The 70839-nt window shown below is 39.9% G+C and overlaps 7 protein-coding genes across 7 annotated transcripts in view; 6 read left to right on the top strand and 1 right to left on the bottom strand.

Moving 5' to 3' along the window:
- The first annotated feature begins 16931 nt into the window (after window positions 1-16931).
- On the top strand, window positions 16932-19981 carry LOC104419544 (transcription factor bHLH47). Its single transcript, XM_010031240.3, has 5 exons — window positions 16932-17092; window positions 17482-17581; window positions 18509-18627; window positions 18786-18913; window positions 19268-19981. Exons 2-5 carry the CDS (start codon window positions 17508-17510, stop codon window positions 19673-19675), a joined length of 729 nt encoding a protein of 242 aa, XP_010029542.2. The 5' UTR covers window positions 16932-17092; window positions 17482-17507; the 3' UTR covers window positions 19676-19981.
- Window positions 19982-20765: 784 nt separating this feature from the next.
- On the top strand, window positions 20766-23151 carry LOC104419507 (HVA22-like protein a). The gene is made up of 5 exons (XM_010031187.3): window positions 20766-21016; window positions 21320-21346; window positions 21464-21586; window positions 22407-22650; window positions 22825-23151. The coding sequence occupies exons 1-5, from the start codon at window positions 20955-20957 to the stop codon at window positions 22903-22905; spliced, it is 537 nt and encodes a 178-aa protein (XP_010029489.2). The 5' UTR covers window positions 20766-20954; the 3' UTR covers window positions 22906-23151.
- Window positions 23152-23533: 382 nt separating this feature from the next.
- LOC104419518 (microtubule-associated protein RP/EB family member 1A) lies at window positions 23534-27655 on the bottom strand. Its single transcript, XM_010031227.3, has 9 exons — window positions 27451-27655; window positions 27065-27242; window positions 25851-25919; window positions 25676-25762; window positions 24892-24998; window positions 24629-24771; window positions 24460-24536; window positions 23986-24099; window positions 23534-23853 (listed from the first exon to the last, which is right to left on the bottom strand). Exons 2-9 carry the CDS (start codon window positions 27170-27172, stop codon window positions 23755-23757), a joined length of 804 nt encoding a protein of 267 aa, XP_010029529.2. The 5' UTR covers window positions 27173-27242; window positions 27451-27655; the 3' UTR covers window positions 23534-23754.
- Window positions 27656-28498: 843 nt separating this feature from the next.
- LOC104419498 (40S ribosomal protein S9-2) lies at window positions 28499-30909 on the top strand. The gene is made up of 3 exons (XM_010031175.3): window positions 28499-28655; window positions 29462-29843; window positions 30476-30909. Exons 1-3 carry the CDS (start codon window positions 28628-28630, stop codon window positions 30657-30659), a joined length of 594 nt encoding a protein of 197 aa, XP_010029477.2. The 5' UTR covers window positions 28499-28627; the 3' UTR covers window positions 30660-30909.
- A 137-nt stretch (window positions 30910-31046) lies between these two features.
- LOC104419485 (pectinesterase 3) lies at window positions 31047-32086 on the top strand. Its single transcript, XM_010031169.3, has one exon. It carries the CDS (start codon window positions 31250-31252, stop codon window positions 32075-32077), a length of 828 nt encoding a protein of 275 aa, XP_010029471.2. The 5' UTR covers window positions 31047-31249; the 3' UTR covers window positions 32078-32086.
- Window positions 32087-35249: 3163 nt separating this feature from the next.
- On the top strand, window positions 35250-41431 carry LOC104419465 (disease resistance protein SUMM2). Its single transcript, XM_010031158.3, has 6 exons — window positions 35250-35388; window positions 35710-36442; window positions 36542-36991; window positions 37338-37577; window positions 37687-40817; window positions 41145-41431. The coding sequence occupies exons 2-5, from the start codon at window positions 35725-35727 to the stop codon at window positions 40197-40199; spliced, it is 3921 nt and encodes a 1306-aa protein (XP_010029460.2). The 5' UTR covers window positions 35250-35388; window positions 35710-35724; the 3' UTR covers window positions 40200-40817; window positions 41145-41431.
- A 28989-nt stretch (window positions 41432-70420) lies between these two features.
- Window positions 70421-70839, top strand: part of LOC104419451 (disease resistance protein RGA2) — a 7996-nt gene continuing 7577 nt past the window's right edge. The window contains exon 1 of the mRNA XM_039306228.1: window positions 70421-70538. The gene's annotated coding sequence lies outside the window, so the exon portion shown is untranslated. The remainder of the gene's footprint in view (window positions 70539-70839) is intronic.

The following is a 70839-nucleotide window of genomic DNA, read 5'->3' as shown; positions in this document are numbered from 1 at the left end:
ATATGAAAGCTACCATTTTGATGAATCATGTCGTTTCAAGTCATTCCCGACTGCAAAAGGATAGCCTTGGAGGAGCACGAACAAACTCGACCCAAAAAGGTCTCTAGAGTGGATTTGCTCCTAAATTCCCACAATTTCAATTGCCCATCATGAACTTATTGAAACGCTTTTCCTCACTGTTGAAATATTTAAATATAAACATGCCATAATTTAATAAGTAAAGCTTTTTAGATTGTTAGTAGCAGTTCCCATGGAATTTTGAAAGGAACTAGAGTAAGAGATCCGAATTCAGATATTTTCATGTCCATTATTATATACTTGTACGCTTAGTCTCGGCCAAAGTCCGGTCCAAGGAGAAATGAGAGTGTTTAAACTTTTAAATATCAAACCACACATTCATTTAACAATTTAAACATTTTGAGCAATCAGTAACATTCCTACAAAATCATCCATACCTAAAAGACGCGCAGGTGTCTTGCTCGACGGAAGTTGTCTATCAAACCGACAACCGAATAGGACAATCGACTTATCGGCATGTGGTGCACGATGCCTTTGCGAATCGAGCAAGTATGAAATCGATTTGCATGGGTGCTGCATTTTCCATCCTTGGCGACGATGATTTCTCGATTACGACGAGGCTGTTCTCGAGACGGTGGCTCTGGGCATCATGTGTGCTGGAGGATCTTCCACGCACGCATGAAATTCGCGACCGCGCCTGTCCATTTCTTTGACTTTCTCGGTCGAGTTTAATGCGGATTTCTGCTACGGACATGGCCGTCGCACGAGAGTAGGTGATTTTTTGAGCCGATCAGGTTCTTTTCATCGCTAGGGAAGTCGCAATTGAGCAGTGCCAAGGAGTCAAGGACCATGGAAACGAGCGATTGGCATGAATGTCGAGAGTAATTCGAAACGTGCAAGTCCTGATTTCACGATTTTCCTCCTTGATGTAAGCTGTCGGACGATGTCGTCTTGTGTAATTTTCCGCGCATGAGACGAAATGCATCTTTCAGTTTGTTCGTAGACATGAGATTCACGTACCCTGCTCATGCTGAGGAATTCGGAAAGAGTTGAACTCTTCCGTGGCCTAACTGCTAGGCGGTTGCATCGAGTAAGAATTGAACTCGATGTTAGGCGTTGAAGAAGAAAGTGAATTTAACACATGAGATTTTATCATGCTTTACTCTCAAATTAGAACTACATCTATCAGAAAATTCCAATATATAATTAGCATATTGTAACTTTCCGTTCCATCTTTCAATTACAAAAAATAAAGAGATTATATATACTCTTTTCACGAGTTTAGGCCCAAACTATCAATAAAATACGAATTCAAAGTATAAAAGCTTTTCATGTCGCATGACTTCAACAATCCCATCGCGCATGTGGACACAAGAGATTTTAATTTTCTACCACACCATGTGTTAATGGAATGTCTCAAAGCTGATCGGAATAGACGGTTTGGAAACCCTAGATGAAGAATTCAGTCGGGGTGCGTGTCACATGAGTTGGACCGGGTCGGTGGCGGCGCAATAACCCGTGTAACAGATGCACGAAATACTTCTTATGGGCTGTGCGTCGTGTCATGTCGTGGCCGCGGGAACTACTAGGGAGTGGTACATGAACATCACGTGGTGAACGGTAAATCCGAACACAGTGCGACCTAGACCCACCCATGGCCCATGGGTCTTTTTGCCAAGACCCAAGACAGCAATTTTTCTCCTTTTTAAAGGGAAAAAAAATTATCATGAGGGTCTAAATCAAATTAAAAATTTAGCAAAAAAAAAATACAAATTTTTGAATCAATGGAAATCCGATGACCCTCGATAAGGTCCTAGCCGTCGATGTATAGATATTGGGCCCCGTCGGATCACTTTCGTGTCTCCTCCTTTAATTGTCATGATGGGGGTAGATTGTTCATCTTACTTTGGGAGATCTTTGTGTCCTTGATTCGTCTCGATTAGGGAGGGCTAACCGCTCGTTCGGTCTCGGCACCTCGTGTGTCGACACATGTGCAAGAAAGGATAGGAATTTTCTCTTTTTCCACCTCCGGGGTAATCATGCGATGTACGAACTTGCTAGATTTAACGTATCGTTATCGAGAATTTCTTTTTGACTCGGTACTGTTGCAATTTGCAATGACCCTCGTCGCTTTGAATATCAGTAACTTTATAGGACTGGAGGTGTCAAAATGAGTTGAAAATCCACGTAGAACCCATATACAATGAGATTGATCATATATGGGTTAGCTAAGTTTTAATAAATGGGTTTGGGTTGTATGCAAGTTTAGTGATACATGAGTTGTAAATGGGTTTGTTTTTTAATCCATTTAATTTATAAAGATTATTAGTGAAGTCAACCCATTAATGAGATTCATCTTCTTTAGTAGTTTTTATAAATTTTATTTTTGTTAATTTCTGATTTTTTTATAATTTTTTATTTTCTTTTTCTCTTTCTTTTTTTTTTCTTTTTTTCTTTCTTTTTACCTATGAAGATTGGCAGTTAGCCACCAACCGAGGATCGCAAAGCCCTCACCTGTCGAGCGAGCGAGCTCACTAGATATGGTGAGGCCGAGTTGCCTCGCCCATGCCCAAGCGAGACTCGAGCTCACTAGATTTGGTGAGGTCGAGCTTGCTAGCCTTAACGCTAATGGTCAATGAGCTCAAGCGATCGGGAAGGCCCTAGCCTCGTTAGCAACCTTGCTTAGCCTTACCAGATTAGGCGAGCTCAAGTGGCAATAGCAAGGTTGGGGCCTCTTAATCTGGCAAGACTCAAGCTCATCGACGGTGGGGTGAGCTTGACCTCGCCGAAGGCTAGCGAAGCTTGGCTTGCTAGAATTAAGCAAGCTCAAGTCTCGTCGACTTATGGCAAGGCTTCAACTCACCTATTGTCGGCCACATTCGCGACCACAAAGGAAAAATGAAAAAGAATTTGAAAATTTTTTTTAAAAATATAAATTTTCATAAAATAAAAATAAAATTAAAAATATATTTTTAAAAAAAAGAATGGAAAATCAAATCAATTTGATTTTCCATACAAAATGGAAAATATTTTCTATTTCATTTTCATGTTTCAACCAAATACCCAAAAATATTATCATTTTAAAAAAATATCACATTTTTCTTGACATAAATGGGCCTTGATTTTTTAAAAAATATAAATTTATCCATTAAATTTGTAATTTATGGAAGTGTTTTAATAATATATTTTTTTTAAAAAAATCATAAGAAACAGTTTTTCTAGATTTAATTAAATATAAAATATTTTAGCAATATTTGTCGAGTATAAATTAGGTCGGGTATAGGTTGATAAATTTATATTATGAATAAACGGGTTAATAAGTCAATTTGCGTTGGACTATTTATGACCCGATTCAAACCTAATCCAACCCACCCATTTGATAGGTTTAGATGAATATGATATTACTAATAATATGCAAGGTACTTTAGAGTTTGATATTTGCGTTTATTTTAGCTATGCTATCAGCAGAAGTAACTTAAGATTTAACCTCTACTGTCAAAATCATTGTTTTACAGGAAGATGGAGTGAGGCTGAAGATCCGATCGTTCCTTCGCTCTCTTCTTCTTCTTCATCTTCTTCTTCCGAACAACCAGATCAGGCAACCGCGTAAGCGCATTTTGTGGGAGAACACCGCAAGTAGCGGTCCAAGGGCATCATCATCGTCGCCATCATCGTCGTTGTCACCGTCAAAGAAAATGGTGATGCCTAGGATTGCGGCTCGGTGGAACCATTCGAGAGCCAAAACCGCACTCATCTGGTTTGTCTGCTTTGTCCCGTTTCACTTTCTTTTTCACATGGGTTCGCACAATTCTTCGCAGAGTCCCGCCCCGGATTCGTCTCCGGGTCATTCATCGGGTGCGGTCTCTCGGCTTGCATATTTTTCTGTTCTTGCTGTATGCACGTCCTTACAAGATGTCAACTCAGGTGCAATTTTTCCCCTAGGAAGTAATAAATCTCATCATTCTTATGTTCTTTTACCCAGCTACCTTGCTCTCGGCAGAGGTCACCTTAGATGATAGGAGGGAGATTCCTTCCTCTCGTTTTCCTTCATCCTACAGCTCGCGATTCTACATGGAAGTGATGCTCGAACTGTATCTTTCTGCGTCGCTAATGGCAAGGATGCTGCATCGCCATTAATTGGACCATGTTATGATAAAAAGTTAAGCTTTTTGTTCAGTACTCAGTCGCTTCCCTGGCAGTTGCACTTACCAATGGCAAGTTGACAGGCATCTTTGTTCCTGATCTGGTTTCGGAACTCACAGTTGGTATCATTTTGGCACGTTCCAGCCTCCGAAGACGAGGTAATTTACGCGTCACGGGATCTAATTCTTGACATAGATTCTGCTTGGACTCGGTGCTGGTTTTTGCTTAAACAGATCGAAGCTGAAGCTGCTGCCGCAAGGGCAGGTGCAGATATTGAACACCTTTTGAATCATGGAAAGAATGGTTTTCGATGTGCTTCTCAAAATCTATGAAAACCATCCACGGGTTACTGAATGACCGTACTGATGGTTTGATGCTGCTGCTTGGCATATGTCCAGGTCATCTTGACGGACTGATCCTGTCTCCATTCGTGCAAATGGAGACAATTCTCTCCCTGTTCAACCTTTGAAGGTATTAGTGCAGCTCTTCCATTTGGGTGAAAATGGGGTGCACTCCATTGCTCGAGGAAAAGTATTAAAAAAGTCATAAACTTATTACATTAATATTAATTCAGTCATAAACTTTTTATTTAAACCAATTTAGTTCTAAACTTTTCAATTGAACCAATTTAATCATAAAACTTTTAATATTGATACAAGTTCCTCAATTCCATTAACTAATTTTGGTACCAAACACGATGTGACAATTTTTATTATTTTTATTTTATTTTTTTTTCGAAATTTTTTATTTTTTTATTAATTTTTTTCCTTTTCTTTTATCTCTCCTTCCTCCTTGGACCGTCCTTGCGACAAAGCCCTCATCGGCGTTGACAAGGGTCATGACCCTCGCCTGGCCTCGCCTAGGGCCCCGGTGAGGCGGCTTCGCCTAGATTTAGGAAAGGCCAGCCTCGCCCTAGCCTTGTCGCGGGCGAATGCGGTCTCGCCCGCGGCGACGAGACAAACGCGGCCCTCGCTAGGCCTTGCCGTGAGCAAAGGTAGCCATCATTAACCACCTTCACCCGCGGCAAGGCTAGGGTGAGGCTAGCCTCGCCTAGATCCGGGCAAGTTGCCTCGCCCGCGACCTTGGGCAAGGTCAAGCGAGGGCTACAACCCTCACCGGCCGCTAGCAAGGGCTTCACGCCCTCACCCAGTAGCCGGCCAGCCTCACCAGATGCTCGCCGGTCACTGTCGGAACAGTTCAAGGAGGAACAAGAGAGAAAAGAAAAGGAAAAAGAAAAAAAATTCAAAAATGATATTTAAAAATTGTCACATTAACGTCCGGCCACCAATCGACATTTATGTCAGTGTCGGTCAGCCAAAACTGATCGAATGAACTGAATTGGTACCGATATAAAAAAATTTGGAACTGAATTAGTCAAATTGAAAAGTTTATGGCTGAATTGTATCAATTCAATAGATTTAGGATTTTTTTTTGTACTTTTCCTCCGTTGCTTGGTATGCTTGTGCATTTGGGGAGTTGGTGGGACCTTTGAGATGGTTCGATTGTCCATCAGATTTAAATTATGGATGTGACGAATTGATGCCTAAAGCTTGAGGAGAGTGGTAGCTTCGATACTGTAAAGATAGGCTTTGACTAGATGATGGTACGTATATAGAGATGCTAGGTTAATATCCTAATCATGTTGGATTTCCAAGACGGACGTTTGAGGCGTGACATTATGAGAATCCAGCATACTGGGGATTAACCTAACGCCATCATGCGTATGCTATCATCTGATCAAAAACTTGTTTGTACCATATATCCAAGCTGTCACTCTACTCAGCGGTCCATATCCATAGGCCGATGCATCACCTCCATAATCAAAACCAAGTGGACCATCGAACACTTTGATAGGTCCCATCAACTAGCCATTACTACGAGCATACCAAGTAATGAAGTGATGAGGGGTATATTGAAGTAACCCAGCACGAACCCAAAATAAAGAGCTACACCTACCGTGCTCAACCGTAGAACCAGGTACGGCGACATGTTGATTGTCATACTCTAGAAATAGTGGTATCCAAAGTTCATTGTAAAAGGTAGATCCATCCATCACTATATATTTGTAAATAAAGGGGTTACTCAAAATTTAAAAAGTGGAATCTCTAAATTTAAGATAAGAAATTATATTATTAATTGATCTAGTGTGATATGACAGCATGAATTTAAAATGAATAGGGCATGTTGATAGTCATACTCTATAGATAGCGGTATCCAAAGCTCATCACAAGAGGTAGATCCATCACTGCATATTTGTAAATAAAGAAGTTACTCAAAGTTTAGAAAGTGAAATCTCTAAGTTTAAGATGAGAAATTATGTTATTAGTTGACCCAATGTGATACAACATCATGAATTTAAAACAAATATGAGTATTAGTTGACCCAAGTTGACCCAATGTTATTAGGTCCCATCAACTAGCCATTACTAGGAGCATACCAAGTAACGAAGTGATGAGGGGTATATTGAAGTAACCCAGCTTGAACCCAAAATAAAGAGCTACACCTACCGTGCTCAACCGCAGAACCAGGTACGACGACATGTTGATTGTCATACTCTAGAGATAGCGGTATTCGAAGCTCATCGTAAGAGGTAGATCCATCACTATATATTTGTAAATAAAGGGGTTACTCAAAATTTAAAAAGTGGAATCTCTAAATTTAAGATAAGAAATTATGTTATTAATTGATCTAGTGTGATATGATAGTATGAATTTAAAACGAATAGGGCATGTTGATAGTCATACTCTATAGATAGCGGTATCCAAAGCTCATCACAAGAGGTAGATCCATCACTGCATATTTGTAAATAAAGAAGTTACTCAAAGTTTAGAAAGTGAAATCTCTAGGTTTAAGATGAGAAATTATGTTATTAGTTGACCCAATGTGATACAACATCATGAATTTAAAACAAATATGAGTATTAGTTGACCCAAGTTGACCCAAGTTGACCCAATGTTATTAGGTCCCATCAACTAGCCATTACTAGGAGCATACCAAGTAACGAAGTGGTGAGGGGTATATTGAAGTAACCCAGGTTGAACCCAAAATAAAGAGCTACACCTACCGTGCTCAACCGCAGAACTAGGTACGGCGACATGTTGATTGTCATACTCTAGAGATAGTGGTATCCGAAGCTCATCATAAGAGGTAGATCCATCACTATATATTTGTAAATAAAGGGGTTACTCAAAATTTAAAAAGTGGAATTTCTAAATTTAAGATAAGAAATTATGTTATTAGTTGATCTAGTGTGATATGACAGTATGAATTTAAAACGAATAGGGCATGTTGATAGTCATACTCTATAGATAGTAGTATCCAAAGCTCATCACAAGAGGTAGATCCATCACTGCATATTTATAAATAAAGAAGTTACTCAAAGTTTAGAAAGTGAAATCTCTAGGTGTAAGATAAGAAATTATGTTATTAGTTGACCCAATGTGATACAACATCATGAATTTAATTTTTACCAAAAAAAAAAAACATCATGAATTTAAAATGAATATGAGTATTAGTTGACCCGAGTTGACCCAATGTTATTAGGTCCCATCAACTAGCCATTACTAGGAGCATACCAAGTAACGAAGTGATGAGGGGTATATTGAAGTAACCCAGCGCGAACCCAAAATAAAGAGCTACACCTACTGTGCTCAACCGCAGAACTAGGTACGGCAAAATGTTGATTGTCATACTCTAGAGATAGCGGTATCCGAAGCTCATCATAAGAGGTAGATCCATCACTATATATTTGTAAATAAAGGGGTTACTCAAAATTTAAAAAGTGGAATTTCTAAATTTAAGATAAGAAATTATGTTATTAATTGATCTAGTGTGATATGACAGCATGAATTTAAAACGAATAGGGCATGTTGATAGTCATACTCCATAGATAGCGGTATCCAAAGCTCATCACAAGAGGTAGATCCATCACTGCATATTTGTAAATAAAGAAGTTACTCAAAGTTTAGAAAGTGAAATCTCTAGGTTTAAGATAAGAAATTATGTTATTAGTTGACCCAATGTGATACAACATCATGAATTTAATTTTTACCAAAAAAAAAAAAAACATCATGAATTTAAAATGAATATGAGTATTAGTTGACCCGAGTTGACCCAATGTTATTAGGTCCCATCAACTAGCCATTACTAGGAGCATACCAAGTAACGAAGTGATGAGGGGTATATTGAAGTAACCCAGATTGAACCCAAAATAAAGAGCTACACCTACCGTGCTCAACTGCAGAACTAGGTATGGCAACATGTTGATTGTCATACTCTAGAGATAGCGGTATCCGAAGCTCATCATAAAAGGTAGATCCATCACTATATATTTGTAAATAAAGGGGTTACTCAAAATTTAAAAAGTGGAATTTCTAAATTTAAGATAAGAAATTATGTTATTAATTGATCTAGTGTGATATGATAGCATGAATTTAAAACGAATAGGGCATGTTGATAGTCATACTCCATAGATAGCGGTATCCAAAGCTCATCACAACAGGTAGATCCATCCCTTCATATTTGTAAATAAAGAAGTTACTCAAAGTTTAGAAAGTGAAATCTCTACCCAATATGATACAACATCATGAATTTAAAACGAATATGAGTAGATATATTTATTTTCTACCATGATATTTAAATAATAATAACTTGTAATGTGTCAGAATTTTTTTATTCAAATGCAAGTAAATAACATATAATTTCACAATGCACGATCACCACATAGCTCACCAATATGCATAAGTATCTAGCCTCCCCATCACTACATGTTTGTAAATAAAGGGGATAGTCAAAGTTTAGAAAGTGAAATTTCTAGGTTTAAGGTAAGAAAGTATGTTATCAATTGACCCAGTGTGATACAACAATATAAATTTAAAACAAATATGAGTAGATATATTTATTTTCTACCATGATATTTAAATAATAATATCTTGTCATGAGTCATAATTTTTTTATTCAAATGCAAGTAAATAACATATAATTTCACAATGCATGATCACCACATAGCTCACCAATATGCATAGATGAGTATGTAACCTCCTCATCTCTAGCTAAGACTATCTTGATCAACAAGGCATCATCCCACCAGTAATGACGATGGAATCATAAATTCATCCAAGCTACATCAGCGAGGCTAAATATATTGACGATTATCTCATACGCATTTTCTTTTATATTTTTTCTTTTGCAAAGTTGGACCTTTGTTTTTTAAATCTCGCCACTCCAGCCATACTATAAATTGTGAATGCGAGTCGGAAGTGAAGCCGGACTTGATCAAAACCAGCGGTTCTTAAGGGAATGGAACCAGATTGGACCGAATTGAAACTGGTGGCACTTAAAAAAACCAATCCAATTCTTGGTTCTAATTTATTAAAACTGGTGGGTATTGGTTTAATTTCCAATTTTAGGTGTGAAACCGCCTATTCATCCATTTGAACTAGATTGAACCAATAATATATAAATATATATTCAATTTTAAGAAAAATTTCCGACTAAAAAATTAAGAAAAATGAAAATCCTGAAATTCATAATTTGAAGCTCAACATCCATTAATTGATTACTCGTCTTGTCTCATTCTCACCTCATATAAGTCATTTATCTATCTCTCACTCATGGTCTTGACTCTTAAGCTCAACTCCTATTGACTCATAGTATTAACTCTCAACTTTTAATATGAGTCCAATCTTTTCACTAATCTTGTAATTAAAAATAGGGAAGTTCTTTGTTTTTTGCTTTACTTTGGCTTGTTGAAAAATATTGTACTAAGTATGTGAAACTTGATGGGACTAGTTCCATGGACTCGCCTAGGAACTAGACTAAACCGACGATCCAGTTCTCACGTGGATTCATGAAACTAACGAGCAATTCCTAGTTTCCAATTTTTCAGAATTGATCCTTAGTAGGCAATTCCTGATTCTAGGATGGGAACCGCCCACCCGGACCATGCTCACCCCTAGCTCTAAGGGCCTTTAGCCCAAAGCAAATCTAGAGGTCCTTTGAGAAATAACATTCTTGGAATGCAAGTCTTGGCCCCTCATTCGTTGTCCATCTTCTTCATTGTTTACATGGAGAAGCCAAATAGAGGTTGATGACCTCCCGCCAAGGGGTGACGTGTGCCGACGATCGTTTCCTTGGGGTTGTGACCACTGGGTGACCGCCACCTGGGGTCACGCGACCTCAGGCAACGCCTCACAACTATCGCCTAGCTCACGGCAACCTAGGTGACGGTACAACCTAGCATCACTCGAGGTCATTGCAACCTTGGCAATGCCTGGGTCATAGGACTCAAGCGACACTGAGGTCATGATGCCACCACCTTAGGTGAGCCAACGGCTATTTTGGCCACCGATGATCATTGAATTGCACTAAAATAAATTAAAAACCTTTTAAAAAAAATTGTAAAAATCATCTACAAAATGTAATTTTTATCAAAAAGCCAAAGTTATTTCCTAATGCACTTTAAAATTATAATTCACCAAACGCTATTTATATTTTGGAAAACCTCTTTAACCCAAAATATTTGCATTTCCTCAAGGATATTTTCCTAAATCCAAACCAAATATGGCCAAAAAGCCTAGTTCTCGACTCTACAGATGGGAAACCGGTCTTTATTAGTTGTGTTCCCAACTCTATACCCTAAACTGGCTGGTTCTATTTGGAAACCGAGCTGGTCCCAAGTGAACGGGCAAGAAACCGGTTTTTACCTATAAAGAATTGATCCAACGCACGCTTGAAGAATCAAAACCCATGATCTCTTTAAACTAAGCGCATGCGCTGCACCACTTGATCAACGTCTTGCTTACGTTTGTATGTACCAGAAGACTATATACAGTTAGAAAATGTCACGAAATTTGAGAATGTTAGAACCCTACAAGCCTAAACTTGGGGGCCTATCATCTCTCTCGTCACAAAACTCTCTCTGTCTCTGTCTGTCTGTCTCTATCTGAGATTAAAAGTATAGAAGAAGTTGCAGGTAAAAGCCAGAGCCCCGTAGAAAATGCCTTCTCTCTCTCTCTCTCTCTCTCTCTCTCTCTCTCTCTCTCCCCGTTGCTCAAGGCTCGACTATCCATCTCCCTCTCCTTTTCATCTTATTTTCTGCTGATTGTCCACGATGGCCACTGCATTGCATTCGCCTTTTGTTTGATTTCACTCTTCTTCTTCTTTTACCAGACTTGCTTTCACTTGTTCGAAAAATAAATAAATAAAGAAGAATCCTGATTGTCGTAGAATCAAGAATCAAATAAGAATCAGGCAATTTGGTTCCAAGCCTTGCCAATTTGATTCTGGGTTCTGAAAAAGAATTGGAACCCACATGGTCAATTCAAGATACTACCTTTGAGCCGGCCCATTCTGAAGTTTTAATCTTTAAAACGTGGGAACTATTGAAACACCATGCCCTGAAGTGACACCGCTTTCACACACGGAATTGGCTAATGGGATATTTATTTAATTTGAACAAATGTTATAAATGTCACAAATCAGGTCATGAACTCATAATGTATATGTGTTCAAGTTTAGAATTTTATATTCATTCGTTGCTCTCTAAATATGTAAATGTGTTTTATCGTGAAAACGGACAATCACCAAAATCTTTGACGGGTAATAACATTAGTTGTAAACCACTTCGGCATAATTCTCTTTAATGATTTGATTTTCTTTAATTTTTTTGGCATTTTTTTCTTTAATGATTCATGAAATTTTCAGCAATTGAAAAAAAAAATCGGGTATATGGTTTTGCACATTTTTTTTTTTCCATAATTCTAATTTCTAAAAAAAAGATCTAGTATCAAATACAACAACATTAATTCAAAATGAATATGAGTAGATGCATCTGCTTTCTACCATGATATGAAAATGACAATAACTTGCCACACGTCTTAAATTTTTTTTATTCAAATGCAAATAAATTATATATAATTTCATGATGTGTGATTACCACATAGCTCAACAATATGCATAGGCAACCTATTCATCTTGTTAAAATAATTAAATATTAAATCACGCCTTGTGGATTTAACGTTTAATTATTATAACACGTCTCAAATTAAGACCATCTCGATTTACAAGATATCATCGCCACTACTCATGAGGATGGAATCATAATTGTTTTTTTTTAACTACATCAGTGAGGCTAAATATATTGGCAATTACCTCATACTCATTTTCTTTTTCAAACTTAGACCTCTGATTGTATATCTCGCCCCTCAAGTCATACTGTATATTATAAATGTGAGTTGTGAGCCCACCTCATGTCCTCTCAACTTTGCAGAGTACAGGGGCCCAACCAGCCTTACACCAGTGGTTTAAAGCTGGTTCCCGATTCCGGAAACTAGACCAATTATCTTTCTAGCTTTAAACTGGCCGGTTCCAAGTCAACGGGCTAGAAACCGATTTACCTAAAAAGAATTCATTCAGCGCACGCTTAAAGAATCAAACACATTATCTCTGTAAACTATGCGACAACGCTGCACCACTTTTTCAACATCAACAAGTTTGCTTATGTTTGTATGTACCAAAAGATCTTATACAATTAGAAAATGTCACAATTTTGAAAAAGTGTCTAGGACACTTAAAGTGCCAAAACTTGACATTATTGAACACTTAAGTGCTAAAATTCAATAAAGTGACACTTAAATGCTAAAATCGAAATAAAATAGATTAACCAAGTGCCTATGGCGAGAAAGTCCAACCAAAACTAGCGTGGCGAGCCAAGTGCAAAACGATGTTATTTTACATACTAACGTGAGTAAATAATTAATATAAAAATTAATTAAATTTAATTTAAAATAAAATTAAAAAAAAAGGAAGATGAAGGCATCCATCAGCTAAGGCCTTTTTTTTAAAAAAAATAATTTAAAATTTAATTTAATTAATTATATATTAAAATTCAAATTATGCCAAAACGACGTCGTTTTTGTGTTTCTTTGCTAAGTTAGCTTTCCAACAAACCATGTATGGGAGCAAAATTTAAAAAAAAAAAAAAATTACAACATAAGATTTCAACGGGATTCGCCGGATGTAGTATTCAAGTATCCCATTTTTCAAAAATAATGACACTTAAATGCCACTTTGTTAATTTTTAGCATTTAAGTTTTTCCTTGTACCAAATTTTGGTACTTGGAATGTTCTTTTCTTTTGAAAAAGTTAAAACCTCATAAACCTAAACTTAGGGGCCTATCATCTTTCTCGTCACAAACTCTCTCTCTCTCTCTCGTGTTAACTTGAAAGTGTAAAAGAAGCTGCAGGTAAAAACCAAAGCCACATAGATCTCTTCTCTCTCTCTCTCCGTTGCTCAAGGCCTGACAATCCATCTCCCTCTCTCTTTTCCATCTTATATTCTGCCGATTGTCCATGATAGCCACTGCATTGCATTCGCCTTTTGTTTGATTTCACTCTTCTTCCACTTTTACCAGACTTGCTTTCACTTGTCCCAAATTTAAAAATTAAAAAAAAAAAAAAACGAAGTATCCCGTTTCTCAAGTAGAATCAAGAATTGGCTTGGAATTAGCTTGGAATTGGCGATTGAGTTCCAAGTTTTGCCAATTTAATTCTCAGTTCTAAAAAGAAATGAAACCACAGGATCAATTCAAGATCCTAACTTTGTAGCGGCCCATTGTTAAGTTTTAATATTTAAAAATGAAACACCATGCCTTGACGCACTATTACTTTCACACAAGGAATTGGCTAATGCGATAGTTATTTAATTCAATGATCAAATGTTTTTAACGTCACATATCACATCACGAACTCATGCTATATATGTGTTCAAGTTTGGAATTTGTTATTATTGCTCCTCTCCCACTCCCTTTCCCTCCCTCCCTCTTTGAACCTTTCTTCATCTTTTCCACTTCTGGAGGGGAGGGATTTGACCTAAATCTCTCCCTCCCCTCCTAGCTCCTTTTCCTTTTGTTCCCTTTTGTTTCTTTCCATACTCTCCCAATCTAGTTTTAGATTTGAGAGTTCTGCTCTCCCGATCTTATATTGGGAGTTTTTCTCTCCGATCTAATTTTAGGTTTTGGAGTTTTAATGAATAAGTACTTCACTTCTAGTTTCAATGGAGTTCACGGCAGTTTTAGTGTCAAATTTGTATTCATTCAACATGTTTTTATTCAAAGGTTTGACACTTCACATTGGCTTCGAGGCTTGCTCTTACAAGTGTCAAATATGAATTTCTTCAACATGTTTATGTTGTCTCCGTATGATGATGGTACTAGGGATGGTAAACCTAGGTGTATATTGCCAGAGGGCAAAACCGTAATTACAAATAGAGATCCCGACACATGCTTATCATTGATATTGCACTGTGACTCATTTATTGACCGCCGATCCTTTCATTTCGATGTAGTCCCAAATATATTCTTGAAGGACAAGTCTATGATTATCTCTGACTATCATGCTCTAGTGAAACGCTTTAATTTCTAGTTTTATTTATTTATTTTGGAGCTTTACGGGCTTACTTTTGTTATTGTGACTTTTGAGATTTATTTTCATATATCATTTTGATAATGAATAGAAATTTATTTTTAGTAAAAATATATGTGTAAATCTGTTCTATCATGAGAGCGAACAATTGCCGAAATCTTTGACGAGTAATAACGTTAGTCTTATTTTGGTCTGGCAAGATTCTCTCTAATGATTTGACTTTCTTTAATTTGTTTTGGCATAGTTTTCTTTAACGACACATGAAATTTTCAGCAATTGAAAAAAATAAAATTAGGGTATATGTATGGTCCACATATAATTTTTTTTTTCTGTAATTCTGAAAATTCTAAAAAAAGAAAGGAAGAAGACGAGTTGTGAAGGCTGGCGAGCGTGGACGGCACACGCTTGGAGTGGACCAGACAAGGGCCGGAGCTCGGCATCATCCTCGTCCCTCGGTCACTCCATCCCTCCAGCTCGTGAACGCCACACGCCTTCCTCCTCCTTTTTTTTTTTTTTCCTTTTTTGGATTTTCGGAATTATCCAGAATCCGCAGCCAAAGCTGAAATTTTGGAGCGATTTCGTCACGAATTCTGTCGAGTTACGAGGCTTTATTTGGATTGGCTGATTGAAAATTCGCACTTTGATTTCGCAGATGAATTTTCCCGATGACCCATTTTCCCAAAAAGAAATATTATTTTGAAAAAAATTGATATTTTTGAAGGAATGATATGTTATGGTGGACGACTCATTTTTCATGAAATAATTACGGAAAATAACTTTTAATAAAACTTTTTTAAATTTTCTGCCATTTATTTCACGAAAAATAACTGATCGGGAAAATATAAAAGATAATATTTACCATTTTTAGAAAGAGGAAAATATTTTCCATCATTTTTCTTTCACTTCTAGACCAACACTTTTTTTCCACCAAACACCTTTTCCTTTTTTTTCTTAAAATTCGAATTTTTAATCATTTGAGATTTTTATTTTTATTTTTTTTTTCTATTTTTCCTTTTATTTCTTTCTTTTTTCCTCCTTTATTGGCCAAATCCTAGAAAATATTTTTCACTTTATTTTCAAGTTTCAACACTATTGTCATTTTCCTATAAAATGGATTATTAGAAAACATAATCTTTGACAAGTAATGATATCGGTCTTAATTTGCCTTGGCATGAATCTCTTTTAATGATTTAATTTTCTTTAACGATTCTCGAAATTATCAGCAATTGAAAAAGAATTAATTGAGGTATTGGGCAGTTCAATTCCAAGCCTTGTCAATTTGATTCTCGGTTTCAAAAAGGAATCGAAACACATGAGGTCAATTCAAGATTCTGGCTTTGAACCGGCCCATTATGAAGTTTTAACATTTAAAACACAAGAACCATTGAAACACCATGCCCTGACACAACATACCTTCACATAAGGAATTGACTAATGCAATATTTAATTCGATGATCAAATGTTCTAAACGTCACGTATCATGTCCCGAACTCATAATATATATTTTTTTTAAGTTGGGAATTTTTCATTCATTCGTTGCTCTCTAAATATGTAAGTACCTTCCACCATGAGAACGGGCAATCACCAAAATCTTTGACGAGTAATAATATTGGTCTTAATTTGCTTCGGCATGAATCTCTTTTAATGATTTGATTTTCTTTAAAATTTGTGCTGGCATAGTTTTCTTAACGATTCTTGAAATTGTCAGCAATTGAAAAAAAAAAAGAATAAATCAGGGTATATGTATGGTTCATATATAATTTTTTCCCGTAATTCTAAAAATTCTAAAAAGGGAAAAAAAGAAGAAGACGAGTTGAAGGCTGCCGAGCGTGGAAGGCACACGCTTCGAGTGGGCCAGACAAAGGCCGGACCTCGACATCATCCTCGTTCCTCGGTCACTCCATCCATCCAGCTCGTGAACGCCACACGCCTTCCTCCTCCTTCCTGTCCCCCTTTTTTTTCTTTTTCTTTTTTGATTTTCGGAATTATCCAGAATCCGTGGCCAAAGCTGAAATTTTTAGCGCCGATTTTGTCGAATCACGAGGTTTTCTCTGGGTTTGCCGATTAAAAATTCGTTCTTGATTTCGCAGATCGATTTTCTCAACGACCCATTTTCCGAAAAAGAAGTATTATTTTGAAAAAAAATTGATTTTTATTTTTATTTTTTTGAGGGATGTGATGGGGGGTGCTGATCTGGGGTGGAATGCAAGAGGGGGAGGAGGAAGGAGACAAAAGGGGTGGAGGAAGGGCACGTGGAGAGAGGAGAGCACACGCTTCTAAGCTTCGCATCGGCAGGTGTTCGCCACGCTCCTTCCTGTGTCCGTGTTCCTCTCTCTCTTCTCTCGCTCTTTCTTTCTCTCTCATACCTACTCCTTCAATCATATATGCCTTCTCTCTCTCTCTCTTCTCTCTCTCCAACCCTAGAATTTCTTGAAATTTTCTGCCTTTCTTAGGGAATTGTCCCGATTCATCGTTTGGGTGTTGTCCTGGGAATCTGCCCTTTTTCCAGGTAGATCAATTCACGCTGTTTATCTCCATTAGCAGTTAGTTTGGTTTGATTTTGGATCTCTGCTTTGCCTGTTGAGATTTCTTTTCTTTTCTTGCTCCGGTTTCTGTGATTCTTGATTTTCTTGTCTTCCTAGGCTTGATCTTGGTGCTTTGTTTGTCTGGGGATTTAATTTGATGGTTTCCCGATTCGGTTCTGGTCGAAAGATCTCTTTTTGTTTTCTGGGCTATGAATGAATATTTGGGTTCTGTGCCATAGGACCTGGGTAGTTCTGTGTTTGGTTGCAGAAGAAGAAGGTCAAATTTTGTAGATTAGTTGTGGAATTGGCTAGTGCCTGCATATTGTTGGGCAAATGAAATAGAAGTTTGATCGGCCTCGTTTGGTTTCTTCAGTGATTTGCGTTAGCACCACGGCAACCATGGTTTCGGAGGCGACCACGTCATCCGGCGACAATTCCAACGGGGCAGCGGAGGCATCGCTATCGGCAGGAAGGTTAGTTCCCATTTGGCCGTTTTGGTTGATCATGGTTGCTGTGACTGCTGTGCATCTCTGAGTTCATGGAGTCCATACTGCGTGTAATTGGTGTGTGGAATGCAAGTAATCACGCCGATGAACCTTGAGTTGAGCAGATGGCATGCACTTTCGTTCAACATAATGAACATTGACTGAGAACAAGTGTCAGTTTGCCTAATGGTTCCTAAAGTTGAGCTTATTAGCTTCAAACTACGATGGAAGCCTGCATAGTTAATGAGATTGACAAGGTCATTTTGCTTGTGTCAGACATAAGGACCGTAAGCTGAATGGTTCAAAATATCATTAGATCCACATAGTGCATAAGTTTAATGGAGCTTTAGGCTTCTGTTAACTGAATTAGTGCATCATTGTAATCAACTGGTGGTAAGTGTTAGTTGAGATGTGGTGTGTATAGGCTTAATTTACTAGTTGCTTGTATCATTACAGATATGCCAACCAATTTATATGGGAAAAAATGTTCGAGAAGTTTGGTTATGCCTGAATTTAGCAATTAACAATTATAACTTGATCTTGAATTTTTTATGGTAAAGTGTAGAAACGGTACAAGTCTTGGCTTTCTATATCTGGAGTTGGCTTTAATGTTTCTTTTGTAGACATTAAGTCTAACTGACACGTGCGCTTTTACTTGAAATGGTAATCCTAGATGGAAGATCAGCATTATCTTTTAAACATGAATCTTTTAAGTGCTTGTTTTACTGATTGTTCCTTAGGGCTTCAGACTGTTTTGCTGTGTACATCTAGTAAAAATGGACAGGGTTATCCAGTTTTCAATCTGATAAAATTCTCAGACCATTCATTTTCTTGGCATGGCATGGACATGCGCTGTTTCGAATCATTTTCATTCTATGCTTTGTGGCCTTATAAATGTTTGTTTTGCCTTTGCAGGTCGTCTCCTTGCAAAAAGACTCAGGGTAAAGTACCGAAAAGAATTCACAAAGCCGAGCGGGAGAAACAAAAGCGTGAGCATTTGAATGAGCTTTTCCAAGATTTGGCAAATGCACTTGGTAATTATCATCTTGTTTAATGGACCATATCATCTGCTAAATGTTGTAGCAAGATGCTATCTCCTTTTCAGTTTATCTGCTCAGATATTATTATTCTAATTAGTAACTCAAATCACTCCGTTTGGATTTGACCTCATTGTGGTAAGTATCTTGTGCAGAACTGAATCAGCAGAACAATGGCAAGGCCTCAATACTGTGTGAAGCTGCTCGCCTATTGAAAGAAATATTTGGCCAGATTGAGGATCTTAAAAAGGAGAATGTTGCTCTTGTGTCTGAGTCTCGCTATGTAAGTACTAACTTCTATTGAATCTCTGTTGATGCTGATGTTTGGGCATGTCCACTGTTCCTGAAATGTAGGCTCCTAAATTTTGGTGTGTCAACCATTCTCGGTCTCGTGTCCTTGCCCATCACTCTGAAACTTATTTCCTCTATAAATAGAACATTCATACCTGTTAGTTTTTGTATGTCAATTTTTCTTTTAACACAAATGTGAACGTAGGACTCTGCTTTGGAAAGTTCCTGTCATTTGACTATTTCACTCTTCTATGTGATCATCAAACTAAAAATTTCTTGATGTTTCATTTGGCATCGGTTTGTTTTAAAGTTCTAGGGGCGATAACTTTGTGAAATGCTGGTTCAGGTGACTGTCGAGAAAAATGAGCTGAAAGAGGAGAATTCTGCATTAGAAGCCCAAGTAGAGAAATTGCAGAGCGAGCTGAGAGCCCGGGTAGCTGAGTCGAAGCCTGATCTGAATGCACCACCTCCTGAATGTACCCAACCTGCTGGAGACGCTGCTGGGTTGGCTACCGTGGAGCAGCCATTGCAGCAAACGCACGCAGTGTTCATTGTCCCCCTTCAACCCGATATCTCGTCGTATCCCGTGCACGCCCCACACGTGAGCAAGCCACACCCGAGATACCCCACTTCTGCAGATTCGTGGCCATCACAGCTCCTCGGCGACCAAGCCCCTTGGAGGAATGAACTCCCGCTTTGTGGCGGCGATAACGGTCGCAGCAATGAGGAAACCGGCCCCGACAATGGCCTGTAAAAAACCCAGTTCTTAGATTCTTGAGGAACCTGTACCATCGTATTCTTGAATTTGCTCCTTCTGCTTTATCCCCTCTAGCATCTTGGACCGGCAGTCTGTACATGGATGATGGATAAAGGGCAAATCAGTTTTCTGGGTTTGTGGGGTTCTCTGCTCTGCTTCACTTCGAAAACCTTACAAGACAGTAGTTTCAACTCAGCGCAGTTAGCATAGGCAAGTCGATAATAGAAAATGACATAAATAGTCCTTAGATTGTAACTGAATATCCAATTTGATCCAATTTGATTCCTGAACTTTTATATTTTAGCCTCAATTTGATTCTTGAATTTATAATTTATTCAATGTAATTCTCGAATAATTCTCGAATTTTATCTTCGTGCATAATATAGTTCTTTGAATTATATGAGAATATTCAATATGATCTGTATTTTTAAATTAATAAAAGATTATATTGAATATTTCATACTTTTCAGAACTATATCGAACAAATATAAAAATTCAGATTATATAGAAGAAATTAAAAGTTTATGAATAGACTAAAATTCAAATATTATAACAATCAAATTAAAATTTCAAGAACTAAATTATATATATTATGAAGGTTCAAGAATTATTTATATCTTTATTCCGTTTGATAACGATAGATGGTAGAGCAAAGTATAGCATCTTCAAACTAGAGGTGGAACCTTTATTAAGAATCCATCCATCGCCATAAATCATTAAATCCGTAAAGCTCCGATCTGCAGACAGAACGCACGGAAGAAGACAGGAGACCATCGTGTGATGAAATCAAGAACACACGCGAAGTGGCAATTTCGTGGTTTCGACGGGGACCAGGGGCTTTTTCCTGGGATCTCATCTGCCGCAACCGAACGGTCCGAACCCACCGCCGTCGAAAGATCCGGTGGTTGAGGGCGCACCGTAGTCCGGCAACCGAATCCACTGTCCGAAGCCATCGGAGTCAGAGTCAAACTGATTGTCCCGCGTGGCGCGTCGCGATTGGCCGAACGGCTGAGCTCACCGAAACCGTGATGCGCTTTACCGAATGAATTCCTGCGATCTGCTTTCGGGGGCTCCCATGTTTTTGTCTTCCAATGCTTTTGCGTCTCTGCCTTTTTTAAAGCTTGGATTCCGTCCTCTCTCTCTCTCTCGATCTCTCGAACTAATTTCTACCTGAAACCCTATAATAATACTACACTTTTTCTCTCTTCTGCAACACGCAAGGGCTGTAATTTGACGGAGGAGGACGCTGAGGAAGACGCGCATTTGAGAGGGAATAATGGGATCGGGAGCTGGAAGCTTTCTCAAGGTGGTGCTGAAGAACTTCGATGTGCTTGCTGGGTACGCCTTCTTTCCCCTTCATTCGCTTTCCCCACCATTTCTTTCTTGATCTTTTCCTGGAGAATCCAAAATTCTTGCAAAACAAGAAAAAAAAAACCATTGGGTTGATGCGTTTTGATCGTGTGAGCTAGCTAAAGATGGTAATTTCGTGTACGGAGCGGAAGGGCTTTACTTGGAATCTCTTGAAGTTGATAATTGGTGTATAGAGCTAAAGGGGCATACGTGGAATCTGTTGAAGTTGTGGTTTTTATGCGTTTTAGTTAATGGGTGAACTAATTCGGGATCCATTGTGTTTTGTTTCAGGCCGGTTATCAGTCTTGTGTATCCTCTGTAAGTCGGTTTCTGATCACATTAACTGAAATTTTTAGTTTCCTTTCGCTTTTACTTTGATATTGTGGTTTAAATCCTAGTTGATTTTGTATCTGATCAAAATCATTTTGCTTACAGGTATGCTTCCGTCAGGGCAATTGAGACTAAATCTCCTATAGATGATCAGCAGTGGCTTACCTATTGGGTTCTGTATTCCCTTCTCACTCTCTTTGAGCTCACCTTTAACAAACTCCTTGAATGGTAAATTGCATTCCTTTTGCTGTCCATGAAGTAGTTATTGCAGTTTGCAATGTGTTGCTATTGCATCAAAGTCACGTAAATTGCTGTTTACAAAGAATGTCAAGATGGTTTTTTGAGGATTGTGTTGCAAGAGCTGTATTCAGTGCACATCATTGTAGACTCTCATAATCAGGGTAGGTTGACCTTTTCTTATAGCCTGCAATATACTTCCAAGGCCTGTTAGCCATTCTACTTTTTGGAATGAGTTGTATGCGCAAATAGGTGGGAATGGGATGTCATAAATACCAACGGCAATGCAGATGTGACCTGATTCGTAGCAATCCCCTGGTAGTTGAAGCTTTTGTCAATCTTCTAGGTCATAGTGTCATCAAATGCTTTAGATATAGGACTATTCTACCTCCTGGATGTGCTCGGCCGGTTGCTGCATTCTTAAGATGGGTATCATCAGCGTCCTACTTGATTAGCAGAGTGACTTTGGTAAAAAAGATAAAGATTGAGAATGATATTGTGTGGTTAGTGTTCTTGCATTAAAATGTCTGCTAAGGTTATAGAATAAAAAAGCAATCGCCAACAGTAAGCATTGTTCTCATTATGTTGTCAGGGACTGGTAATCTCCAATCAAGGCTGTGTTTATTTATGTCGTGTTAAATAATAGAAAGTGATCTGTTTCATTCCCTCAGCCTTTCCTGATTGTATTATGGACTTGCAGTTCCATGGAGGATTTCCTAGTAAACAGAAGACACATGTTACATGTCTAGGACATGTTTTTGCATAGGCTTTGTGGTCTTCACATCTTTACAGATTCTTGAATCTTTGGCAGGGTCCCCATATGGCCATATGCAAAGTTGATTTTGACCTGCTGGTTGGTCATACCATATTTCAGCGGTGCTGCATATGTATATGAACATTTTGTGAGGCCCGTCTTTGTCAACCCTCAGACTATTAACATCTGGTATGTCCCAAGGAAGGAGGATGTCTTTAAAAAGCCAGATGACATTTTGACAGCTGCAGAGAAGTATATTGAAGAGCATGGAACTGAACAGTTCGAAAATATCATCCATAGGGTACGACTTAGCTAGATTCTGAAGAGTAAACAGTTCTTGATGCAATCTCTCCTATGTCTCTGGTTGACTACCACCAGAGCACCAAATTATTTGAGAAATTTGTGTTTCATAATCTGATTTTGATGTCTCGGTATAGCTGTGAAGCCACTTAATTTCTTCTCTCTTTCCGTGCAGGCTCATAAGTCTGAAACTAGGGGGGCTTTTGTGGATTTGAAGAGGACTATCATTATTATAATGTTCTACTTCAAATTCTAGAGTTGGTCATGCCTACTAACAGAGATGTACAATGTCAGGGTGTGTTGTGTTGCAGTACCACATTTCACTTCTTTCTGCTTTCCGATGATAATGTACATGCACCCTTTTGTTATTTGCAGTAGTTCTACCGTTGCAGTTGCTGTCACTGTTCTTTTGCTTCTGTGTATTTAGGGCTTGTAATGGTGTAAATTCTTCAGATGAACTATGAAGTACTTGGGGTTGGAAGTTTGTGTTGCTTTATTTTCACCTCGTCCATCTCTTGCCTCATGTGTCCCAGCATCTCACTTCTCTTATCAAATTAATGTGGATGGGATGGGGCTGAAACTTTTGGGGAAGCGAGACAGATCTCAACTTCTTGTAAGCTTTCTTTGAACCTGGAGCTGTGATAGGCATCGTAGGAGTGTTGGGAATCCCTTTTCTTCTTTTAGCCAAAATCTGTGCATTCCTAACCTATTAGTTACACTTTGTGAATATTTGCAAGCCAGCTTCTTTCTGCACAAATCTTTGTGGCTTTATCCAAACTATATTTGTAATGCCGATAAACCAAACCAGGGGGAGTTGTTTGCAGAAAATGTAGGCAAACAGTCTCCACAAACTCCTGAACTCGAAATTTTGTGTAAATGAGAAAAATAGAATGTGCAAAGATCGATTTACTTCGTTGTGAATCACCGCAATTCATGTTATGGCGTGACCAGTACGGATAAGCTGTTAACTGGGATCTTCATCAACAATTTGCAGTTTTATTCTCACGGCACATGCAATGTCTGAAAGTACATTGTGGAGATTGAACTGCATGTTCCGACATGGTGAAAGATATCCTAGTTCTGTAATGAAAAGACATCACACGGTTCAGTCATGATTGGATTTCCGCATGTATTCCCGAGCTTCTTCAAGAACCGATTCCTTTGCATCGGCAGCGTACAGTATCTTCTTCACGGCCATTGACATCTGTATCGAAATTCATATATTCATCAGAGAAAAGAATGACGAGATGTGTCTTCATAAAAGTACAATGACCAAAGGATGAAATGGAGAAGAAGATTTCATCAGTATAAATGAACGAGTTCTTGAATCTATTACAGGGATATCCTCCAATTCGGGAGTCTGACAAAGTATCTCTATATCTCGCAATTTTGCAAAGTAAAAATCCCGTTCTTTTTCCAAGAAATCCACAGATAGCTTGAGATCTGCAACCTGTAAAATGTAAAAAATATAGTCAATATGATCATCTGAAGAATCAATATAAGAATAACGATCCGCCCAGATGAGTGGACAAAAACAAGGATATATCCCCAAAATCCTTTAAAAGGTAAGAAAATGTGGAACGGCCTCCCGACATGAGCATGCCATGTATACAAGTGTGCATGCCAGCGAGCGCGCACAGAGATTGTACACAATGCACTAGCATGTATCAGCATCATAAGTTTCTGATGTAAGGAAACAACTAAATGTGGCAATCTACTAATCTCATACCAAATTTCTTGCTTTGATGCAAACATTTTAATAGCAAAACATGAAGGCAAGAAAACAACTTCTCAATCCTATTTCGATTACCTCTTTTGACAAAGCTTGAATTTCCCGAGAAGAATCAGCAGCACCCACCGTTTCACTCATCCTCCCTTGACGAGGCCCTACAAAATTACAGCCAACTCACTATATAATTGTCAATTAGGGGGAGAGAGAGAGAAACTTGGAACAGCTCCTGAATTTCTGCCAAGCTAACCAGAAGCTTTGGTGACACCAACTGTATCCATCGAGCTTATGTTACAAGCATTGTTTGCTTGCAGTGATTTTGAATTCTTCTGCGAACTCCTAGGAACTCTTTCCCTGCCACCCTTAGAGCGTCTTTCCACAGGATTGTAGTTTCTGCGGAGTTGAGACAAAAAGGGATTCTTATCAAGAAATACCACCCAAAAGTTTAAACAATGAAAACATTATTTGGAAGGAAGCGTGAATGCAACCATAGCTAAACAGGGAGTTGCATACTCATTCATTATGCCACCATTGACAGCATCACAGTAGCGCTTCAACCATTGTAGAAACTCCAAATTGTCCAGGGGTCGGCCTTTGACAAGCCTGTTGACTTCAATATGCTGCCAAGAAAGCCATAGATTAGAACAACAGATCTGAATTGGTGGTTTCTCTTTTACATATGCTCCTCAAGCACAACAAGACAGCTATATTACGGACATTGCCTTTCTCAATTTCTGCAAACATGTAGCTACAAGTCGAAAGTGCTTATTTTACATACCAATCCAGTTCAGGCTTCAAACAAAGTGCTCAAACAGAAACAATGCCACTTGGACAATTGGAAGACTAGTTAGTTCACCAATTACACGAATTGCAACGCAACTGACTTATACAGAATGAATTTCAAATTGACACAGTTGCTATGAACATCTCACAGTTTTTTGCTAAACCTGGCGGGGAAAAAAACCATTTAGCTGGTCTTCTAGCTTTGAAGTTGTCTGACAGGAAATGAGCCAAAAAATCAAGCGCTACAAAAATTTCCATCACAAGCTGTACTCACACACACACTCATACTATGAAAGGCAAATCTTTCACCACAAAATTCCTTAGAGCTTAATGTTCAATGCAGCCATTCACACAGCAGGTCAAGAGGTGGTCATGGATCAGAAGCACCCAAACGAACTAACATCTGAGTTACCTTTCTCAAACGGATCAAAATTATGTTCTCGCTGCATTGTAAAAGCATACTAAAACTTTGACATTAAAAGAATCTGCGATCCAATGCAATATCACGTATTACCTTGTCAATCTTCAACTTGTTAAATGCTTCCTGCAGAACCTTGTAATTTTGAATCATATCATATTCTGTCTTTGCATCAAAATTCACCTGCAAAACAGTATAATCAAGTCAGAATGGAAAGGGCTATTCTGTGAAACAGAATAAACCTAACAAGGAAACAGAATTGTGCTATTACCTTGTGCATGGGAACTACTCCTGGATAGGTCATGTCCATCAATTGGCATTGGACTGCGCCAGATGCAGCCTGTCAAGATATGTTGCATTAAAAGCATTTCGACCAGCTAAGTTTGAAAAAAAATTAACAGAATGCACCGATTCATAAAAGTGAACAATCGCTGATATTCTTCAGATGAAGAAACAATGACTGATGTTCTGTCATAAAAGAAATTCAAACTAGTAATTAGAATTTCTTACAACATACATAACCAACGTCAATTCTTAAGGAGGTCATCAATAGTATGAATTGTTTCAGTTATTCTAAGAATCACCACAGAAAGTGCAATATGGTATAGTTTGATGCACTCGATATAAATATTAACACACTTTGGGCATCAGATTGGATTGACATGACTTCTCTGAAACTGCAATCAGAAGTAAGCATATAAGTAAGATCATTTTTTCGACCTAAAAAAAAGAAGTAAGATTATGCCTAAGACTCTAAGACTTGCCCATAGAAATCAATGGGTGACAGAATAATTAGATGCTGTCACCGTAATTATCGAACCACATTTCTACCTCAACCAACATTGACACTTCTCAATAAAAATCACCACCTGATTTGCAGTTCTAAACATTCCCATATCTCATTATTAATGAACCATTGCAGTATCCAATTTGATTGGCCAAGAAAGCCCATTAATACAGAAAATCTTCGAATTTAGCATGACACCACCAACTTTGTAAACTTGTCATACAGACATATGGTGATCTCCGTTTGAATCGCAGAATTTTCTTGAATTTTCTTCGAACCATTTCCCATACCATTCTCAATTTCTCCGATTAAATGACTGTAGCCATCATTTCATGCATACAGTGCATAAATATAGACTCGTGCTGGTAACTTACTTGGAATTTTTCTTAACTAGACGAAACTAACCAGGCTGAAAAGTGAAAATTTTGAACTATCGACTATGTTTCATCTTACACCTTGCCAACGCAGAGAAAATTTAAAACAACGGGTTTGATCTAACACTCCAACAGAAGCCTTATCTAATCCATTCTTTTCGGAGCTACAGAACGGAGGGTTCCCATACTGACCCACATATCCATAGTTTAACGAAGGATAAAACCTCACCATCAATTTGTGAAAATGGGCGGAAAAAAATAACTCAAATTCAAACAACCCACATGCCGTATCAACACCCAGATGGAGAGAAATCAAAGTTATACCTCTTCAATGCGAGAGAGACTGAGCTGCAGCCTACCGTTGATCCAAGTCAGAATCTCGTTCCTCCCCACGAAGTAAGCGCTGTCCATCATCCCGATAGTAGTCGCCATCCCGTTTGGCCTCCCACAGGAACCAAACCCAAAGAGAAAAACTCCTCTTCCTGCCTATTCCCGAACCAAGCTGCTGCCACCACAAATATTTCAAAGATTTTCCGACCCACGAGGGCCTCAGAGACCCGTATAAACTCGCAGACTACGTAACGGACGAGAACCCGATGATGGGTCCTCGAGTTCTTGATTCCGGGTGTCAAAAACAACGGCGAAAACGAAGAAAATGAAGAGAGAGATGCGAAACCGAAAAGGGTAGAGAGAGAGAGAGAGCAAGACACCGTCGCCCCGGAAGACAAGAAGGATTCTTTTCGTTTTCCTCCGAACGTACAGAAAATCTGAAACCGGATTTGGGTTGGCTCGGATCGAAACGAGGGCGATGACGAAGAAAATTAAATGCGAAACGAGCGTGGGAAGCTTTCCGCGTTCGAAAAAACAGAGGGAAATTCAAGATATGGGTTCATATCAAGCTCGGATTTTTATTCCAAAACGGGGATTATCCCGTTTAGGCCCGATATAGGAATCGAGATGGAGACATCGACGGCGACAGGAGGCGAGCGTGCGTCACTGTTTGTCGCGTCAGATGATTGGGACGGCTCGTGAATCCGCTCTTCGGCCTAACTTCCAACATGATTGATCGATGAATCGTACGTGATCGTAACTTCTTCAGCCCACATGCGATGGTCACACATCAAAATCGAATCAGGATCGGATAGATGAATTTGGTAAGAGGATTGGGTCGGGGGCTGTAACTCTCGTGGTCTCACTTTAATGATGAGATTTCTTTTCATTAGCTTTTGAAACTTGACACAAAAGGGATAATAACTTAAATGGTGCATAAATTTTGATTCAATGTATAATATGATATGATTCTTAGGTTTTTAATATATACTCAATTTAGTCTCTTAACCTTGTGAAGATCTTCGATATTATTTTTCAATAATTCAAATTTAGGAATAACATTGAATACTTTCATATAATTCGATAATTAAATCAATATGTATCAAAATTTCATAAATCATACTAAATATAAATTAAAATTTCAAGAACTATATTAAAGTTCATAAATCATATTGTACAAATTAAAAGTTTAGGACTATTTATGTCATTTTCCCCTTCCACAAAAGCCGGACCTGACTCGAAGAGCGGATGAATTAAACGTGGGCCTGAGAGGCCCAAGATCAAGAATGGGCCCTCGGATGACAGTACGGCCCAATAAGCTCGGGAGAGGGTTGCCTGTGGGCCTCGGGATTGGGCCCTCGGGACCTTTTCGACGTGTTGTTATTGATGGAAGATCCAGAACTAGGGTTTTTGAGGGTTTTCCTTACCCCCTTATAATGCGTACTTGGAAACCCAAAGAGCCATAAAGATTGCATCTTTCTCGGGGAGAAGGCTTGATTTTCCGCCGCCACGATCCCGGAGGGCAGCCGCAGTGCTTAGCTTCGCCGGAGAGGAGCCATGGTGCACGTCTCCTTCTATCGCAACTGTAACGTCTCCCTCTCTGTCTCTGTCTCTGTGGTTTTGGGCAGTAGCTTGTGTAACCTCTGGTGGGTGTCCGCATGTTCTTGAATGCATGCCTCTTCGTTCTTGGGATGTTGGAGATGTGTGATCCGATGCGGTTCTGAAGGCGTTGGTGTTTCGGGTCCTATGATGAGTTGTGTATATCGCGCGATCTGTTTGGTTTGGGATAGATCGACAAGGAGATCTTTTGTCTTGTCTTTTGTCTTTCGGGGGTTGGGGTGGTTTGAAGCGTTTTCATTTCGCATTTTCGTTCACCCCTCTAGATGAAAAATGTAGCGAGCAAAAAAGGGTTTTCGGCTGACCAAGTGATGAGGTTGAATTGAAGACTATTGCACATGCTCTGTTTTGTGGGTCTCCGATCTTCTCACGGTTGGATCCAGTTGGTCTTTACGTTTAGCGGTATCTGCTCATTGGAGCAACTGCAAAGATTCTGATAAAAGGAATTGCTTGAATTAGTTCACATTTGCAACACCAAATTGAGTCCTGAGTTCGGTATCCATAGCTTCAGATGATGGATTGGAGCTAGCACGTGCTTAGAATGCTACTTAGTTGAAAGTGGAAAACGGTTCTACTCAATTGTAAAGAACTTTATTTCCATGGACTAGGATGGAAATGATGGGAACTTGTACTTTACATATCTCCTTTATGTTCCTGCTGCAGTAGACTAGTAAGATATGTCGTCAGTCACCTAGATATGCAGCATCTCTGTGGTTGACAATGAGTGAGTGATTTCTAGGAAACTCTTTACATCTTCATTTGTTTTGACTTCAGATGGGAAGACATTTAAGAAGCCCCGTCGCCCTTATGAGAAGGAGCGATTGGATGCTGAGCTGAAGCTGGTGGGAGAATATGGCCTTAGATGCAAGAGAGAACTCTGGAGAGTTCAGTATGTTCTGAGCCGTATCCGCAACAACGCAAGGATGCTTTTGACTCTTGATGAGAAGAACCCCCGTCGAATCTTTGAGGGTGAGGCTCTTCTTCGGAGGATGAATCGCTATGGTTTGCTGGACGAAAGTCAGAACAAGCTTGATTACGTCTTAGCCTTGACTGTTGAAAACTTCCTGGAGCGTCGCCTGCAGACACTTGTCTTCAAGTCTGGAATGGCAAAATCAATCCACCATGCCAGGGTGCTCATCAGGCAGAGACATATCAGGTTAGATTTTTAAAGTTAAAATTGGCTCGTGGTGTATCACAGATGTAGATGCATGTGCAGGGCCTGTTTTGTACACTGATGCTTTGTGTATGGAGGAATAGCAGCTTTGGATGTTTATTTCTTAGAGGTCTCATATGATACAGTAATTTTGTGTTGGGTTTTTTGTAGTTAACAGTTGGAGCATCTAGTTCATTTGAGTTGAATATTAGATGAGCCATATAAGTATCTTCTTGGAAAGATTAGATTATGCAATGGGCAGTGGAGAAGTTTCTGTAATGGAAATTGGAAAATGGATTAGTCTTAGTGGTTTAAAGGCTGTGAGTCTGGGTTATGGTGAGTCTCTTTCATTCTGGTGTCATTCATAATTCTTAGTAATATCATGCAACATGAGGTGTGAAATTTTGATAAGTTTCTATAGTCAGGAGGAGGGTGAGACTGTGAGAGTAGCAGTTTGAACATTCAGTTTCCCATGTGTTGATCAATCAAAGTAACAGATTCCTTGCATTTCTCTAAGTCCTGTGAAATCTGAATCAAAAGCTAGCTGCTTGTGTGTTCACCTCATGCTACCAAATAACATTGCTGTCTTAGATCATGGTCGATGTACTGATTTGATCTTGCTTCTAACTTGGCAGGGTTGGGAGGCAAGTCGTGAACATCCCATCTTTCATGGTGAGGGTTGATTCGCAAAAGCACATCGACTTCTCACTTACGAGCCCATTCGGAGGAGGGCGACCTGGAAGAGTGAAGCGAAAGAATACCAAGGCTGCTGCTAAGAAGGCTTCTGGTGGCGATGGAGATGAAGAGGACGAGGATTAGATCATTGGACGGGTTCTTGTTATCCAATGCTAGCTGTCATTACATGGGCCAATTTTTATTCTTTTTCGGTGTTGACGTTGCAGTATAATTTAATTTTGGAACTTTTCGCAGTTCTACTCGGGTACGGACTCGCTTGCATTATGACAGCATTTCATCCTTTTGGAACATGGTCAGGGTATTTGTATAATTTGGTTTCGAGGTGACTATTCTCGGCCACTGGTCATAACTTCAAGTTTTGCCAATTGCCGTAGTTGAATTGATAACTCAGGTGTTCGTAAAAGCTCCCAAACGCGGCTAAATATTCGATCTTGACTGTAAGGTATCATAGGATTGGAAATGCTAAAACTACCCAATGACCTTTAGTAAATTACCGTGGATGGATTTGGAAATTTTGAATGCCGGGTCGGTCTAGAAGTGAATTGCAGGAAGAATTCGGAATTCTAACTCAATTTAGAACGTTGGATGGGCAAGCTCTTGCACGTTGATTTGTGTAGGGTCGTAGGTAGGCCCTTGACTTTGTGGTTTGGACGGATGATAAACTATAGAAAATCAATCGTGGATTTGATGTCCGGAATGTGTCAGCTCGGAAGATGTCAAAACGCTTGTTCACGAGCCTCTTCCAACGTCCATCTCCCTCATCTTCTTCGCCTCCTGCACAAGCAAAGAGAGAAGAAACTAGCGACACGAGCATGGAATCCATCAACGTCTTGAAGGGCTACGGCAAACTGAACAGCCCCGAAGCTCCGATTTCGCAGCACCACAGAGCCACCAAGAGACCTCTGATAGTCGCCTTCACCGTCTCGTCGATCGTTCTGCTGACCATAGCTCTCGGCTTCCTCGTCGGAGCCCTCATCCGGGAGTCGAACGCCGAGGAATCGCAGGCGCAGTCGCTCAGATCCAGCTCGGCCCAGTCGATCCGGGCAGTCTGCAGCGTGACCCAGCACCAAGACTCGTGCTTCGCGAGCATATCCTCCCTCAACAGCTCCGTCAAGCCCGACCCAGGAGCCATCTTCGAGCTCTCCCTCCGGGTGTGCGTCGACGAGGTGTCCAACGCCTCCCTGTTCGTGCGGGACCTGGTCAAGAACTCGAACGACGCGGGCTCCAAGGGCGCTCTCGGGGACTGCGCCGAGCAGCTGGAGGACGCGAAGAGCCGGCTCAACGACTCGGTGGCGGCTATGGACGCAGGGCCGGGACAGATGGCCTTGACGGAGCTCAAGATCAGCAACATCCAGACGTGGGTGAGCGCGGCCATGACGGATCAAGAAACGTGCCTGGAGGGGTTGCAGGAGATGGGGTCGACGGTTCTTGATGAGGTCAGGGATCGGTTCACCAGGCCGAGGGAGTTCATGAGCAACAGCTTGGCGATTTGTGCTCAGATGAGCGCCATTCTCGATAAGTTCGACATGGGTATGCATTGATCTTTCTTGAAATCGAGTGTCAGAGGATGCATTGATGCAGAACTGCGGATTGACTGTTGTGGACTGGTGTGTTGGTCCCGGTATAGAAACTCAAGTGGGTGTCGAATTGGTCTGCAAGTATTATGTGAATTTCGAATTGTGGGAGGTTTCCATCTATAGGAGGATGATCACTTCCCAATGGCAATGATTCATTTATCTGTAAGAGTGCCTTTGTGAAGTTTATAGTGCTTGATCCGTAACTTCCATAGTATGCAAAAACTTGTTTCGATTTACATAAAACTCTGCTAGATGCTCAGTAGATTGTACATACTAAACTCCATGAGGCCTGTGAAAGAGCAGTACATCTCTTGTTTGGAAGCAGCTTTAGTTTTCTTGCTTTGCTGCTGGCTTATCACTTGTCCTAATAGCATGATTTTTAGCAGAGGAGCAACCGAAATGAAGTCCTTGAGAATGCTTTTCGGTCCATTCTTTCTCTGTGTAATGGTTCCCTTAGTATTCCCTTAGATGTGAAGCATACTTTTTTAATCCTGCCACTCGGCACGGGATGGCTGTCCAACCAAGATGGGCTATGATGGCACAGATCGATTTCATTTGTTGTAGCTGCCACGGCGGTGTCCTTTGTCGTCTGTGCCTCTTCAAGCAACCGGATGAGGCCTGGCTAGGGACAGAGGTTGCGGTTTACTCTCTGTTAGTGATTCTTTGCCTTGACAAGTGATTGTGTCTTAGACATTCCTTTTTATGAACCTGATCTTTGGCCAGGCATGATGATTTTGTAGCCAAACCAAAAAGCACATTGAATAATCTCCAAGATGATATGGCGTGATTCAAAGTAACCAACACCAGACGGTGACTGAAATTACTGGCTATTTTTGGTCATGAAATTCATCCACAGTGTGCTCCAGCCCTCAGTGAAACTATGAGAAGAACTTGCAGAACCTGTGGCACTGGTTCATCGACCCATGGTGCTGGTTCATTGACCTGGGCGACCAATGGTTTGCCCACCTGGACTTGCGCTACATATCGAGCATTGTCATTTCTCCAAAAACCATGGTCCAACACAAGCTTTGTGATACGCGTGCTTGCAGCATGCGAGCAGTGGACACACTTTGCCGGCCTTAGAATCCCTTGGCAAACGACAGTCCGTGTTCTTGGCCTCTGTTTCATTGCTATTGCACGGACGATCTGGGGAGGCCGAAGAAATGGGTTCGTTTCAATGAAAGCCAGCCACCAACCTACAAAGAAGAAAGCTAGAGATACTTATAGTCAGTATGACCAGCAAAGATTGATTGTGTTGCGAAAGCATATGGTTGCACATCAACATCGGCCCTTGTGATCTTGTTCATGAAAGAGCTCTTGCCAACATGAGGGCACCCACAAATCAAGATCGTCGGAGTATTCAGGTCGATAGCCTGGCCATGTGCTGCCTAATATGTTCCCAAGTAAAGCCAAACTGCCACTCCACTTCTTAATCAAGGCACACAATCGTCCAAGAGAAGTACCCTTCGGAGACTTGCAGCGATAGTGTGAGTCTCCATGCTTCAATAGCTTAACATAGTCTATGGCAACCTTTCCAATTTGATTAATTGTCGTATCGATCACCCCAAAGCAATGATGTTGGATGTTGATGAACACCACAGTCTAAAATGGATATGAGGACATAACGTCGGAATCTAATCGACGACATTGGACAATGATAATAACATCTAGTACACACTGCTTTTAGATGCATATGCGAATACAATATTAGAATCTAATCAACATCGCTGGATCAAAGTGACATTTAATGAACACCGTCTCTAGATAAGGATGAGGACACAATGCCGGAATTTAATTGGCGACACTGGACAATGGGTTAGTACTATAATCTAATTGACAGCATCTCCTGAGATAGACACTCGCAAGAGTTGAATCTACGATGGAAATTTTAAGCTACAACTAGGCTAAGGTTAAGTAAAGATAAAGGCAATATAGAGTAATTTTGTATTTTGTTCCCAAAGGGCTCTCTATTAGATGGCTTGTGGTATATATAGGCTAACTTGGTAATTGTCAATGATTAGTTACTTCCTTCTCAAGAGTCGCTCCACGTTTCAAGTTGAACCGCCTTATCCATGCTTGTTCGACAATTATGTCATGGCTTACTCAACAAGTATTAATCGCTCATCTTTCAAATTTGGCGCCTTTTAACCTGTTCCTGCCTATCTTTATTGCCAAGGTTGCATATTCATCATTGATCTTTGGCTTCAATGCGTGGTGCCCTGTTACTTCATCATGATATCACATGTCTTGGTCTATCGAAGGTCAACCCAAAATTCCTCAAAATCCTTAATTATCCTTTTTTTTTTTTAAAATACTTATGGGCCATGCTAATGTAAATTATGGCCCATATATGGTTGCGATGACTCTTTCAAAGCTTTTTGTCCCTTGTGCCTGGCACATACCCGTATGGGTATTTTTGGGTGTCAACAATTAGAAAATAACTACAATATTGAACGCGGAAGAATGTAGAACGCAATAGAGATTGAGGATGCGGTATTACAAATGTATTTTTATTAGGAGTCAAATTATCAACGGATTTGATCGCTAAAGAATAAGGCCTTTGAGTAAAAAATTTAGACGTCAATAATAATATTTCTTAAATATTAATAAGTTAATATTTCTTTTTAAAATCATTCTTTGGGCGGAATTTGTTTTTCTTTTTTATCAACAATCCAAATTGAGTATGAAACCGGTCTCGTGAATTGTTAGACTAGACCGTAGAATTTCCTTAGACATTGACATTGCAATCTAAGCCGTTTTGTTCGGATTTGTAAACGAAAAAGCCTTTTTTATATGGGCATAAGTGATTAGTGTAGGTAAAGTTCTAAATTTGAGACAATATTTATGGCTTTGCTCTTTTTTCCCACTAGCGCGGTAGCCTTTTTAGATAAGTTTTGTTTTTGATTTTTCATTTTCTTTGCAAAGTCGAGAGAGTTTGGCAATTAAGTGAACCATATTTTAACGTTCAATAATAGCTTTCCACCTCATTTGGTTCACTGTTTTTAAAAAATCTTTATGTAATTTGTACTATTTCGGGTGGGGAAAAAAATGATAAGTAGGCTCAAAAATTCTTGGCTGCACATTGTGTTCCTACAGCCAAAGCTGAAATAGGGTCAAAGGTGAACGCGTTTTCTTAAGTAGAACCACCCACTCCTTTCGACGACAATTACCTGGCACTCTTGATGCTCCTCTGGATCCACTGGGCTGCTTGAGATTCTCCTTTCAAGGCGTGTTCTCCTGCTCAGATAATCCAGAAGTTTTCCTTCCTTTTTTCGGTAAATATAATCTAATTTTCTTTTGTTAATTTCCGCTGTGTAGATCTAGCGTTTCTCTCTCTAGCTTCGCTTTTGATCCTGGTGAAATAAGGAGAGAGATCTCTGTACTTTGGGCATACACAACTCAGGTGGTTTGGCTCTGTTAAGAGGATTCGAGGATTTTGCCTTGATATCAAGTCTATCTGGCCAGCTAACTGTTAACATAACTTTGGAGTCCTTTACGTTTCTATATGCATCTTGTTTTATTGATTTTGTCTGTTTTTAACAGTTCTGTGCTTTTGCGTGGCATTTTCTGTCTTTCATCTCATGTCCTCTTTGTAGGTAATAGCAAAAAGAATGCCTAAAGAGCGAGATCGATTTCGTGAGTATGTGGACGATTTGCAGAACAGAAGGTGGAGGTGCAAGTTTTGTGGCAACGAGTTTGCCGGAAGTACTCCAAGGATCCGGGCGCACCTCGCTGGAATTCCAGACCATGGTATCAAAGCTTGCGAGAAAGTTAAAGATCCAGTGAGAGCAGAAGCCTTGGAGACATTTAATGGTAAAGGCAGCGGGTTGGATAAAAGCACGGGAGGCACATCGGACGAAGGAATGGAAAGAACAGTTTTTGGCGCAAGTCAAAGTGTACTCCCAAGTGACGATGCATGGAATCCCAACGACACGCAGAACTCGAATCAACCCTGGTGCGCGCCGCAGCAACCATCTTGCTATAGGTGGACTGGAATTGGTACTCCTTCAGCATGCCCTCAGGATCAAGTGTATTTGCCTACTAGTGATATGTCTCTGGATAGTCTAGATACCTCCCAGCAACCCGATCTATCGAACCATAGGTTGGATGCAACATATGGAAGTGAAATTGCTTCGTCTGTCCAGCAACTTCCAATGGACTGGCCGACTTTATGTTCTCTTGATCTAAGTGAGCTACCGGCGCTTCCACAGCTACCAACTCATCTTGAATCAGGGAGGGAACAACAAAATTCAATAGGGCTATCATCATTCCCAAATGATCAGGTCCTTCGCAACAGTATGTCAAATGAGCTGCAGGAGTTCATTGGAGGTGATGTTTTACCCATTCCTCTACTCATTAACATAACTACGACCAGCATTCCCTAATATTCAAAGGAACAATATCTAAGCTTTGACGAACAATTTGCAGATGGAATCACTCCAGATTCGCTGCTACATTCAACAAATTGGTCAAATAATCACCACTCTCTGCTGGAGAATTTTCATGGATCTCGTGATGAAATTGTAAACAATTTCGAGGAAATACAAACGAATGAGCTGCACGATCCGACAGTGGTATCATCATTACAAATTGATTCATTCCCTGATGTGGACGGCGCAAATCGTTGGCGGGGTTGTGGTCAACCGTGTGAAGTGGAAGTGGATCCTGTATGCAGCAATGCAAGTCCGATTGACACTGTCCAACACCCTGGTCAGCTTCCCCCAAGGTGTGACAAGAAAGATGGGAATGATGTCCGTCGGTTTCCTTCTCTAACTCCGATGGACGCAGATCCCTCAATTGCATCACAGCATTCAAATTTCGTTGATTCGCTAGTTCTAGAGCCGACAACAAATACAATTGGCCCATCATCATCACAAGGTGCGTCTGGATTTATTTACATTGCTACCGTGGTTCCGTTAGATCCTCAAATATCCCTAGATTATTTTATCAAAATCTAACATATGATGCGTTTTCAGACAAGATATCAACAAGGGTCTCCAATCATGTATACGTCGAGCATCATTGCATGTTCCATATGTCCAAAATCACTTCCTTTTTATTGCACCGTTTCTTTCATCAAAATATTTAACTTCCGCAGATGTTGATTTTCATTGTATATATTTTGTGTGATCAAGTTTTAGATGTTGTTTTATCTGTAACGATGGCTTGATTCAAAAGTCCAATTGTTGATTGATCTTACAATTGAATATTTTATCGCTAGCAGCTTCGGTGCCGCCTCAACGTCGAAATATTCTACATCAATACATCAATCTGGAGACAGCGCAGCAGAATCCAACCATGCCACCATCATCATGGAAAAGCCAATTAGTCACATGTCAGTCAGAAACTCTGATGGACATGGATCCATGTATTCCATCATTATCACAAGCCCCAAATAACGCTCCTCCACCTTCTCAGATCCTACCTCGTGGAACAGGCTTACTAGGCCAATCGTCATTACCAGGTCTATAATTTTATACAAAAATTAATCCTCATGTATCACCAGTTACATTATTATGGGGCCGCAAGAATGCTATCATGAGACTCTAACCGATGGAAATTTTAAATTGCAGAATTAGATATGAATGAGGGGGTGCCTATAACGTACCATCCAAACACAGGGAGCAACTTTGAAGAGAATAAAGCTTTGAAAAGAAAACTAGAACTACTCTATAGAAAAGAAGTCGACGTAAGGGATGAGTTAAATTTTGCTGCGTCTCTATGTCTAAAGAAGCTGAGAATGGAAGTTGCGAATTGGTTGGCGAATGTGGAGAAGCTTAGAATTGATTGTACTGAAGCAGCAAGCGAGGATTGTTTGCCACCACATCAACAGGTGGATATACTAATGCGAGAGGCAGAAGACATTAGGATACAAGGCAAAGGACTATTGAAGGCGAGAGAGACCAAAGCCAGTAAATTGCTAGAAGAAAATATGGTGGGAGAGGCATTTCAAATAAATACTATGAAGATTTTAGAGTATCTAGTAGGAAATCAAATATCCCGACTTGGCATTTATGGAATGGGGGGTGTTGGTAAAACGACTATTATGGTGCACACACATAATAGACTCCTTGAAAAAACAAATGATGGCAAAGTGTTATGGATCACTGTGTCACAAGATTTCAACACACAAAGGTTGCAAGACGCCATTGGGGAGGGACTAGGTTTGGACATACAACAAGAAAAGGATATGAGGAAACGAGCAACAAAGTTGTGCAATTGTTTAATGGAAAGTGGCAAATTTATAGTAATCCTTGATGACATGTGGAAACACTTTGATCTTAAAGAGGTGGGAATCCCAGATAAAGCAGATAATATCAAGTTGGTCTTAACCACTCGATCCTTCGAGGTATGCCGCCAAATGCAGTGTCAAGAAATGATAAAAATAGAACCTTTATCTCATATAGAAGCTGAGAGCTTATTTTTGGAGGAGCTTGGATCCGAAGTGACCCTTAATTTGGAAACTAGACCAGTTGTGGAGTCCATTGTTCGAGAATGTGCAGGCTTGCCGCTTGCAATCATCACAATGGCAAGGAGCATGCGAGGAGTGACCGATGTGTTTGAATGGAAGGATTACTTGGAGAAATTAAGAGAATCAGATATGGGGAAAACGGATATGGAAACGCAAGTCTTAATGAAATTGGAATTCAGTTACAAGTGCCTTGGTAATCATGAAATTCAACAGTGTTTCTTATCTTGTGCACTTTATCCAGAAGATGAATTGATTGACAAGTTCAAGTTGATAGAATTCTTTATTGATCAAGGATTGATTGGTCGATTGAATACGAGGGAGAAACAATACATTAGAGGCCTCACCATACTGAACAAACTAGTAAATGTTTGCCTATTGGAAGTTCATGGGAGCATGATGAAGATGCACGATTTGATTAGAGACATGGCATTACACATCATGAGTGTGACTTCGATTGTAAAAGCGAGAAAAGGGTTGAGGAGGATACCATCTGAAGAATATTGGACGGATGCTTTGGAGAAAATTTCTCTGATGGAGAATAATATTGAAGAATTTCCCTTGAACATGTCACCAAATTGTCCTAAACTATCGACTTTTCTATTGAATGGAAGCTTGTTCTGTGAGGTCATCCCTGATTCTTTCTTCATACAATTATTGGGGCTAAAGGTTCTAAACTTGAGTGGATGTTGCCTCAAAGAACTTCCAAATTCCATTTCAGACTTGGTAAACTTGAGAGCACTATTGCTTCAATATTGTCCGGGCTTGCGCCGTATTCCTTTTTTAGGGAAGCTCAAATCTTTGAGAAAGTTGGATATTTGTTATTCTGTTAGGGTTGAAGCGCTCGAGGGTCTCGAAATGCTGGTGAATTTGAGATACCTTGACCTATCTCATACACGCATAGATAGATTACCCAAAGGAACATTGGGGGCTTTGCGAAACTTGCAATATCTTAAAGTTCATATAGTAAATGGAGAAGACATTACAAATTTGTGGGCGTTGGAGACCCTTGAATGCTACTTTGAAGATGTGGATGATTTCAACAAGTTTGTGAGGGTAGCTTTTGAGAAGAGAAATAACCCTCGGTATTACAATCTCAACGTGCATCAAGAAGAATTGAAGGATTATATGAAAGTAAATGATGATGCTCAATTTGAGAATTGTGAGAGGGGTGTCGACATTGCAACGAGGAGTCAAGCTATTGTGAGCGTGGGAGGGGAAATTAATGGCAGTGGCGTTTGTATTTTGATTCCTCAAGATGTGCAGGTATTGAGAGTAATCGATTGCGATGGTACAACAAATTTGTCTAACGTGAGTTTGCTTGAAAACCTTGAGAAGCTAATAATAGTCAAATTGAAAAACTTGTGGGTGCTCAATGGAGGACAAGATGAAGAAATAATCAACATCCGTGACTCTCCTGCCCCAGCCCCAACCCCTCTCCTCTTCCCAAGCCTTAGGGTTTTGATAATAAGGAAATGTCCGAAACTGAAGTATCTCTTTGGGCACGGGCCTAAATTCTACCTTCCACATTTACGAGAGATTGCAATACATAATTGTGAGGAAATGGTGGGGATAGCATCACCACCACCGCAACCTGCCCCAGACCTCCTAGTCTAGAAGAGATTTATGTTTCAGGGTGTGATAAAATGAAGAGAGTGGTAGAATCTGAGTGGCTGCCCCACTTCCCCAATCTGCGAGATATCATATTATTCTATTGTGAGAGCATGGAGGAGATTATCAGAGGTCCTCCCCCATACATGCCGGTTGAAGGGATTTCTTTGGAATGGCTTTCGGTAAGAAATTGCCATAACATGAGAAAGCTGTTTTTGCATGAGTGGCTGTTCCATCTTCGAAATCTTCAACGTGTCGATGCCTTAGGCTGCAAAAGAATGGTGGAGATGATAAGCGGAGCGGGACAAGACCAAGAAGGAGTTGTTATGCTTCCAAAATTGAAGCATTTGTGGCTACAGGATCTACCCCAGCTGAAGAACATATGCAAAGTCCCAATAACTTGCGATTCCATGGAAAATTTGATGGTGATCAAATGCCCAGAGTTGAACAGGATCCCTTTGCAATTGCGATTCATTGATATTGAGGACCTTCCACATATTGAGGTGGAAGGTGAGGAAAAGTGGAAGACGCTGATATGGGATCATCCCAATGCTCAGGCTCTTCTTCAATCTCATCTCCATTTCCGCTGGGGTAACTGTATTCTACGAGGCCGGCACGAATCTCGTGAGTTATCGATACAATTACCTTCATTTTTTATAGAAATGAAAAATATTGAAGGAACTATGGATTGTATTGCTACATGTTTTGCACATGTACATAAGCCTATTCATAATACTAAAAAGATAAAATAGGAAAAAATATACAAGATAACGTTTTAATATTTTACGTTCTAAATATCTAATCTTACCAATTGATTGAATCAATTAGTCCGTAATCAGAATTAGAATCAGAATCAAATTGAATCGTATATCCAGCAATGGCTTAAGTCCTACTGAAAGGCCTTCAGCTGCTATTTTAATTCCTTGAGCATGCTTTCCTGCAAACTTTCAGGTTCCCATATGAATTACTTTTCTTCACATGTCGTACCGGCGGAGTCCTTTACGGGGCAGTGGAACTTGGAGATGTCGGGCGGGCAGGGCTGAACCTGGGCAAAGGAGTGCGGGCAGTAGGTGCTGAAGGTGCGCGCCTGATCCTGCCTTCTGGGAGGAAACCCTGGGCAGCTGGGCGAGGCAGCTTGAGCGAATTTAGTCATTGTAGCTAAATTAAAGGATCAAAGTTTGCTTTGCCCTCACAGGGCATTGTGAGCTAACAACTCCGATCCATAATTCAATAGATTGGATATGGCTTATTCAATAGATTCATGTATATTGACGTTGAATCTGAGTTCGTGTTAGGTTTCTTAATTCCCCGTCTGTAACTCCATCAGCAAGCGACATCTCAATTTATGTGATTGGATTGTCATTACATTTCATGAAAAAATTCAGGGACCAAATTTGCCAATAATGGTGGAATTCGTTCCCTAACCGAAATCACCGACCCCGCACGGTTCGTGCATTCATTCCATCGCATTCGTGATCAGAGGCATGTTGATTTTGATCAGCGCTACTCACGAGTTTCCTGTACATCTTCATCCATCCGAGGCGCTGGTTTTTGGCCTCTGTCCTCCCCTGTTCACGGGATATTTCGTTGAACGGAAAGAAGCCAACGTCACCGTGTAGAGGCTGCTCTCCTGACCAGCCCCGGAACCACCATCGCATCATCGTCTCGCGCTCACATCACTTCATAGACTTCGACGACAACCGCTAAGCTATAAGCCGATCACTGGACAGAGTTGCTGATTATAACTGCACGGCCATTTCACCATCACCGCTGTTCAACCGAGACATCGTAACCAAGATTGAGTCGTCACCGGCATCGCGCACTCCGATCGTGTTGTTCCGTTCCGTGGCCGATTCCAAATCAAGATTTGTTATTGCCCCCGACGAAACCGGGGCTGTCTCCTTCCTTAGTATTCTCTAGAGCTGTTTCGCTTTCTACATTTGATTTCTGCCTTTGCTTCGTTTTTATCTGAATTTTGTTGTCGTGCATTGGATCGTCGCATCGAGCGATTGACGGGTCATCGCATCATGATTTTTAGCCTTTGCTTATTTGAAATTTAACCTTATGATTTGAGTTAGCGGAGGTGAGCAGGAAAGACAAACGATTTATTATCTCAAAAAGATTAAAAAAAAAGATTAGATAGTATTTATGTGTTTTTATTTCTATTTTAATTACTAGTTTAGTATTCATGACTAGTCTTGTTCTTATCACAATGGAATTTGACTTCTATATATTTAGATCAATAAATTTACATTTATTAACTCAATCCACACTTATTTTTATACACCACTCTCGGGGCAATCTTGTCCCGAGGTGTAATAACAAAGCCTTGTGTACTCTCTACCTGACTCGTATCGGGTTTTACTTACTAAACTTTAATTATTTCATTATCGTTGTACTTGATTTGTGTTTTTGTTTTGATCACTTGGATGTGGACATATGTATATATGGCCTATTAAGTTGAGTTCGATTGTGCATAGACATGTAGAGGAACATGTTTAGGGAATTAAAAGTGGAAGGATTGCATGATTCATGTTTTCGATAACCAAAGCGAGATTAAGTACTGAAAGTGCGTTAATTAGACTATTAGTGTAGTCAAATCCCCAGATCTGAATCTCTAGTTCGTGGAAGTAAAGCCACCTCGCGCGCTTAGTTCCTAACCGGCCTCCAAGAAAGTTAGTGACAACTCTTAAGGTAAATATATAGATGTGAAAGTCTGAAAGTTTTCTTGGTAAGCAAGGCAGGACAATTGCTTCCCAAGTGTTCCGTTTTCAAATTGTTTCGCATCCACAATTTTGTGATATTTAGAGTTTATTTGACTCAATAAAATCAGTTCAAGAGTTTATTCTTTTTCAAAACCTACCCGTGAAGCTATTTCTTATTATTTCTCTATCTTTTTACATAATTATTGTATTGATATTAATAAAGAAAAATGCCAAATATAATAATAAACGAATGCCAAGATTAAAGCAGTGCTTCGCGAGGGTACGTTGTCTCGAGAAGAGGAAGCTACCTCGGCCCTCACAGGGAAGGGGCACGTTTTTCGCCCCATCACGTGTCCGTCACTGGGATTTCGTGATTTGGGAGTATTGTTATCATAATACATTTTGTGCACATTTCAAGTAACTGTTACTGTTTATTTTTTGATTTTTTCTTTCTACAAATCTTGCTATTTACACAATGCCTTTTTACGAATGTTAGGCGTCTGTAACCCTTGCAAAATATAGGTCTTCACGTGCAAATGCACATATCATTTTCTTCCATAAATTTTTACACTTTGAATAATATTTTATACTGCAACAGAGAAAATAAAAAAGATAATTACATAGACATGATTTGTGTAGTCCAATTATTTGGGTCAGACATGTGTGTGACGTCCACGTTCATTCAACGCAACAATAGTGACATTTTTTATTTGCATAATTTTAAAGATCTCATTGTAATACCGAGGAAGAGCACGTTGAATGAGTGTGTAAAGCTACAATTTCAATTGCAATAACACGCATATACAATGGACGCAATTAGTGCAATCCGATGTCTGGACTCTCAAAGTAATCCTTCATTTTTCTATCATATAAATCTAATCTTCAAAAGCAAATCCCATGATTCGCCTAATCATCATCCACGTGGAAATACTCAGAAAAAAATACCATTATTAAAAAGTTTTAATATAAAAAAGGAAAAAAGAAAAAGAAAGAAAGAAAGATGAATAATGGAGAGACCAGAAAACAACGGATGACCATAATGATCTGACCCATCCCCTAGCTAAGGCAGTTGACACCGATCATCATCACCGGGACTCCTCATCGCTGCGTATCTCTGTCCAAACTGACTTCCCAGCCCACTCTTGATAATTGTCACGTTCACAACACGCTCGGCCCACGCGCCCCTTCGCCAAGCCAGAGGGACGATCCTCGCCGTGTATGCGCTCCATGTCTTCCAAGAGCGAGGTGTGCGGGAGGTCCCTCCCCCTTCTCTCAGGTCCACAAGGGTAGACATGTAAATTCGCAAGATGTTGTCGGATTGCACCAAAGTAACCGCAGCACTTAGGAGTGCATACGATAATCATTATATTTCTATTCCACACTTGTTTCTAAAATTATTTGGAAAAATTATTTTATTTTTATATTTCAAAATAGATTTTTACTCCAAAAATAAGTTTGAAATAAAAATCAAAAGTAACAGTTTTTACTTCTTTATATTTAGAACATAAATGAGAAGTAAAAACTCCTCTCATCATTTATTCTTGCTACTAGCCGGCTGCCCATCTGTTGTCGCCTTCCGCCGTCCGCCGTCCGCCACGGTTGTTCACCATCTGTCGGCCGCCACTTTGCCGCTCCCGCCACCGTCCCTAGTCACCATCTGCCGTCGCTCCTTGGCCACTCGCCATCAGTTCCCTCCGCTACTTGCCGCCACCTACCAATTGTCGTCGCCATCACTGATTGTTGTCCACTAGCGCCATCGTTCGTCACGACCGATCACTGCTACCCCTGCCGTTCGTCGCTGCCGAAGAGGGAAAAATTTTGTGTTGTTATCAAATATATATTTTCACTCAAAAACTCATCCAAGAATATAAATAGAAAAATATATTTCTCTTCCACAAATCAATCTCTAGCCATAATGGTTATCATTCGTGCTTTAGGTGTCCAATGAAAAGCACACACTTTGAAGCACCAGCTTTCATTTCCTGTGCTGGAGTCCAAATTGTATTTGTTGCAACTGCCACGTGTTGAGCCATGGTTGGGGGATTCCAACCAAAGAGTCCTTAGCTAAAGCCATTTTGCAGAGAGCTCATCAGAAATACCATGAGCGTGAGGCTATCTTAGGATGTCACGCCCCAATCTTCTGAGCACGTGCACATCCCTCCTTAGTCGATTAATAGCGATATCCCAGGACACATCGCCGACCCATTCATTTAATATACGCATGCGGAAGCATATAAATAATCCCCAGGAAAATAAAACAATAGGATAGGAAAGTAGGACTCCAAATTTTTCACAACCCAAATAAACCTTTTATAAACAAACTTGTTTATTTACAACAACAAGCTATTTACAAAATCTATCGGCTCTACAAAAGGTAATGGTTCTATGACCCACTAGCCGGACACATTGACGATCCTTCAATCTCCACCTCCCCAGACTCTAGGGCTTCCGGTCCTTCGTGACCGCCATCTAAGGGCTTGAAAATGATTATTCAATAACCAGTGAGACAACGTCTCAGCAAGTTCTACCCCCAAGACCCGATTAGTAAACCAATATGTCATATGGGCTGCCTATGCACATACAGGTTAGAGGACTTACCTTAGCCTCAGATTCCACCTACATATTAGCATGATTCATAATAGGTACCCAATCAATCACAACAAATCGAAATATCAATCAATCAACTGAATCGATTGCATGTCAATTGGACCATCTCTTGGTCATTTCAATCAATACCATAAATTCCCCCCGATGGAAGATCTAGTCGTCGAGCCAACGTGCTTTCTCCAAGATGACGTACCAAGTCTCCGAGCCCACGTGCCTTCTCTAAGACGACCTACCTACTCATTGACCCACGTACATTATTCAAGGTGGGATATCTAGTCATCGAGCCCACGTGCATTCTCTAGGATGACGTACCGAGTCTCCGAGCCCACGTGCATTCTCTAAGGCAACCTCTTCGCCAAGATGACATACTTAAACATTGGGCCCACGCGCATTCTCTTAGGCACTAGTTCGCCAAGATGATGTATCGAATCACTGAGCCCACGTGTCCCTTTCATGATGCCACACTCAATACTGGACCCATATGCATTCTTTAAGGTACTAGTTTGCTAAAGTGATGCATCAATTCACTAAGCTCACGTGTCATTTTAACGATGCCATACTGAAACATTGGGCCCCACGTGCATTCTCTTAGGCACTAGTTCGCCAAAGTAATGCATCAATTCACCGAGCCCACGTGCCCTTTTTATGATGCCATACTTAACCTCCACTCTACTATTGATACTGACAATCGATACTCAATCATTTCTCAATCAAATAATCAAAAACAACCATTTAGGAACATATCCTAAAAATTCACATTTAAATAAATTCGGCACAATTCAAAACTCAATTAAATAAACGAACTACACCACAACAATCAGCATGAAATTTTGATCTTCGGCTATCCCAGCCTAATTTCTGAAAAATAAATAAATAATTAAATTAATTTCGAAAATTAATAATTAAATACTAAAAATCCAATTTAGGCCCGTAATGCCCAATTGAAGCCCGATAAGGGTTGGGAAAAATCCCAATATACATTCAATAATTAATAGTATGTCTCTACTTGCCAATTACATAATTCAATTGCCTAACATGCATTGCAATTATCTAATAATCACTAATCCAACTTATCTAAACTAATCTATCCACTTAATTGCGCTTAATTAAATCTAATCAATCATTAAGCATAATTAACAAACTAAGAAAGCATTAATGAGCAAAACTCACTTGTGAAAACCGAAGACCGGATCACTGCGATGATGGTGACGCGACGGCGGTTGAAACTTGAGCTTGCGACGGCGTCGACGGAGCTCGGACCGGGCCTAGAATCGGCCCAATAAATCTCAGCCCAAGCTGAGGTTTATTCTTGATTTTGGGTTGGACCCAAGTTGGGTTGGCCTGCTAACTTGTTGGGCTGAACTAGGATTCAAGTGGGCTATAATAAGCTGAAATTAACAGGCTGAATTGAGCAACTACTGGGCTTGAACATAACCGAAGGTGGGCTTGCAGATTTTGTGGGCCTAGTCTTCAATGGAGTTGGCGACGCTCGGGCATGGGAGGAAGTGGACGAAGACGCTGGATTTGCTGGCCACTTGAAGAAGGCTGATGGAACACACGGCAGATGACCGTGTTGGAAAATGTATTAGAATACATAAAATAATAATAATTATTGGAAATACATTACAAAAGATTAGAAAATAAAATGAAATGCCTGAGGCGTGCAAACACTGTCCTTAAGAATAATTCCACCCCTCAGAGTACGAAACTCGGTGTGTAAGGCTTCGACGGCTATCCTCCCAAGATACAACAGACCTTCTTCTATATTCCGCATTGAATATTAGAATGAAACAAAACAACTTTTGTGTGAGAACATATTGTATCTACTAAGATTGTGGTTTGAAGTTTAATTTATATTTAAACAAGGAAAAGAGAGAGCCGTTAGTAGTGTTGGAGAAATCTTCTTGAAGTGTTTTGAATTTGACAAATCGTTTCTATCAGTCTAGTCTGAAGGCTTGCAGACTCTGTTATTTAAAGTCTGAAGACCTCTGGACAGCCAGACTCAAGACTCAAAGTCTATCCTCATTGACAGTCTCTAATCCGTTGGAGTAAGGTTATCTAGAACTGGATGTTTCGTTAAGGATTTAACCTTATCAACTGGAGAAGATCTTGTGGCTGGAGAAGACATAACGGAGTCTTTTGATTGATCGAAGATTGACTCGATAATTGAAGATCCGGTGATTGCCTAAATATTATTGGAAGGTTCTGCTTATGGAAACTGAGATCCCGATTGTATGGGCGAACAGATTGATGGGCTATCAACACGTTCCTTTAATAGCTTGAACAATCTTCCTAATTGATTCCGTCCAACGAGTAGATTGGAGGAATTCCTTTGGTAAGTGCCAATGGGTATGATGGCATAAAGGAGTATATAAGGAAGACTGTCTTAGTTGTTCAAGGTGTGCGCGATAGAAGAATTCCAAAGTCTGAAGCTCCTTTCTGTTTAGACAAATCTTTTGAGCAAATACTTGTATACGAAAGAGAGAGTCTATATTTGTGAGAAATCTTGAGGAGGTGTGGTAGAATATCTACACTGTGGAATCAAGGCAAAGCTGTGCTGTAACTTCTCTTTTGTTCATAGTGGAATCCAGCCAATAGGTTGTCAGTGAAGAAGAGTGGATATAGGCTTGATATAAGCCGAACCACTATAAACCGCGTGTTCAATTTTCTCTTCTCTCGCCTTACTTTGATCATCGTTTCCTCCAACCTGTCTAGTATTGTGCAATTGTTTGAGAAAAATTCTTTATATACCTATTCACCTCCCTCTAGGTACTCATACTAGCAATATCAATTGGTATCAGAGCCTGTGTACTTACTTTATTTGAAGTGTTTTACTTCGTAGTAAAAGATCCATGGCTAGTATGCTAGCACCAGGGCTGATGGAAGGGCAAAGCAATACTGCAGACCACCCTACTTTGATGGAAATGCTTACAACATCTGGAAGAACAAGATGAAAGCTTTCCTACGATCAAAGGATCCTCTGGAATGGGACGTTGTAGAAAAAGGAATTATTCCTACCACTGCATCTGTCTCTGAAAGAGGAAAAGAAACTGATGAAACCAGCGGAATGTCTCAGGAAGAAATAATCAAGAGACAAGCACTCGATGCAAAAGCAATTTACTCCTTATATTGTGCTTTATCACCAACTGAATATAATAGAATATCTTCTTGTGGTACAGCAAAAGAAGTTTGGGATAGATTGCATATCACCTATGAAGGAACAGTCAGTGAAGGAAACAAGAATCAACATTCTTCTCGGTCAATACGAAGCCTTGAATGAAACCAGGAGAATCAATATCGACATGTTTAGTCGTTTCTGATATTGTGAATGGTCTTGAAAATCAAGGTCAACCAACTTCGATCCCATGAAGGTAAACAAGCTACTGCATGGACTCTCCAGGATTGGAATCACATAAAGACTTCGATAAGAGAGATGCAAAGAATTATGCCACTATCTCTGCGACGAGCTAATTGGAACTCTTCAGTCTTATGAAATGGAACGGATCAATGAAGATGAAGATCCAAAAGGTAAGAAATCCATTGCATTAAAATCAAATGATGATTCTAATGATACAGATTCTGAAGAAGATATGGACGATGAGGAGCTTGCTCTCATGATAAGAAGATTCAGAAAACTGAATAGAAAAGGAAGAAGGTTCAACTCAAAGAAACAAAGCTTTCAAAGACAGCAGACCAAGTCTGTTGATGATGAGAACCAAACAAAGATATAGTCTGCTTTGAATGTAAGAAAAAGGGACACATCGGACTAATCGTCCTCTTACGAAGAAGAAGAAAGGAAAAGCTGAAAAATTTCGAAAAGCTCTCAAAGCCGAAACTGGTGACACGAGTGTGAAGAAAGTGATAATGAATATGCCAATCTATGTCGATGGCACAATCGGACTCGAGACTGGATCGACTCGGGCAGTGAATTTGAGGCGAGTAATTTTAAAATTCCTGTCAAAGTTTCTAAATACATTGATGAACTATGTTTTAGTCTTAAGACTTCTCTCAAAAGAATTTCCCGAACTGAAAAAGGAAAACTCAGCTCTAAAACAAAAGGAAAATGTTTTAGTAGATAGAGTTAAAAGTTTAGACTTGTCTGTTTCCAATCTTAAAGAAAATGAAAATAATCTTTTAAAAGAAAATGTTTTTTTAAAAACAGACTTATCAAATATATCAAAGAAATTTTCAATAGGGTCTGAAAAACTTGAGAAAATTCTTTCAGCTCAAAGACCTTACTTCAATAAGTCCGGTCTAGGCATAATAGCAGAAACAATTCCCTTGATTGATTTTCCTAAAGTAAAAGAAAGAATTAAGAAAAGACTCTCGAGAGAGGCTTACAAAAATCACTTCAAGAAGGTTTTTGTAAAATCTGTAGGTAGAAATGCTCTCAGATGTTCAAAATGCAACAGTCCGGATCACTTTGAAAAAGAGTGTCTTATGGTTTGGAAACCTGTTAAGAAAATATGGGCTAATACTTGCTTATGTTACTAACACCAAAGGACCCAATAAAGTTTGGGTACCAAAGAAAGCTTGAGACTCTTTTTTAATTGCAGGTCACCGTCAAGAAAAAGGTAAAGTGGTATCTTGATAGTGGATGCTCAAGACACATGACGAGAGACTCAAATTGTTTTATAAAGCTTGCTCAAGTAAATGGTAGAAAAGTTTCATTTAGAGGAAACATCAAAGGAAGTATTGTGGGATTTGGAACTGTGAAAATTGGAAATCTCACAATAAGTAATGTTTCCATAGTGGAAGGACTCAATTACAATCTTCTCAAAGATTAGTCAACTGTGTGATACCGGTTTCAAGATCTTTCAAGAAGGAATATGTTCTGAATCGTAAAGACTCTACTCAGTCTTTCATGGGTCGAAGACATGGAAACATCTATCTTCCGGATGTGAAACCAAATGAATCGCAATGTTTTATCTCAATTCAAGACGAAGCAAGCTTATGGCACGAAAGCTTGGTCATGTCAACATGAAGCAATTAGCCAAAATCTCATCAAAACAGCTTGTTCAAGGACTACCCAAATTACCTTATCAAAAGACTGATCCATGTACTCCATGTATTCAGGGAAAACAGGTAAGAAATTCATTTAAGCCAATAAATCATGTCTCTACTAATCATGTACTACGCTTGCTGCATATGGATCTCTTCGGACCAACCAGAACACGAGTATTGGAGGTAAGAAATATTGCCTAGTAATTGTGGACGATTACTCCCGTTTTACTTGGGTATATTTCCTTGCAAGTAAGTCCGAAACCTTCTCGTATTTTGAAAAGTTTGCTAAAAAGGTTCAAAATGAAAAAGGATGTGTTATCTCAAGTATAAGAACAGATCATGGAGGTGAATTTGAAAATCAAGATTTTACAAAATTTTGTGATGAATCTGCTTTAATCATGTGTTCTCCTCTCCATATACTCCTCAGCAAAATGGAGTTGTGGAAAGAAAGAACAGATCTCTTCAGAAATGGCTAGAACTCTTTAATTGAAAGCAAGATTTCTTCACGATTTTGGGCTGAAGCTGTTTCAACAGCATGTTATATCATCAATAGAGTCTTCTTAAGACCTATTCTAGAGAAAACCCCTTATGAGTTGTTCAAAGATAAGAAGCCTATTGTTTCATACTTTCATGTATTCGGTTGCAAATGTTTTATATTGAAAAATGCAAAAGATCGAGTTGGTAAGTTTGAAGAAAGATCGATGAAGGTATCTTCCTTGGATATTCTACATCAAGCAAAGCCTTGAGTCTATAATAAGAAGAGCCAGTGGAGGAGTCAATGAATGTCAAATTTCAAGACTCAACGCAAGATGAATCAAGTTAGACTCATCAAGAAGAGTCTGAACCTGCTCCAGACCTTCCAATGCTTACAACTCAGAAGCATCTCAGACTCTGGAAAACCAGCATCAGGATGTTCGTGAAAATCCAAACAAAGAGAGAGATCATCTGTGGCATCCGGAAATTTTGACAACCCTCGGATATGTGACGGCCATGACTGATCGACGGAGTTATCGTTGAACCATATCATCGGTACCATGTACGGACATTGTTTTGTTACCACCATCGGACCGATGAGTCACGGTTAGAAATGGTTCAACCGTGAGTGAGTTATAGCTTCGTCTCTACGTACCATTACTAGCAAGGCCGAGGTTTATTCCGAGTAATGTGCTGACGAGATATTCCTATACTAAATTTGGCTGTTTAGTCGTGTACTCTACGAACTAAGTCTCCCATGTACATTGTTGCGACCCCGTACAGCCACGTAAGTAATTATTTTTCAGCACTTGCACATGCTGAAGTTAAGAGTTGAATTTTGGAGGAATTAATCCGTGCGTAAGGACCATGCACGTTTCTTCACATGCGCGACCATACATTCACGTAAGAATTTCTCCGAGTCCATTGACCTACCATGCACGGCCATACGGCCATGTTCTTTTCTTTTCTGTCGAAGTCAGTCAATAAGAAGAAAAAGAAAAGTTCGACCTATGCAGCCCTTTATTTTTGCACATGAAGAATCGTGCAACCGGTCAACTAAGGAATGGGATTGTTGACCGAAGGGCACTCAGCAAAAGCCACGTTGCTTTCTGGTGGTCGGCCAGCAAATTGGGATTAAGAAAAGAATTAATTAAATGGCTGAAGACACGTTGCAAGGAGGAGCAAGGTGTCAAAGGAAGAAATGCATGCTGGACACGTACGAATCCAGCTGCCCTTCATGCGGCCAAACCATGGAAAAACTCCCCTTAAGTTGACTGGTTTTAAGTAAAAACCAGCGGCCATGGTAAATGGTAATTGAGAAGCAAGGCCAGAGGAGGCCACGTTGCTTCGTGTGGAGCAACCAGCGAAGGCCAAGAAAACCCAGCTGGAGACACGCCTTCTCCACCTGTCCTCCATGCATGCATCCACCGAAAATCCCCCTCTTTGTTGGCTGGTTTTTAGCAAAACCAGCAGCTAATCTGCTCGTGTAGGTGAGCTAAAGGAAGTGACCGAGCAGAACCGAGAGTGAGAGAGAGGGAGAGAGTTGCCGAGAGAGAGTGAGATGCGAGAGAGAGGAAGAGAAGGAACAGTCGCCGCCCGCACGCCGTTCGTCCGTCGCCGGTGTGCCGTCTCTTTTGCTGCTGTCCATCCGGTCTAGAGGCAAGTGGGGTCCTTAACTTCTCTTGCATGTCTGTTTTGTTGGTTGCATGTTCGGTTTTAGGTGTGGTTTGGGCGAAGAACCGAGGTAAGGGTTGAATGTGTTCAAGTTATGTGACTGTTTTCGTTTGGTTTGTGGTAGTCAGTATCTTAGTCGAGCTTGCATGTGTATTTGGAGTGTGATTTTGGCTTCGGTGTCTTCATGAAAGTTGAAGCTAACATCTTGAGGTATGACATACTCGAATTTCATGGAAAACGATGGTGATATGAGGGGTCAAAAGCTCTGTTATACGGAGACTTCAGATCTGCGAATTTCCTACTGACCTCTTGATGATTTCTTGGTTGCATGTTGATTTCTGTTGGAGATCTCACTTTGTTGTCTTCATGAAAGTTGTAGGTAACATCCTAAAATACAACATACTCAAATTTTAAGAGAAATGAACAAGTATAGCCTAGTTAATCGGCTAGATCTTTGAGACGTTTGGTTCTGTTGAAGTATACCGAGACACCCGAGACTTCAAGGACTTAAAAGAGGATCATACCTTGGTTATTTAACCTAGATCTCTTCATGAAACTTGTAAAGGACACATTGATACATAACATACTCGAATTTCAGAAGAAACGAAAGAGATTTGATGGGTCAAACCTAATTTTTTCGGTGATGTACGTTCTGGACGAAACGGTAGAGGTTCCAGAAGCTTCATGGAGTTGTATAAATTAATCTAAAAATAATTTGGCTTAGTGTTATTCATGAAAAATGCACGAAAATGTGTTGGCTATCACCCTGTAAAATTTGGGAATTTTAGAAGGTCATATGAGTATTTTAATTGAATTAATTCGAAAACTGTGTAATCTGGCCATTATCCGAATATTGTGTGTATTTTGTGGAAATTCGGGAAATTATGTAAAATGCAAATTGGCCATGAATTTTGCATAAAATTTGATTCTAATTGTTTAGTGATTGTTTAAATATTATGATTTTTGGAAAATCATAAATATTAAATGAAATGTTTATTTATAAAAAATAAATAAAATAATAAAATAATAAAATAATAATATAATAATATAATAATAATAAAATAAAAGGTGGATTATTTTATTGGCCATGAGTCCTATGGAATTATGATGCATTGCTATATGGCATTGATGCATGTATGATCATGAATTATGATGCATTGTTATATGGCATTGATGCATGTATGATTATGAATCATGATGCATGTGTGTGAATCATATGCCATGAAATAATAAGATAAAAAGGATGATAAAAAGTGGAAAGTGGTATGTGAGTAAGAGGTTGTGGCGGAGGATGTTGTCCGGTGGCTCGGTGGCGTAATTCCGTAGATTCCCGGGAGTTTCAGGGATGCCCGAATGTGGGGGCGGAAGCCCCGTCGGAGGTTTCGCCCGAAGGGAGTGACTCGCGATGCCGGGATTGGGGTGCGAGATCCCGGCTAGAAGGGTAAAGGCCGGAAGCCCCGTCGGAGGTTTCGCCCGAAGGGAATGCCTCGTGATGCTAGTTGAGATGCGAGATGCCCGAATGTGGAGGGCCGGAAGCCCGTGGCCATGAGATGGTGGGATATCGGGATCCCTGTCGGAGGTTTCTGCCCGAAGGGATGGTGATGATGGTGAATTTGATGATTTGAGAAAAGATAATGTGGGATCAATTGATAAGTAAAAGTGGAAATTGATCTATGATGTGATATGCATGGTGATGCATGGCTAATGATGATGTGATATGCATGGTGATGCATGGCTAATGATGATATGATGTGATATGCATGGTGATGCATGGCTAATGATATGATGTGATATGCATGGTGATGCATGGCTAATGATGATATGATGTGATATGCATGGTGATGCATGGCTAATAATGGTATGATGTGATATGCATGGTGATGCATGGCTAATAATGATATGATGTGATATGCATGGTGATGCATGGCTAATGATGATATGATGTGATATGCATGGTGATGCATGGCTAATGATGATATAATGATCACCTATGATGATATGCATGATGAAATGCATGATGATGATAATGATGTATGATATACCGTGATGATGATATATATATAATGTGATGATGCATGATATGCATGGTTACAAGGTAAGTGATGCTTGCAACGTGTGATGATATGATTGATGCATTGGAATGTTATTGGATTCCTTTACCTGCTGAGTGGTTGTACTCACCCCTTTTGGGGACCAACATTTCAGATTAGTAGATGGTTTGAACGGTTGGATGTGACCGTGAGGAGGAGGATAGCAAAGGAAGGAGCTTTTGGACGCCGATACTAATCGATGGACTCTAAAGTAGACGACTATTGGAAGCGACATCGGTCATCTTTTGAAATATAGCCAAGTATAGAAAGACTATGGCAATTTGATGTATCGATGAATGATGTCCATCTGGTTAAGTGAATAAAAGTGTACGGCTTTTTACTTATAAATGTTTAGTAGGTGTGCATCGATTTTTGAATGTAGGGAAGGGAATTGTTGGAGGTGCTTCCGTATTTAAATTGCGTAAGGGACCGATTTTAAAAGATGTAAACCCCCTCGTTGTATGGACCCGCTGCATTTGAAATGGTATCAGAGTGACATGTTATTAAGAAATTAAGTGGTAAGCAAACTGTGGCGACCCAAATCGGATCGGGGGCCGTCGAGGGGTGTCACATCATCAACCAGACAAATCAACAAGTAACTGGAAGCATAAGTCCAGTCATCCCAAAGATCTTATAATCGGCGAAATAAATGAAGGAATTCGCACCAAATCCAAGAGGCGGGAAGAGTCTAGTCTTTGTGGCTCTCGTTTGAAATTAAACCAAAAAGAATAGAAGAAGCTTTATCGATGAAAGCTGGATTGAAGCTATGCAAGAAGAGCTCGAAGACAGTTCAGCATTAATGATGTCAGGGAATTGACATCCAAACCAAAAGGTAAAACCGTTATTGGAGCTAAATGGGTGTTCGAACAAGATGAATGAGAAAGGAAAAGTCGTACGAAACAAAGCAAGACTCGTGGCCAAGGGATATACGCAAGAAGAAGGAATAGACTATGATGAGACTTACGCTCCAGTAGCAAGGTTAGAAGCTATTCAACTATTACTTGCATTTGCTTGTTATAAGAATTTCAGGTTATTCCAAATAGACGTCAAAAGCGCCTTCCTAAATGGATTTATCCAAGAGGAAGTTTATGTGGAACAACCACCGGGGTTTGAAGATCCAAAGAAGCCGACTCGGTCTTGGTGAAAAAAGGCATTGTATGGTTTAAAGCAAGCACCTCGAGCTTGGTACGACAGTTAAGTAAGTTTTTAATACAAAATGGTTTTGTCAAAGGTAAAGTAGATACGACTTTATTTATCAAAAATGAGAACAAAAGTTTCTTACTTGTTCAAATATATGTGGATGACATTATTTTCGGATCTTCTAATGAAAATCTGTGCAAGAAATTTTCTAAGTCTATGCAGGATGAATTTGAAATGAGTATGATGGGAGAGTTAACATTCTTTCTTGGTCTTCAAGTAAAATAATTGAAAGAATGAACTTTTATTTATCAAGAAAAATATGTTAATGATCTTGTCAAAAGATTTGGACTGAAAAGTGCAAAAAGACCGACATACCGATGTCAAGTTCTTTGAAGATAGACAAAGATGAAGAAGGGAAGAAAGTTGATCAAAAGCTGTCGAAGTATCATTGGTTCACTTCTTTATCTTACCGCTTCTAGACCTGACATTTTGTTGAGTGTTTGCATCTGTGCTAGGTTTCAATCAGATCCTAGAGAATCCCATCTCAGTGCTGCGAAACGCATCATTAAATACGTTGCTTCATCATCAAGCATCGGTCTTTGGTATCCTAAGAAGGGAGACTTTAATCTTAGGATATTCGACGCGAGATCTGGCCGGTTGCGAGTTGATAGAAAAAGCACTTCGGGAACCCAGGTTGCTTGGAAACGGGGACGGTGTCTTGGTTTTCAAGGAAACAAAGCACTGTGTCCCTTTCAACAACAGTACGTAGCTCTTGGAAGCTGCTGTTCTCAAATTCTATAGATAAAACAGCAGCTAAGAGACTTTGAAATAGAAGACTCATGCACGGAGATTAATTGCGACAATACCAGCACTATCAACCTCACCAAAAATCCAATTCTCCACTCAAGAGCAAAGCATATAGAGATTCGACATCACTTTATTAGAGACCATGTTCAAAATGGAGATGTTTCAATTCAATTTGTTGACTCAAAGAATCAACTGGCGAATATATTCACAAAGCCTTTGGAGAAAAATCAATTTGAGTCTATACGTTCCAGACTCAACATTTTGAGGTATAAGGATATCAAAGTCTAAAGACTTTCAGACTTAGACTTACAAGACTTTATCTGAAAGACAGTCTTGGTACGTCCATCAGACTGTAAGTCTTTCTCTCTTGAATCTCATCTTAAAGAGGTACGATCGTCGACCGTGTTTAAATTGTTGCTATATTTAATTGACGTAAATATTGCATCGTTTCATTTTCAAAAAGGAAGTTATTTTTAAATGGCTATTTTTGCGGAAAAACAGTTATTTTGAAAAGGCATATTTTTATTTCCTTTGTGACGGTTCGTTTATCCCTCTTTTTAACCGATCGTGCACTTTCGATTCCTCTTCACTTTTCTCTCAAAAAACCCTAGAAAGCATCGATCCTCCATTCCCGTTTGTCTTCTTTGTTTAATCCTCAAAAGTTGTCATCTTTCACGGAAAGTCAAGCAAGGAATCTTCCAAAAACGAGAAAGATGTCATCTTCAAGAAAGTCTTCAAGAATCGCAAGCGGGGGACCACTGCGGATGAGTGAAGGGCCTACGCACTACGATCTTACTGAAGATGAAGTGACTCCAGAACAGCAAGCGAGACCACAACATTCTCAATAGCGTCATTCTCCTCCATCTAGTCCTCAAGGCGTTGATCATCAACATCAGGAAGAAATCATCGAGGATGCAGACCCTCTTTTTGGATGCGAATAGATTCTCTTTCAGCGTTAAAGACCAAGATTATGTTGTGGATTTGAATATGCTGGCAGATGTGTTAGAAGTCGAAAGAGGAAGATATCAACCAATCAAAGTTTCCATTGCTCGGGCCACACTTGAACTGGTGAAAGACAGGAGAACAGATGAAAAGATCACCTACTTAAGGATGGGTGCATTCAACATCTTGCTTCACAAGATTGTGATTAATTGCCTCCGACCGAAATCAACTTCCAAGACTGATGTTTCAAGTTTAGAGGCCAAGCTGATGTATGCCATTCTCTTTGGAAAAAGGTTTTCTCTCCCTCACACTGTGATGTTTCACATGTATAGACCAATGATAAAGGACAGAGGTCAACTCCCTTACCCAAGCCTTGTTACGAAGTTATTCAAACATCTGAATATTCAGCCTCCACAAATCTTTTGTGTTCGACCATGTGATCATATGGTGGTAGGACTGAAAATGGTGACCAAAATGCGTCTGAAGGAACTAAGCAAGGAGTTGGAGAAATTCAAGGAGAAGACTCTGCAAAATCTCATCAAATATCTTCGCGGCTAAAAGAAAAGGGAAGGAGCCCATGGTTGCTCCATCCAAGAGAAGAAGAGCTCTCCTCGTTGAGGATGAAGATGATGAGGAAGACATCACCATCTCTCGCATTGGCTTTGAAGAATTTAAGTCGTCTGTTCCACAAAGAATCGGAACAAATGACAAAAAGAAGCGAGAGGAGAAGGAAGAAGAAGAAATAGAAGCTGAAAAAGAAACAGAGGAGGAAAGACCCGGAAGAAGAAAGAAGAGAAGAAGGAGAACCCGAAGAACACTCTTCTCCACCAGCAGGCATGGAAACGAGGGGAGATCATGAGAAAGGAGTGAAGTCTTCATGTCCCGATGCAAGTGAAGGAGTCGAGTCACTCACCAAATAGACCCGGAGGATGTTTATGCATCTCGGTTTCCGAAGAAGGTCATGAAGTTTCATCGCCAAACCTGCGCGATTATGCTGATCTACCATCGTCTGCATTCACTCCATCGATCGAGTTTGAAGCAAGTACTCGGGCGATAATGGAGCAGATTTTCGCAGAATCATGGATATTCTCTTGGAGATGCGAGGTCAAATTTATGCCTTGGGATGCGAAGTTCAAAGCTTGAAGAATGAAGGTCAAGCTTCTTCCTGTTCATTGAATGATAAAATGCAAGCCCTCTCTGTTCGGGAATCAGGCCAATGCCAAGAGTGAGGAGATTGCACAACTAAAGGAAGACTTTAAAAGGCCGGAAGGCATCGTTCGCCCTATGGAAGATTTCCAGCTTGTCCGCATTCCCAAGCAATCTTGACTTCATTTCATCCTTTTTTAATAATGACAAAAGGGGAGAGATGCAAGATTTGATCAAAAACTTTTCATTCATTAAACTTTTAATTGTTTGTTGGATTGTTTTGTGGTTTGAACCTGTTTGGTTTTGTGGTTTGAACCTGTTTGACTTTGGTTTGTGTCTGGATAAGAACTGAACTAGACTTGGACTGCTTCTATTAACCAATATTGATATCTTATGAATGGCTTCATCATATACTGGACTAACCTATTTTCTGTGGTTGCAGATTCTAGTGTTATTCTATTAGCCATTTATCTCTATAAGATATGCATATGTGTTTGAGAAATGTTTTGCAGGTCAAAGATATCCAAATCTGCAGGAAAGTTTTGTCACCATCAAAAAGGGGAGATTATTGGAGAAATCTTCTTGAAGTGTTTTGAAGTTGACAAATCGTTTCTATCGGTCTAGTCGAAGGCTTGCGAGACTCGTTATTTAAAGTCTGAAGACCTCCGGACAGCCAGACTCAAGACTCAAAGTCTATCCTCATTGACAGTCTCTAATCCGTTGGAGTAAGGTTATCCAGAACTGGATGTTTCGTTAAGGATTTAACCTTATCAACTGGAGAAGATCTTGTGGCTGGAGAAGACATAACGGAGTCCTTTGATTGATCGAAGATTGACTCGATAATTGAAGATCCGGTGATTGCCTAAATATTATTGGAAGGTTCTGCTTATGGAAACCGAGATCTTGATTGTATGGGCGAACAGGATTGATGGGCTATCAACACGTTCCTTTAATAGCTTGAACAATCTTCCTAATTGATTCCGTCCAACGGGTAGATCGGAGAAATTCCTTTGGTAAGTGCCAACGGGTATGATGGCATAAAGGAGTATATAAGGAAGACTGTCTTAGTTGTTCAAGGTGTGCGCGATAGAAGAATTCCAAAGTCGAAGCTCCTTTTTGTTTAGACAAATCTTTTGAGCGAATACTTGTATACGAAAGAGAGTCTATATTTGTGAGAAATCTTGAGGAGGTGTGGTAGAACATCTACACTGTGGAATCAAGACAAAGCTGTGCTGTAACTTCTCTTTTGTTCATAGTGGAATCCAGCCAATAGGCTGTCAGTGAAGAAGAGTGGACGTAGGCTTGATATAAGCCGAACCACTATAAACCGCGTGTTCAATTTTCTCTTCTCTCAGTCTTACTTTGATTATCGTTTCCTCCAACTGTCTAGTATTGTGCAATTGTTTGAGAAAAATTCTTTATATACCTATTCACCCCCATCTAGGTACTCATACTAGCAATATCAAGTAGATCATCATAAATCAATTGGTAATTAAAAAGAAGACCATTATAAAATATTTAAGAGTTTATGAAGTAATAAATCAAAAGTTATAAAACCGTTAGACGATCGTTATACAACCATTAGAAAGCCGTTATATGACCATTGAAAAAGCCGTTACAAAAATGATGACTTTCATGACGATCATAATTTTTAATAAATATTTCAAAACTACTGAAATATCCAACAATCCCTCACATATTTTAGAAAGTTTTGACAAGAAAATAGAATAATGCCGGGTTATTGGAGAGTAATGCATCGGAATTGGTGCTTGTTAGGCTATGAACCAACCCTAGAAAGAATGAAATATAATTCACGAAATCATTGGTGAAGTTTGAAACTTCTATGAACCAATAATTTCTTTTTGTGAATTATAATTTTCACCAATCACATTACACTCCCACAAACTTTGTTGTTCAATGCGGTTTTGCGCTAATAGGCCATGGGCGTGCTTGGTTTTATTCATAAGTGCTTTAGAGATTTTCGCAAAATTTCTCATAGGAATGGCCCCACTTCACACTTATATAGGTGATTCCATCAAGTGTATATTGCAGATTAATACACCACCAATAATGGCTATGGAATTTCATTAAGAGCTTAGCTCAACCTCTTTTTCTTTGCAATTTTGCACTATTTTCACCTTAGGAGGGACAATAATTTTTTACAGTGCAGTAGATCAACAAATGACTTGTTATTGCTCATATGAACCTAATTCGTGGGATCGCCAATCACATAGGTTTTTTTTTTTTTTTTGTCAGTCCTACTCTAATCCTACTTTAATACTCACTCTCAGACTTTTGCCCTACTTCCTTGCAGGGTGTGGGAGTCGAAACCCACTCCTAAAATGAAATCATCCCCACCCCAATCCTCCTTGAGAATGTGGGGATTTGAACCCCCAACCTCCCCCTTCCAAGTTGGAAGGGCGGCCACTGGGGCGAACCCTCACTGGTAATCACATAGGTTGGGTTATTATCATTGTTGATTTTCTTCGGTTGGCTTATTCCATTCCCCTCGATGTATAGTTAGAGGATTGGCCAAAATCCATTTCCGACTTCATATAATCAATGGACATAATTCAATCATTAAGCAATTGCTTTATCATGTCATCCTTCAATCAGATGTGTCCATTTTTACCATTGAAAATTTTTCATTGCAATGGTTATTGCCACTTGGCAATCATGATACTTAGACACATAAGGTGTCAATTTATTCCCAAAGGAATATCTGCTAAGAGTTTCTCAACTACTTAGCCTCATTTTCATATATGAGTGAGAAGAATTTTCTCTTTTTCTCAAGAACTTGAATAATTCTCAATTTACCAAAAAATAGTGAATATTTTCTTCTCCTTCCCCCATTGGAGCTTAAGAGGATAAGGCATTTTGTTTACACATATATGACTGGCAACACTTGAGTCTACCACCCATAATTTCGATTAGCCATATATTGGCATGGGAATGACCACAACAATTACTTCATCAAATCATCTACTTCAACCAAGTTAACTTTTGGTTTAGCAGGATTGCCATTTCCCCCACCAATTTGTTTTATTTCCAAGCTATATCACCTCCACAAAGGTGAACATATATCCATTAATAGATTTTGTCTCATCTGAATTTGAAATCTAGTTACATCATTGTATCCTTCTAATACAGTGGGAAATCCACTATATAAGATGCCTTAATTAGATCATAGCAAGGCATCCTAGACAGTGGAGAACATATAGCTTTTAGCCATGCCCCATTTCATATCAACTACAAAATAATCTAGATGAATGAGACATTGCTAGCAATGAGAATATCAATGAGAAGAGCAAAACAGCCCATGGCTAGAGCCCATAACAAATACATACATTCACAATGTCACAACAAGTGATACAACATGTATAAACATCATATCAAACATATAGATATGCATGTTCATGTTATAAAACAAAATAATGCCCATTATATTAAATATGATGGTGAATCTTTTCAACAACCGTCCAAATCTAATGTACACAAACATGACAGTAAATAAAACTCAGAATATTCATGTGATATGCACATGCTAGATGCCAAAAGAAATAACAAAAATTTCTGTCAACTTGGCATTACGTGATTTAAGATTGCCCTTAAAAACATAACAATAATCCCATAAAATTCATTTGCCATTTAACTGAATCTGACTCTCCACTAGGAAAAAGAAGTTTTGCAAGATGATAACCGAATTAGGAGTTCAAGCTTTTTAGATACCATTAGGAGTCGGCTAGTCAAATAGACTTGCAGAAACGGTGGCGATGTATATGGTGTGGCATGATGATGAACAATAAGCAGCAAATAGGTACGAATCAAGTTTGCACTTCATTACCTTTACCAACTTGGTAATCTCACTAATAAATGAAGAAACATTCTTAGACAATCCGAAGAAACAGTTTAAAGCAAGCAAAGATAGAAAGAAATATTCATCCTAGATCGCTACACAATATGGTAATTATAAAGTTTACTTTTGTCTTTCTCCCCTAATAAGCAACTAAGTTTTCTTATATTGATCAAATATCACCATTACAATTTTCTCACTATTCTTATTTGGGTTAAATTAGTATACAATTTTACATAAAAAAATTTCCAACTTTGCATAGAATGCCAAAAGCTTTCACCTCAAGCACATGTTAATTCGCGACACAAACCAAGATCACTAGGCCAAAAGCTTTCATCTCAAGCACCAACAACGTAGCCAACAGAATAAGAGCACAAGTCCGAAAAAGAGAATGCCTACACAAGCCAATTAGCCACCAGATTCGACCAACTAAAACTTCTCATTACACTCAGATCTCAAAGAAGCGAAACAATCCCAAAAGTTTCAGATCGAATGCCACAAGACGTGCAATGCACATTATATCTTAACAATCCAAACATGCATGGCCCAATCAGCCCCACATTCATAGGATCATACAGTCAATCAAACAATTCAAAGATGAAAACAAAGCATCATTAACCAAACCGGAGTATTGCCCTTCGAGGATAAAATCAAGATTTACCAAAATTTACCCGATAAATTAGCTAGAAACACAATGTCACAAGCATTCTCAAAGACTACCTCCAAATTAAATACCACGTAAATCCAGCATCAAATGGATTGATCATACTAAAAGTGAAATTCCAAACACTGACTAAAGAATTCATTAGTGAAAAATATAAAGTCATTGAGTGCCCCAAACTCCATTCCTAGATGCATGCTTACCAAATAATAATTACAAACTTGAGAGAGAAAACACTAACAAACATCCGCCTTCCCCTTGGAAAGACATAGATGATGAAGTTTCAAAGAACAATTTTACCTAGCACTTGATAACCTTACCAAAATTATCAAAAGCTCTTTTTCGTTAATGCTCAGCAACGTTGCACGGCAAACCATCCACGAATATGCAAAACTTGTTATTCACCATCTCCGAGTCCTCTTTCAATTCCAATAGTGATGGTGGTAGCTACGACAATTTCAACTTGGGAATCCATAGGCATTATCCTAAAGCAAAGCAACATTAATATAGCTTCAAATTTTTCACTGAAAAAGGGTAGAAGTACAGCCCAAGTGCCATAACTTGGCACGGAGGGACACTTAAGTGCCATAACTTTAAAATTGTACACTTGAGTGCCAGTTTTAAAGTTAAATGGGATACTTAAGTGCCACTCCGGCGAAAGTCCGGCCAAACGGCTGACGTGGCGACTTTCCGGCGAGTTTGGTTCAAAACGGCATCGTTTTGCACGCCGACGTGGTGGAGAAAATGCAAAACGACGCCGTTTCGTATCTACGTGTAAATAATAATATAAAAATTAAATAAATTAGATTTAAAATTAATTTTATTTAAAATTAAAAAAATTTAAAATTTAAAATTTAAAATTTTTAAAAATTACGAAAAATTAAAAAATAATTAAAAAAAAAGGGAGGTCGAAGGGGCTGTTGAGGGTGAGCCCTCCCCGCCCCCCCCGCCACCGCCTCCCGGCGCCGCGGAAGGACCCGCCGACGGAGGGGGAGGGTCGGCCGGGTCCGGCCAACCGACGGCGAGGGCTGCGAGCCCTCGCCGGATCGTGGTGAGGGCCGCGACCCTCGCCCGGATCTGGCGGCGCTCGCGGGCCCTCGCCGACCGACCCTCCCCACTCCGTCGCCGGCCCTTCCCGGCGGCGGGAGGCGGCGGGGGCCGCGAGCCCTCGCCGGATCCGGGCGAGGGCCGCGACCCTCGCCCTAGGTCAGGCGTGGGCCGCGACCCTCACCCCGAGATCCGGCGAGGCTCGCAGGCCCTCGCTGCCTCCCGCCGCCGCCGGAAGGGCTGGCGACGAAGTGGGGAGGGTCGGCCGAGGTCGCCGGCCCCGGCCGACCGACGGCGAGGGCTGCGAGCCCTCGCCGGATCGCGGCGAGGGCCGTGACCCTTGCCCCGTCTGGGGTAGCGCTCGCAGCCCTCGCCGTCGGTTGGCTGGCGACGCTGGCCGACCCTCCCCACTCCGTCGCCGACCCTTTCCGGCGGCGGCGGGGCCCGCGACCCTCGCCCTAGATCCGGGTCCGGGCCGCGACCCTCGCCCGAGATCCGGCGAGGGCTCACGGCCCTCACCAGCCCTTCCCGTGACGACGGGGAGGCGGCGGCGGTGGCGGCGGCGAGGGCTCGGCCCTCGGCCGCCCCGACCTCCCCCCCTCCCCCTTTTTTATTTTTTTTTTTTAAAATTTTTAAAATTTTCTTAATTTTTTAAAATTTTTAAAATTTTCTTAATTTTTTTAATTTTTTTAATATTTTAAATCTAATTTAATTAATTTTTATATTATTATTTACACGTAGACACGAAACGGTGTCGTTTTTGCATTTTCTCCGCCCCGTCATCGTACAAACTAACGCTGTTTTGAACCAAACTCGCCGGAAAATGGCAACGTCAGTCATTTGGCTGGATTTTCGCCGGAGTGGTACTTAAGTGTCCCATTTTACTCCGATATTGGCACTCAAGTGTACCATTTTAAAGTTATGGCACTTAAGCGTCCCTCCGTGCCAAGTTATGGCACTCTAGGTGTCCCAACCTCCTGGAAAAAGCAACTGCAGGGGACAATGTATGGTACTCCATATTGTTCTCAACGGTCAATGCCTTTGCTAATAAAAAGTGCATAGGTTAAACTAGAAATACACAAACATAAGATTACTGAAAATCAAAAGAACGAAATATTGGACTTAGCTGTTTCGTTGGAGATGAGATCCTTTAAATATTATCAGCACATTCGACAATCCATACTTGAGCACCGTCGAATTTCACGAGACAACATCACTAGTTCCTTCTCTTGGACAATTCATTAAAAATTTCCGAGCAATATCAATAATCCAATACTGCACAAAGAATTGAAGTGACCACCTCGAACTTCATTCAGTAAGCTGTCAGCATCCATCGTTCACGTTGTTGCTCAGCATCACCTCCACCTCACACGAATGTACCCCAGGCTCACCCCATCACTTCTCGAGTTGTGACATCACCAAATTGCATCGTAGCTCACGTCGCACAACAGAAGTCTTATCCTTAAGATTGTTGGAAAAAGTATTAGGATACATAAAATAATAATCATTATTGGAAATACATTACAAAAGATTAGAAAATAAAATGAAATGTCTGAGGTGTGCAAACACTGGCCTTAAGGATAATTCTGCCTCTTGGAGTACGAAACTCTTGCGTAAGGCTTCGGCAGCTATCCTCCCAAGATACAACAGACATTCTTCTATACTCCGCACTAAATATTAGAAAGAAACAGAACAACTTTTGTGTATAACCCAGCAAAAAGAAAAAGAAATATGTGAGAACATATTGTATCTACTAAGATTGTAGTTTGAAGTTTAATTTATATTTAAACAAGGAAAAGAGAGAGCCGTTAGTAGATCATCATAAATTAATTGGTAATTAAAAAAAAGACCGTTATAAAATAATGAAGAGTTTATGAAATAATAAATCAAAAGTTATAAAGCTGTTAGACCACCGTTATATAGCCATTAGAAAGCCGTTATATGACCGTTGAAAAAGCCGTTACAAAAATGATGACTTTCATGACGATCATAATTTTTAATAAATATTTCAAAACTACTGAAATATCTAACAGACCGAAGCTATTGGAACCGAGGGGAGACGCACGCAGCTTCACTGGCAGCAGGATTCGAAGATGGCGGAAGCAGCTGCTGGCGTTTGCTCGCTGAAGAAGACGCCAGGTGGTGAAGGCGTGCTGGCAGAAAAGTCAACGATGGAGCTTCTGTGGGCTTGAAGGTTGACCGGTGGAGATGAAAACAAAAGCGTGGCAGCTTGGACGTGGTAGAGGAAAATCGGTGGGGAAGTTCGGATTCGGTGGAGGCGTGGGCGTGGGCGTCTTCGAGCGGTTGCTGGCGTCCACGGAGTCAACGAGAGGGAGAGATGAAGTCTGTTGCTGGCGAGGATGACGTTGCAGGGAGATGGGGCAGCAAAAGCATGAAAGAAAAGAAGACTCCTTCGGTCTTGATGAGGGGGACAGCGAACGGAGCAGAAGCCGCACGAGACAGGGGAGAGTGCTCGTCCACGTAGCCAAGAGAGAGATATTTGTTTATTGGATAAGTGCAAGCTTGGTCAAACAGAAAAAGCAACGAAGAATTCTGCAGAGGGACGTCGATGGGGCATGAACCGAGAGAGAGAGAGAAAAAAAAAGTGCGGGTGAGATGGGGGCAACGTCGGCCAGAGAGGGGCACACGCCAAAAGAGAAAAAGAAATAGAGAGAGGGGAAAGAAGAGTCCAAGATCAAAAGGTGGAAAAAGAATTAAATATTCTTGTATGAGCTTCGGATGATTGGGAAGCACGCACGATAAAGGAGAAATGTACATGGCCGTGAGTGTCCAAGGGAAAAGGAACAAAATGTTGAATAAAACATCTTATACTCACCTTTAAACAACATCATCAATTGGTCATTTTAGGACCAATTTCTTCGCCAACTTGCACACTTGAAGTCCAAACTAAGACGGTTCTTTAATTCCATGAATTTTCTTTGAAACCAACTTTTATTTCATTTTCTCGGCATCTAATTTTCTGAACAAACAAATCCGTTTGAGGTCTAATTCAAATGCAGAAAAAGCCCAAACAACCTTCATTTACCGATTCACTTACACCAGATGCCAAAAGTCTCTTCAAATTGGCCAATCTGAACTTTCGTTCGTTTTCCGAATCATCCGCAACGATTTTCCGTAAAAATCCCGAACTCGCCGGAATTTCCTCAAAAGGTGAGTCGACATTTCTAGATTGACTCATGACACGACAAGACTTCAAATTTTTGAAATCGAATTCAAATTCGCAGTTATTTTCAATCAAACTTTCTTTTAGTATGACCTTACCTACCGGGTAACTTTTAAGAATTTTTTGTGCAATTGACCCGTGGTCGATTTTCTTCGAACCACAATGAACCCATTCGACACATTGGTGACTCTCGGTAGTCGTGAAAATCTCGAGATTTCAAATACGGACACAAGGTACCTAAAACGATGGAAAATCGATTTAGTGCCAATCAACGGAATTTTGCAATCATGTGGAATCACTCACACTTTGATCATCATCTTAGTCAAATCGATCTATCTCCGGTCTCTAATCGATTTTTAATTGTATCGTAATGACCCTTGCAGACTAGCATGGTCAAGCAATCAATTCCTGATCGAACTCTCAAGTCTATTGTATTGAAAATACCTTATTGGCTTCACCAGATAGATTAGTTATTTCATGAGTGGCAATCCCAGAAAAAAAACACTATAATCACGTTGATGAAAGGCCCGATTTATCCGATTGAAATCAGAACTTGAAAATTAGGATGTCACGTAGGAAACATGTTGGAATTTAATCAACGACGTGAGTTTGAAAAATAAAAATGCAGGAAGGTAAATATACCTGAAAAATAGTAAATTTATTTGATTTATGTGGAGTTCTTAAGTAGATGAGGTAATGAAATTGATAGTGGTAGTGCCATAGTTGCTTTTGAGCAATTTTCGGCAATTGTATCCATATTCCTCCATCTCCATGGATTATGTGCCCATATTCTCACGACATCACTATCCTATTCTCGGACAGCTGCTCCTCCCAAAACGTATGCCAATTGTTCCATGACCTTGAGTGCCTTGTTCCCAAGTGACTTTGAATTGTGTCTTGAGACTCCCCATGTATTTAGTCTTCTTCTAACAGCTTGATAAGATCTTGTCAATACTTGTGTCTATCGTTGTTAATCACATGTTGCCGTATATCGACAACCGATCGGGGGTGAATATAGACATGTATCGATATCAATATTGATCTTAATAATTGTCAATAACGCATCACGTATTTGGTGATATCCATGCATTAGTTATGTGCTCATCCATGCCGACGACTTGGTCATTTTTTGGTGTAACTAGATTTGATATATCAGATATGGCAATTTGTGTTATACAGATATGATTTTTGGAGATTCGTGCATACTGACGCCAAGTCAGAATTCGTATTAGGTTTCTTAATTCACATGGCGTGAATGCTTCGACGGGCGACTTTATTTTCCTGCTTTTTGTGTGCTTTTTTATTCTCTATCTTGTCGAAGATGGTGTGCTGGATTTCCATTGCGGTGTCCTTTGTGACGCCTTTTGACGCCAATTTCGATCCCCTTTTTGTTACTTGCGTGTTCTCACATTGCTTATTTCCTTCATTAACACCCGCATGGGCGTGTTGAGGGTGGCCTCAAGTCGACCATTTCGGTCAACCTCAAGGGAGGAACGGTAAGGACTTGAACTCGGAGAGCGGACCACGCTCAAATGGGAATTTCCCCACTTAAATTCTCCTTGGAAAATTCAGGGTCGGATAGGGTTAGGTAACAGATTGGTTTACAAGAATTCGTAATTTTATTAGAAAGATCTACAATATTGAACGCAAAAGAATGTAATAGAAATTGAGAACGCAATAGAAATCAAGAATGCGGCATTACAATTGTATTTTTATTAGGAGTTAAATTATTGACAGATTTGATCACTAATATTTTTATGAAAATGTGAATGAGGCCTTAGAGTGAAAAATTTAGGTGTCAACATAATATTCCTTAAATATTAATAAGTTAATATTTCTTTTTAAATCATTCCTTGGGTGCAATTTGTTTTTCTTTTTTATCAATGATCCAAATTGCGTATGAAATTGGTCTCGTGAATTGTTAGATTGGACCATAGAATTTCCTTAGACATTGACATTGCAATATGACGGAATTGTAAACGAGGGCATAAATGATTAGTGTCGGTAAAGTTCTAAACTTGAGACAATATTTATGGACAGTAAATAAGCAGCATTACTTCCTAGGTTTTCTTAACAAATACAATGTAAATCATTCCTAGTGCGGTAGCCTTTTGGGATAAGTTATTTTTTTTTTTAATTTTTCATTTTCTTTGAAAAGCTTAGAGAATTTGGCAATTAAGTGAACCATATTTCAACCCGAATAACCATATTTCAACGTTCAATAATAGTTTTCCACCTCATTTGATACACTGCTTTTTAAAAATCTTTATGTAATTTGTACTATTTCGGGTGGGGAAAAAAAAGATAAGTAGGCTCAAAAGTTCTTGGCTGCACATTAGTTTCCTTACAGCCAAAGCTGAAATTATGTCAACGGTGAACGCGTTTTCTTGAGTAGGACCGTCCACCCCGTTTGACGACAGTGACATGGAGACAATTACCTTGCACTCTCGATGCTCCTATGGATCCACAGGGCTGCTTGAGATTCTCCTTCGAAGGCGTGTTCTCCTGCTCAGATAATCCAGAAGTTTTCCTCCCTTTTTTCGGTAAGTATAATCTAACTTTCTTTTGTTAATTTCCCGTGTAGATCTAGTGTATCTCTCTCTACCTTCGGTTTTGTTCCTGGTGAAATAAGGAGAGAGATATCTGTACTTTGGCATACACAACTCAGGAGATTTGTGTAGTATGCGGCGTTTAAAAAAAAAACGATCGTCGAAAAGTCACCAAAGGTGGGGGCAAAAGGGGTTGCTTGGTTCAAAATGAAAAAGAGCCCCAGAGCTCGCGCTAGAGAGAAAAAGGAAAGAGACGAAGAGTTGAGTGGTCAAAAATAGAGGAAAAAGAGTGCACTTCAGCTTAAAAAAGAGAGGAAGGGAGAGAGAGAAGAGCACGGTAGAAACGGGGAAAAAGGGCTCCCCGAGAAAGAAGAAAAAGGAGAAAGGAGAAAGGGGAAAAATTTCACGTGCTCGGGATCCGTGCAACTCACAAAGCCGACTCAACTAAGTTTGGCAACGCCGGTAAGTGACTGAAGCCTCTAATCATCTATTTGAGCGAATCGTCGCAGTTAAGGCTTCAAATTCAGATTTTTGGGATATTTGAGTGGCGAAATCCGATTTTTGAGTCGTTGAGCACAAATTTTTTTTTCTAGAAATGATATTTTAGGGTGTTTTGAAGTTATAGCATTTTATAGATCGTGATTTGAGCTTATAGTTTGTCTGGAACCGAATTTTCAAGTTTGGCGCGCATTCTAGAACAGTACCAAACAGTAACTTTGGGCCCAATTTTTAACCCTCTTTGGTGAGGTTTTGAGGCAGCTGA

This window comes from Eucalyptus grandis, chromosome 2 (genome assembly GCF_016545825.1).
Source record: "Eucalyptus grandis isolate ANBG69807.140 chromosome 2, ASM1654582v1, whole genome shotgun sequence".
NCBI classification, from domain to species: Eukaryota; Viridiplantae; Streptophyta; class Magnoliopsida; order Myrtales; family Myrtaceae; genus Eucalyptus; species Eucalyptus grandis.
This window is presented reverse-complemented; position numbering and strand designations above follow the sequence as displayed.

Bases quoted from the DNA above. Each gene is read 5' to 3' on its own strand.
- LOC104419544 (XM_010031240.3), top strand. From the start codon at position 17,508: ATGGTTTCGGAGGCGACCACGTCATCCGGCGACAATTCCAACGGGGCA. The intron at 17,582-18,508 runs GTTAGTTCCCAT...TTGCCTTTGCAG, and splicing joins GCATCGCTATCGGCAGGAAG to GTCGTCTCCTTGCAAAAAGA. The intron at 18,628-18,785 runs GTAATTATCATC...TATCTTGTGCAG, and splicing joins AGATTTGGCAAATGCACTTG to AACTGAATCAGCAGAACAAT.
- LOC104419507 (XM_010031187.3), top strand. From the start codon at position 20,955: ATGGGATCGGGAGCTGGAAGCTTTCTCAAGGTGGTGCTGAAGAACTTC. The intron at 21,017-21,319 runs GTACGCCTTCTT...GTTTTGTTTCAG, and splicing joins AACTTCGATGTGCTTGCTGG to GCCGGTTATCAGTCTTGTGT. The intron at 21,347-21,463 runs GTAAGTCGGTTT...TTTTGCTTACAG, and splicing joins ATCAGTCTTGTGTATCCTCT to GTATGCTTCCGTCAGGGCAA.
- LOC104419518 (XM_010031227.3), bottom strand. From the start codon at position 27,172: ATGGCGACTACTATCGGGATGATGGACAGCGCTTACTTCGTGGGGAGG. The intron at 25,920-27,064 runs GTATAACTTTGA...ATATCTTGACAG, and splicing joins GTCTCTCTCGCATTGAAGAG to GCTGCATCTGGCGCAGTCCA. The intron at 23,854-23,985 runs GTAATAGATTCA...ATTTCGATACAG, and splicing joins CCGAATTGGAGGATATCCCT to ATGTCAATGGCCGTGAAGAA.
- LOC104419498 (XM_010031175.3), top strand. From the start codon at position 28,628: ATGGTGCACGTCTCCTTCTATCGCAACT. The intron at 28,656-29,461 runs GTAACGTCTCCC...TTTTGACTTCAG, and splicing joins CGTCTCCTTCTATCGCAACT to ATGGGAAGACATTTAAGAAG. The intron at 29,844-30,475 runs GTTAGATTTTTA...CTAACTTGGCAG, and splicing joins ATCAGGCAGAGACATATCAG to GGTTGGGAGGCAAGTCGTGA.
- LOC104419485 (XM_010031169.3), top strand. From the start codon at position 31,250: ATGTCAAAACGCTTGTTCACGAGCCTCTTCCAACGTCCATCTCCCTCA.
- LOC104419465 (XM_010031158.3), top strand. From the start codon at position 35,725: ATGCCTAAAGAGCGAGATCGATTTCGTGAGTATGTGGACGATTTGCAG. The intron at 36,443-36,541 runs GTGATGTTTTAC...AACAATTTGCAG, and splicing joins GCTGCAGGAGTTCATTGGAG to ATGGAATCACTCCAGATTCG. The intron at 36,992-37,337 runs GTGCGTCTGGAT...TATCGCTAGCAG, and splicing joins TGGCCCATCATCATCACAAG to CTTCGGTGCCGCCTCAACGT.